This window comes from Vicia villosa, linkage group LG3, assembly GCF_029867415.1.
Source record: "Vicia villosa cultivar HV-30 ecotype Madison, WI linkage group LG3, Vvil1.0, whole genome shotgun sequence".
Taxonomy (NCBI): Eukaryota; Viridiplantae; Streptophyta; class Magnoliopsida; order Fabales; family Fabaceae; genus Vicia; species Vicia villosa.
The window spans coordinates 72,492,770-72,564,858 of NC_081182.1; the positions used below are offsets into that span (position 1 = coordinate 72,492,770).

The 72,089-nt window shown below is 33.7% G+C and overlaps 6 protein-coding genes and 1 pseudogene across 6 annotated transcripts; 5 read left to right on the forward strand and 2 right to left on the reverse strand.

The window, feature by feature from the left end:
• Nucleotides 1-5,209: 5,209 nt before the first annotated feature.
• On the reverse strand, nt 5,210-6,035 carry LOC131658315 (uncharacterized). Its single transcript, XM_058927623.1, has 3 exons — nt 6,000-6,035; nt 5,813-5,894; nt 5,210-5,727 (listed from the first exon to the last, which is right to left on the reverse strand). Exons 1-3 carry the CDS (start codon nt 6,033-6,035, stop codon nt 5,210-5,212), a joined length of 636 nt encoding a protein of 211 aa, XP_058783606.1.
• A 1,548-nt stretch (nt 6,036-7,583) lies between these two features.
• On the forward strand, nt 7,584-8,978 carry LOC131658317 (uncharacterized). The gene is made up of 3 exons (XM_058927624.1): nt 7,584-7,869; nt 7,981-8,127; nt 8,230-8,978. Exons 1-3 carry the CDS (start codon nt 7,584-7,586, stop codon nt 8,976-8,978), a joined length of 1,182 nt encoding a protein of 393 aa, XP_058783607.1.
• A 3,012-nt stretch (nt 8,979-11,990) lies between these two features.
• On the reverse strand, nt 11,991-13,905 carry LOC131658318 (uncharacterized). Its single transcript, XM_058927625.1, has 3 exons — nt 13,740-13,905; nt 13,038-13,623; nt 11,991-12,990 (listed from the first exon to the last, which is right to left on the reverse strand). Exons 1-3 carry the CDS (start codon nt 13,903-13,905, stop codon nt 11,991-11,993), a joined length of 1,752 nt encoding a protein of 583 aa, XP_058783608.1.
• Nucleotides 13,906-24,026: 10,121 nt separating this feature from the next.
• On the forward strand, nt 24,027-25,103 carry LOC131658319 (receptor-like cytoplasmic kinase 176). Its single transcript, XM_058927627.1, has 4 exons — nt 24,027-24,147; nt 24,243-24,385; nt 24,476-24,581; nt 24,668-25,103. Exons 1-4 carry the CDS (start codon nt 24,027-24,029, stop codon nt 25,048-25,050), a joined length of 753 nt encoding a protein of 250 aa, XP_058783610.1. The 3' UTR covers nt 25,051-25,103.
• A 5,902-nt stretch (nt 25,104-31,005) lies between these two features.
• LOC131656094 (receptor-like cytoplasmic kinase 176) lies at nt 31,006-32,654 on the forward strand (annotated as a pseudogene).
• A 1,686-nt stretch (nt 32,655-34,340) lies between these two features.
• LOC131661858 (receptor-like cytoplasmic kinase 176) lies at nt 34,341-36,859 on the forward strand. The gene is made up of 6 exons (XM_058931498.1): nt 34,341-34,573; nt 34,945-35,273; nt 35,476-35,611; nt 35,712-35,854; nt 35,945-36,068; nt 36,244-36,859. The coding sequence occupies exons 1-6, from the start codon at nt 34,510-34,512 to the stop codon at nt 36,678-36,680; spliced, it is 1,233 nt and encodes a 410-aa protein (XP_058787481.1). The 5' UTR covers nt 34,341-34,509; the 3' UTR covers nt 36,681-36,859.
• A 20,034-nt stretch (nt 36,860-56,893) lies between these two features.
• LOC131661859 (protein INVOLVED IN DE NOVO 2-like) lies at nt 56,894-61,611 on the forward strand. The gene is made up of 8 exons (XM_058931499.1): nt 56,894-57,079; nt 57,247-58,164; nt 58,411-58,592; nt 59,325-59,414; nt 59,519-59,806; nt 60,329-60,538; nt 60,936-61,165; nt 61,331-61,611. Exons 2-7 carry the CDS (start codon nt 57,255-57,257, stop codon nt 61,161-61,163), a joined length of 1,908 nt encoding a protein of 635 aa, XP_058787482.1. The 5' UTR covers nt 56,894-57,079; nt 57,247-57,254; the 3' UTR covers nt 61,164-61,165; nt 61,331-61,611.
• The last annotated feature ends 10,478 nt before the right edge of the window (nt 61,612-72,089 follow it).

Consider the following 72,089-nt stretch of genomic DNA (forward strand, 5'->3'; position numbering starts at 1 on the left):
AGAAGAAGAGAGGCTGATGAAGAAAGTCAAACAAGGTGGCAAAGGACTAACACAAGTCATAGGTGCAAGATTTGCTTTGAATATGGACATAACAAAAGGACTTGTAAGAAAAACAAACAGCTAGCAGTTATTGTTGGTGAAGTACCAAGAGATGTATCAAGAGATGTACCAACAGATGTACCAACAGGTGTTGCACCCACCCAAGGAAGCCAAACACCTAATGTGGGAACTTCTGGAGTCAAAAAAAGGGTAAGTAATTGAACTTAATTGGTTACAGTTATTTTGGTTGATTTTCTTACAATTACATTGGTTGCAGGCTTCTGTGCAAATAGGAGGGAAATCAAAGAAGTCAAAGTCTACTGCAAATATAGGAGGGAAATCAAAGAAGTCAAAGTCTACTGCAAATGTAGGAGGGAAATCAAAGAAGTCAAAGTCTACTGCAAATGTAGGAGGTTCTGTGCAAACTAATGATGTGCCACAACATGAAGCTGTAAGTGAGAATCAAGCTGAAGATGTGCAAGCTGAAGATGTGCCTCATAGCAATGAGAATCAAGCTGAAGATGTGCAAATTAATGATGTGCAAGCTAATGATGTGCCACAACATGAAGCTGTAAGTGAGAATCAAGTTGAAGATGTGCCTCCTAGCAATGAAGCTGTAAGTGAGAATCAAGCTAATGATGTGCCTGCTAATGATGTGCCTCATACCAATGAAGATGTGCCTCATTCACAAAACACTGTCAGTTCAGCTGAGGCAATGAAAAAGTATTGTGGAATTGATCCTGATGAATTGGAGGCCTTGTTAGATGATGAGGAAATACTTGATATTGCACCATTGAGAATTGATACTAGTCCTGTCAAGAGTAAAAGATCTGGTCCCAAGACCTTTATTGGGAAATGCCCCAAGGTTCCAAAACCTGTCAAACCATCCATTGCTCCAAAGGTGTCCAAAGCTGCCAACAAGCCAACTATGTCAACTATGAGTGACCCTGTAAGTTTGTAACAAGTGGTGATATACCTTGGCATGCTATGTTTATAAACCATTGTTAACTGTTTTTTGTCTTAACAGGTAAAGGTAATGATATCACCAAGGAAAAAGTCCAATCTTGCTGCATCTCCAATTAGAAAGAGTGATAGACTAAGGACTTTGAAGGCAAAAAATATACCGGGGCCTGGAAGGGATCAAAATGATCCACTTGAAATTCCTGATGAAGACTCTACTGTGAGCAGTGCTAGTGGGAGCAAGCCATGGGCTGACATCCAAAAGAGCATGACTCAGTGATCCAAAATTGTCCTACTATTTTGTTATTTACTTTGAAACATTTGTGTGATGTATGATGAACCACTTTTGGATGTATCTCTTTTGTGTTGAACTGAATCTAAGCTGTATTATGAAGATGTATTATGAACCACTTTTGGATGTATCTCTTTTGTTTTGTACTGAATCTAAGAGCTTTGGTTTTATCAGTTGCTTTGGTTTTTATCAGTTGCTTTGGTTTTTATCAGTTGCTTTGGTATTATGAACCATTTTATCAGTTGCTTTGATTTTTCATTTATGTGTATCATAACAAACAAAATTGAAACAAGAACTACATTGTATTTCATTAAACCAGAACATCAAACAAGAACATCAAACAAATACATCAAACAATGAACATAACCAAACTACATTATCAAGTGTTCACAAGCCTAAACAACTCAGTAATTACACTTGAACACAAAATACAAATTAATCATACATGACACAACAAGAACCAACATCTTTATTTTTCCATGAAATTCCAATATTTTCAACTTGGCCTTTAAGTTCTTGTTCTTCTTCCTTGCATCCTCATACAATGACTTCATATATCCCACAGATTCCATGACATCAAACTCTGAATTCGTAATGGTAAGATCTTCATTTCCAGAATTTTCACCAACATCTTCAGCCCATATGAATAGATTACAAGTATCAGCATTCTTCCAGTAAGGACATCTCCAAAATAACACTACGCCAAATTTAATCTTTAACAGCACCCCTACTAAAGCGCTTCTAGTAAAAAGCGCTCTTATAGGTTGCACTAAAAACAAAATAAAAAAACACGCTAAAAAAGCGCTCTTAAAGGGGGGGGGGTATGAGAGCGCTTCTGAAAAGCGCTGTGGTAGGGGGGGTGTATGAGAGCGCTTTTGAAAAGCGCTTTGGTAAGGGGGGGTATGAGAGCGCTTTTCAAAGTGCTGCTATAGGGGGGTTTAATGAGAGCGCTTTTTGCTAAAAAGCGCTGGTATAGACCAGGCTATGAGAGCGCTTTTCAAAAGCGCTTTAGTAGCCTTTATTAGTAAAAGTTAAAAACAAAAACACGCTTTCACTTTCTCACTTTCTCTCTTTCGTTTTCTTTTTATTACTGTTTCTCACTTTCTCTGCAACCGAAAAACCCTCCGTCGTCGCCAGCCACAGCCACCACCGTTCGTCCCTCCGTCGCTAGCCACCACCGTTCGTCCCTCCGTCGCCAGCCACCACGAGCAACCTCCGCCGTTCTTCTTCCTTTCAGATCCAAAACACACGAGTTTATGGTGAGTTGAGGTTCGTGTTGTTGCTGAGTTCGGTTTCGATTCTGAATCTACAAACCAAAACCGGGTGAGACCTTTCTGAGTTTATTTCTTATTCTCTCTTCCTCTCTCAAATTTCTGAAGGGTTTGTTTGATTAGGAAAGTGATGAACAAATGTTTGGGTTTGATGAATGTTTGTCTGGTTATGTTTGATGATGATTTGTGAATGGTTTTGTTTCTGATGAATGGTTATGTATGAGAAAGATGAACAATTAGGGTTTTGGTTAGTGTTTGCGGCTGTGTATTGTGATTGTTGTTGGATGAATATGAACAATGTATTTACAGTTTCTGGAGAGGTTTTTCGAAGATGATGAACAGAATTTTTTTTAGGGTTTTTGGTTGTTGGCTCTACGGCTCTACGGCTGATTTTTTTTAGGGTTTTTGGTTGTTGGCTCAATTGACTTGTTCTTTTATCAAAAACTATTTTTATGTGCATGTGGTTGTTAATTGATTTCTTATAAATTGGTTTCTGTTCTGGTATAGCACTATTTTTATTAACTATTTTGTCTTTTGTTCGGAGATGAGGAAATTTTTGGTTGATAGAGAAAATATTGAGAATGTGAATGTTGTGTAAATAATCACGTTTTTCTATTGTAGGTTGAGCTTCAAACAGTGGATGGACTGGTAAAGGATAGAACACAATGTGCCCCTGCCGATTATGTTCCACAGAATAAGAATCAAGTAATGTACCCCGAAGCTAAGTCTTCTGTGGCAGGATCGTTCGGGGTACAGTTATTTGATTCATATTCTGTGACACAATACAACATAGCTCAGGTGACTATTGGTTCTCCACTAAAGCATCAATACAACATAGCTCCAGATAATACAGGAAGCGTACATTGGTTGCATAAGAACTCGGAAGTTGTTTCCCATTTAGTTGTTTTGGTTTAGAAATATGTGAATTGGTTTAGTTGTTTTGGTTTATAAATATGTATATATGTATTTTGATTTACATTAATGGTATATAATATAATACTTTTTTGTATATAATCGATATCGATTATAATGGTATTTATCGATTTGAAATAATAAATTATAGGTTCATGAAAAAATACTGCCAAAAAATAGTAAATTACAGGTTCTAAAATATTGCTGCCAAAAGTGCAGGTTTAGAAATAATAAAAAGCATAAAAAAAAAAAAAAAAACGCAACATACGAAAGCGCTTTTGAAAAAAGCGCTCTTATAGGGGTGCCTACCAGAGCGCTTTTTCTTGAAAAGCGCTCTTAAAGGGGGGCCTACAAGAGCGCTTTTTCCAGAAAAGCGCTCTTATAGGGGGGCCTACCAGAGCGCTTTTAAAAGCGCTTTCGTAGCCTATGCCTGCGCTGGCTTTGGCAGCGCTTTAAAGCGCTGTTAAAGGCCAAAAAAAGCGCTTTTAAAAGCCTTGCGCGTTGTAGTGTAACCTCCCCTTATTTGGTCCATTGTTACATTGATACATCACCATCCGAGCTTGACACCCACAAAACCTTCCACCAAATCGCGATTTCACTGAAACAGACGACATAGGTCACGATGAACGAAGAATAACTTGAAGGAATGAACGAAGAAGAAGCACAAAGTGACACTGAATGAGGGAGGAATTAGGGCAAAAGAAGAAGAGGAACTAGGACACGATGGAGGCAGAAGATGAAGAAGAGGAATTAGGGCAAAGGATTTGCAAAGGAATGACACTGTGTGGTCCCTTTAATAACACGCTGGATTAAAACAATTAACAATTGGTTTAAAAAATTTCCACCTGTCTTGACACGTCAGCAGCCGTTAGTGGCTTTTAACGTCAGAGACCATTTCTTTAGACGAAATATTTTGTAGGGACTGAAATTTGAAGGAAAATTTTAGAGGGACTTAAAACGAAATTTGGTAATTTTATAGGGACCAAAAACTTATTTAACCCTTTAATTTTTGATCGTGATGTTTTTGTGAGAACTAGGTTGCAACTTGCATAGGAGCAACAATTAAGCTTCAGGTGGTGGATTTTATGCGATAAAATGATTAAAACTGTATTGTAAATGATCAAACAATCATAGTTGTTTTTCCATTTTGCATGCCTGTGATAATGGCATTGATGTTCTACATAGTAATAATGGCTATGACCCTGACCAAAACAAGAAATTTACGCGGGTTTTACCACCTCTGCTACATGAAGCTTTCAAAATTTTGAGGCCTACTTTATTTATATAAATAATAATCTCATTTTTTATATGAGACATAAATACCTTTAAGAAAGAAAACCAAATTGAAGAGACTTAAAGCAAGAGTTTGAACTGCCTTATGCTTGGGACGACCCTGATACTGTATTATATATATATATATATATATATATATATATATATATATATATATATATATATATATATATATATATATATATATATATATATATATATATATATATATATATATGCGCTGAAATATACAGCTTAGTTTGTGATATATGATTAGCATGTATGTTTTTTATTTTGTGTAATCAAAGTTTTCTGAAAGCATAAGGTTCAGAAGTTTTGAGAAATTAAGAAGTAAAAAGCTGTCACATATGCAGATTTAGATATGTGAATCTGAAATGGATTCATTTAGTCTAATTCAGTAGTAAAATAAAATACATAAGACTAATTTGAAGGGTGATAACATTTAATAACCATGGTAGTATCCATGTATGTTAGGCCTAAGAGATGGTTGATAATGATAACCATATTCACCAATAGTTGATGACACTCCAAGGATGTTATGTGGCCTTTCTTGATTCCATAAGCCAGAATAATTAATTCCACCATTCTCTTGAAAATTTGCAGGCCACATCCATTTTGGATAATCACTGATTCTGATAGCATTTTCATTTTCTCTATTGTTAAAACTTTCAAAAAACAATGGTGGTGTTGGTGCTGCCAAATGTTGATTAATATCTTGGCCATAGAAGGTTGGAATCATATACTGATTTTCATAGGCACTCGTGTCATTCATTATATATTCTTCATTGTTGTCTTTGACATTATTCTCATCATCTATGTGTTCTTGGCTGTAATCTTCTTCATTCCAAATTTCTGCATGTTTACCCAATTTGGCTAACTTTTGGACCAAAGTTAAAGGATTCACAATGCCTGTCACTATCACTTCTTGCTCTTCTGCATTAATGTCAACTCCATAGACACCTGATACACAATGGTTCTTCTATAACTTCTTAAAAATGATAAATATAGAAATTGAAAATATGAGTTAAATTTTAATAAAATTTACCTTCAACTTTTCTAAGTACTTTCTTGACTTTAGCCCTACACCCTTCACAGTTCATATGTACTTTGAGAACCAAAGTTTGTACCTTAAGTATTAACAAATAAATACATCTCAGAAAAATATAAATACATTTAGTTATTATAATAAAAATGAAATGAATAAATGAAAAAAGATTAGAAGATGCAAGTACCTCAATATTCAATAACTCATGTTCATTTGTTGACATTTTTGACAATGTTGCAGCTAGAATATCAGATAAAAACAAAGCCTTCTTTGTTTTCTTCTATATTTTGTGTGTGATAGGAACAGCCGAACACAGTAGTAGTAGTACTAATAGACAAGGTTTGCACTAAAGGTGTTTTAAAGGACAAAGAATATAAAGAGACAAATGGTTGTGTTTTGGGTTGGTAAACGTTTTTTTGACTGAGTTATGATCTTGTGGTTTGGTCAGGCAAGGATTTTGTGCATGTACGATAGACAGTAGTTTGATCTTAAGAAATGATTCTGCACAGTGATCATGTGATAGAGTTGTACGATGGATGCAGTCTAGTCCTGCACATTTGACTCTTTCAAACTGAGTAGAACACATTCATTTGAAGGGGTTTAATTTGGAAAAGAATTATGTTTCGTATTTTACTTCATGATAATGATAAGAATGGTAAACATATAGACATATGAAGGAGAAAGAACAACATTCAGTAACTTGGAGTTTTAATAGACTAATTAATCAAAAGTGGTTGAATAAGTGTTAGAGTATAAATATTAGAAACATGAAAAGCCTAAACAATCATTACTAAAATACAATAAAAATCATATTTAACGAATAATATTATCTACGTTTTCTCAAACTCACCATGCATTAATAGGGTGCATAGTTAGGGGTGGCAAAACGGGCCCGGCCTGTTGGGCATGCTCGTTTTACCCGCACTTTAGTGCGGGACGGGCCAAGGTTTTAGGCCCTCACCCTCTAATGTGACCGCCCCGCCCCGTTTTCTATGCGGGCTTTTGCGGGCATGTGCATTTTCATAAATTTTTATGTTTTTAGGCTTAAAAGGTGCAATGCCCGCGGGCTTTGCCCGCCCCGCCCTCACTTTTTTGCGGGGCGGGGCTAGGTTTTAGGCCCGCATCTTCAACTATGCCCGCCCCGCTCCGTTTATTTGCGGGCTTTTGCGGGGCGGGCTAAACGGGCGCGGGCATGCCCGTTTGCCACCCCTATGCATAGTGTTGAAAAAAGTTGTTTTCTGTCTCATATCAATTGGTGTAACCGGTTACGGGATATGGTGTAACCGGTTACGAGCCTGATAATCAGAGACATATTGATTTGGTTATGTTGTAATCGGTCATGTCTGCAACTGTCAATTTTTCTGTTACTGTTTTAATTATTTTTAGCTCCTCAATCATTTTGTAACTTGATGTATATAAGGGGTTTAATGTTCCCTATTATGGTTAATGCCAATTTTAACTCTCTCTCTCTCTCTCTCTCTCTCTCTCTCTCTCTCTCTCTCTCTCTCTCTCTCTCTCTCTCTCAATTCTCTAAACTTCATCTTCTCTAAATAAATCCAATTCTCCATTGATTCACCTTAATTGATTTTGTATGTTTTGACATTTGGCATCAAAAGTCGGGTTCTGATCCATTTCTGTTGCAACAATGAGTACCGTTTCCAACGACCGGATTCCCACCAACCTATTGATTCTTGAATCAGAGAATTATGACAAGTGGTCCAAATAAATGAAAGTTTTTTTGGGTATCAAGAAGTTCTCGACATCGCCAACAATGGAGTTACACCACTTGGGGCTAAGGCTACAAATGTACATCGAGCTACATTCAAGGAAGAGAAGAAAAAAGACTACAAGGCACATTTACTTGATTCAGTATTGTGTTGATAGCAATAACTTTGAAAAGGTCGGCGATTGTGAGTCGGCAAAGCAAGCTTGGGAGGTTTTGGAGAAAGCTTATGCAGGGGCTGATAAGGCTAAGGTGGTGAGGTTACAAACTCACAAAAGGAAATTTGAGTTAACGCAGATGGAAGTGAAGGAAACGATCAACGATTATGTGACACGTATTACGCGTTTGGTGAATCAAATTAAGGCTTGTGGAGAAACCATTTTATAGCAGAATGTTGTGTCGAAGATTTTGCGTTCTTTAACGTCAATATTTGATAACATTGTAGTGGTTATCAAAGAATGGAAGGATTTTGCAACGTTGAGCATGGATGAGCTTCAAAGTTCATTAGAGGTGCATGAACAAAGAATGGACGAGAGAGAAAACGATAAGGCAAAGGCGGAGATAGCTTTACAAGCTCGTTTCAACGAGAAGAGTAAAGGATCGAAAGGAAAATGAGCTTCTAAAGAGAAGTAAACTTTTTAGAATTTTGGTGGAGGTGATTAACAAAATTCGAAGGTTTTGACGGGGCAAAAAGGTGAGAGCAGCAACTCCAATAGATATGGTGATCAAGGTAACACGAGAGGTGGAAAACCAAGGGATAAAAGTAAAGTGCAGTGCTGGAAATGTAAGAAATTGGGACATCTCTCGAATGAATATGGTGCAAAACAGAGGGATTCCCAAGGGGATGAAGCTAAGGTTGCTAGGCAAGAGGTAGATGATGAAGATATGCTCTTAGTGATGATTACTGGGGAGTTTGATGGCAGTTCAGAGGTACTGGCCAGCAGCTGCAACTCCCGGGACAGCAACTGCAGTAGTTCGGAAAACGGGACAAATTTGCACTGGGAACAAAATGTAATGATCTCGGTGCGAGATGGAGTTCAAGGAAGCGATGAATGGTACTTGGAATCCGGTTGTTCAACGCATATGACGGGGAGAAAGGATTTGTTTGCGCAAATCAATCAAGTCGCAAAAAGTAGAGTTAAATTTGTGGATGATTCCACTCTTGCGGTCGAAGGTGTCGGTGATGTCTTGGTCGAGAAAAAGAATGATGGACATTTTATGATCAAATATGTGTTTTATATTTTGGTTATTAAGTGTAATATTTTGAGTGTTGGCCAATTTCTTGAGAATGGTTATAAAATACGCTTGAAAGACAAGATTTTGCACGTTGTGGATGCTAGTGGAGTGTTGATCCTTAAGGCTCTTATGGCTTCCAATAGGACTTTCAAAATGGAGTTGAAAGTGTTGGAGCATAGGTGCTTAGCTACAGCGGCAAGTCGATAAGAGTGGCTATGACACTACCGTCTTGGGCATTTGAATTTTCGTGATCTCAAAGTGTTGCAACAAAACGAAATGGTTACCGGGCTGCCACATAATAACATTCTAGTTGAGTTGTGTGAGGAATGTGTGAAGGAAAAGAAACAGAAGGGGAGTTTTAGCAAGGATGCGGGTCATAGGACCAAAACTCACCTTGAGGTGATGTATTCCGATGTTTGTAGGCCAATGCAAGTTGAAACATTTGGTGGCAATAGGTATTTTGTCACATTTATCGATGATTATCAAGAGGAAGGATGGGGTGTTTGATGTGTTCAAGAAGTTTAAGTCCATGGTGGAGAGGAAATGTGGTCACAAGTTTAAGATTCTCAAAATGGATGGTGGAAGTGAGTATACCTCGGATGTGTTTGGGAAATATTGTGATGATGAGGGTATAGTGCGTGAGATTGTGCCACCATATATGCCTCAGCAAAATGTTATTGTCGATAGGAAAAATCGCTCGATTATGAACATGGTTCGAAGCATGAGCGGTAAAAATTTACCGAAGGAACTATGGGGACAAGCTGTTTCTACAGCCACTTACTTGTTGAATAGATGTCCTACCAAGAAGCTTGAGAAGCTTACATCGGAAAAGGTATGGTTCGGATTCAAACTGAATCTAATCCATTTGAGAGTTTTTGGTTCGGTAGCGTATAGACATGTGTCGGATCAACTTACTAATAAGTTGGACGACAAAGGAGGGGATATTATTTTTGTTGGATATCATTCTAAAGGTGGTTACAAGCTGTTTGATGCGAAAAATCGAAGGATTGCGATAAGCTGGGATGTTATTTTTAAAGAAATTGGTACTGTCATTCCCAGTGTAACCGATTACCATTAGGGAGTGCAATCTGATGTAACCGCTTACCAGCAGAAAAAACAGACATCCAGATCTGCAGAAGGTGTAACCGGTTACACCCAGTCAGTTCATTCTGGTGTAACCGGTTACCAGCAGAACAGAACCCTAACAACTTTGTTTTTAATGATCCTGTCAGTTCTGAAACTGTCGTGCAGCCCCCAAATGAGGTTCTAAACGAGGATAATCTTAGAAGATCAACAAGGCAAAGGGTCTTTCCTTTAGGACTCCAAGAGTGCGAGAGATTTCAAGATAACGAAGTCAATAATGAATGTGATTTCTTTCACTTTGCCCTTATGGCTGAATCTGAAGCAGTGAATACGGAGGAGGCTCTAAGTGATCCAAAGTGGACTTGTGCAATGAAAGAGGAGATGGAATCTATTGAAAAGAATGGCACTTGGGATTTATTTGATATATCGCTTAGAAAGAAGCCAATTGGTGTGCGTTGGGTCTATAAAGTGAAGGCAAATCCCAAAGGCAAGATAATCATGTATAAGGATCGATTGGTAGCGAAGGGATTTTTACAACTTGAAGGTATAAACTTTGAGGAAGTGTTTGCAGATGTGGCTAGGCTTGAGACCATCTGATTAATTGTTGGTATTGGGGGATATATCAAATGTACGTCAAATCTCCATTTTTGAACTGTCTGCTCGATGAAGATGTTTATGTAGAGCAGCCCCCGGATTTGTAGTGAAGAACCAAGAGATGAGATACTACAAATTTCATAAAGCATTGTATAGTTTGAACCAAGCTCCAAGAGCTTGGAACAAACATATTGATGACAGTCTTTGAAAATTCTAGTAACACACGCTCGATGTCAAACTGGATGTTATGACATCCACCATTATGCAGCACAGAAAGTAATAACAAAACAGTAAAGAACACACAAAATTGTTTACCCAGTTCGGTTCAAACAACCTACTCTGGGGGCTACCAAGCCAGGGATGAAGTCCACTATCAGTAGTATCAATTCAAAGCTAAACTCCCCCGTTTACAACTTCTCACTTAATCACTACCCAATGACCCTTCAACCTAGGTTCTACCTAGATATGGAATATCTCCATTCCACTCCCCCTCAATCACAACAGTGATTACACATAAACAATAAACAATTACAGATAGAAGACACTCTTCAAAAACACACCTTGATCTACTTAAAAGCTTCAATCAAGAGACACACACTCGTGCTTAAAAGCTTAGAGTGACATTACAAAAACACAAACTAATTCCAACGCAATCATCAAAGACAATAGCGTGGATCACACGAGACAGTTACAGAACAGCCGTTCTTCACAAAATAAAATCTTCTGTCTGCATTCCAAATTAGGATTGCAGTCCTTTTTATATGCAGTCTTGGGCCTTGGGCTTTTTAAGAAACACCTTAGGGTTAACAAAGTTAACCTAATTCACACGCCAACTGTCTGTTACACAATGTGCTATCAGTAGGATCTTCTGGACGAAATATGCAGCACTCAATAATAAGTTTCCTAAACTGATAAAAGGGATAAATCGGGAAACACAACTAATAAACAACAACAGCTCCTGGTGTCACACACGGATGTGATGACATCGATCATGACATTCACTACAAAACCTGTATTAGCTTCACACATATATGCAACCTGCATATACAAAATCAACCAGGTATGTTTTACCAATAATGCAGCCAACATGAATACACCTTCAATCTCCCCCTTTGACAAATTTTTGGCTAAAACAACCTGTCACACCATACTAGAGAAAAACTTGCAGCGGATAACCAAAACACAATAACACAAGCTAATACAAACAAACAGCATACATCACCAGTATGCACACAGTGCTCAAACAAAAACAGACAGACAGCCACAAGAGTAGCACAAGCACAAACAGATCAACACAAAAATAAGCAAATTAGAATTGTTGATAACACACAACCACCATTCTTGTTGTTCTGGGGTGACATATTACTTCTCCCCCTGTTTGGCCACAAATGTTGCCAAAGCCTAAAAAAAACTTCTCCTCCTCCAAGTTTAAATAAGTCCAAAAATTTAAACTGACCGAAATTAAATAAAACTAAAAGCAAAAGAAACAAATCAAACAAAACAAAAAAACAAAAACAAAAACAAACAGGACTCCAGCTGGAATTACTGCCCAGATTCAGACCCACTTGAGGTGTCTGAAGAACTTTCTTTCTCAGAGGCATCAGCCGGACTAACATTTTCTTCTTCCCCTTCTTGTTTATCTTTGTCTTCCATCTCTTCAGTATCTGCAAACTCCTCATTCTCATCCATTTCCAGAGTACGTATCATTTTTTCAAGAGATATTTTTCTTGATTCCAATTCTTTGCAAGTCTCTTTTAGCATTGCTATGACTTCTGCTTTGTTGACTGATGTTCCAGATTTGGAAGTTTCAGCTGATGTCATGACAATGTCTGGAACATGCTTACCCTGAAACAGTTTGTAATGGAAGGCCAAGGGACTTTCTCTTTTGCACACTACATCATGTTCATTGAGAATGTTTGAATACTGCTCCAGAATTATACCACACAAGAAGGATGGAAAGGTAATTGGACCCTTAATACTGAAGCTTCCAGCATGCTTTATGGTTTGGTCAAAAATATATGCTCCATAATCAAACTTTGCCTTTGTTCCTACAGCATACAAAAAGCTACCAAGCACAGTTGAGATAGCGGACTTGTAATTTGTTGGAACCCAATTAGCTGCTCCTATCTTGTGAAGCATTGCATACTTGATGCTTAGCTTGCTTGCAGTTAGCTTCTCTTTTATGGGCCAACTTTTTACTTGCTTGGCTGTGATCACTTGACAGACTTGGTTGTCTGTTACTTCCAGCTCGGTTTGAGCTTCATCTGTTCTTTCCAAGAATTTATTAATCACAAAAGGAGAGAACGATACACACTTACCTCTTACAAACACCTTTTTGTAGTATGCACTCCTGCTGTTGCCACAATCTTCAGATAGGTTTACCACAAATTCTTTTACCAGTTTCTCATAACATTTGGGAAGATTGCACACAGTTTTTAGCAGTCCAGCTTCTTGAATCAACTCTAAGACCTCCTTGTTTTCAAGAGCATTTGGAGCCAATTCCCTTTCAACAACCAATCTCTTTTGGAGAACATACTTCCATCTGCTGGCACTAGAGGCATAGTGGAAAGACACATTATCAATGGGAACTTCAGGAATACAGGAACAAGCTTACTGGTTGTAGGCTTCTTCCTCGATGGAATGTCAGGGACATTCACTTCAACATCAGATTCAGGTTCAACGATTTCCCGCTCTTTTCTTTTCTTTGGAATGACCCTGCTCCAAGATTTTGATGGACCAACCCCTTTACTCTTGGTTACAGCTTTGCTCTTGACAGATCCTGCAGAAGTACTCTTCTTCCTGACAGTGTCTTTGGCAGGGTTGTTCACTTGAGTGCTCCTTTTAGGAGATCCTTGGACAACAGCTTTGCCTTTTGTTCTTGTCATTAGCCTGTTGGCTACACTAGGATTCAAGGAGGTAAGTAATTCGTCGTCAAAGTACTCATCTAAGTCAACCACATTAGTATCAGTTTCAGTATTGGCCTTAGGGTGCTCATTATTGTCAATGTCATTGACATCTTCGGTGACATTGGTATTCTTAGTAAACCCTTGTTCATCCTTGTAGATTTCTAGGTTACTATCAACGGTGTTAACAGCCTCAGCCTTACTGGTGTTATTGAGGGGATCATCCATATGGTTTGAAGAGGAATAGATATTCCAGGCACTTGATGATTCTCCTTCAGAATACGAGTAACAATCCTGGTAATTGCGCTATCGACATATTTGGATCCTTCTTTAGTAAGTTCCTCTATGGTAGCTGATGCTGAGGATTTGGTACCCTTGTTGTGAATACCCTCCTTGGGCCATTTTGCATGAGTCATTTTAGGCTTTGTGGCCTTTACTTCGTCACTGCTAATCGTCCTTAAATGGACAACCTTAAGAACTCTATTAGGGTTAGAGGACTCTTCCGGTGTTGCCGAGTCTGAAACGGGAGATTCATCACTCGATTGCTGAGACATCACAATCTTTAAAAATCTTGTATCTCTTTGTCAAGGCACGCGAAAACAATCTTTAAAAATTAACAATTTTCTCATCAACAGATCTTAAGGACTCGTCTAATTATATTGGTTTTGGAGAAAGTAATTGAGATTTGACTAGAAATCTTAAATCCAGTTAAGTGAAACCTTATGTGTTTACTAAGATTTGGAAACAAGAAAACTGAGAAAGTAATTGATATGGCAGGGATTACAAGAGGTAATTTGAAATAAATAGTTCGTCCATATGTCTTCATCGTAAAACATAGTATCCAACAACTTTTAGTTCTTTGGGAGTTCTTATTGGAAGTCCTTGTTAATTCAAATGCATTTTAAAAACTTTTGAGATCGTTTAGTGGAAAGCAGCTTATTTGAAAAACAATTTTGAAAGTATGGAAAAATAAAATATCAAAGTGGAAATCGGTTACCCTAAACAGGGATAATCAATTTACTGAGAATTGTATCAAAGACTTGTGATATATATTAAGGAGTTTTAGAGGTTTTAAATAAAATTTTCAAATTTAATTTATGATATATATTACAAGAATTTTAAAACTTAAAATATAGAGTTTAATGGTAGTGGACTGTTAGTGTAAAAAAGTATTAAATAGACATTCAATCATATTATTTTAAAGTGTCAAATCATATTAGTAATTTAAAATTTAAGTGATGACTTGGTAAGATACATGGTTGTCATTGGTTGACAGTGTAAAAGTAATTTACACTTTCGGTGCACATCCCATTTTCTCTAAAATATAGGGTTAATAGTAATTCATCCCCCTATAATGTTAGTGAATTTTGATTTTCCCCCCTCCCTACCTTTTCGCAACGGTTTTTTCAAAAAAAATCGTTGCTAAAACCTGCCTTTGGCAACGGTGGGGGTAAACCGAAACACGCTCATATTACCAGGGGATAAATTACTATTAACCCTAAAATATATCACAAAAACATTTTTTAGAAAAAAAAAATCTTCTTTTAAGTCTTTTTTTCTCCAAAGACTTCATTTCCTCTCTCCTTCAAACTTTAAAACAAAGAATAAAAGACTTTGATGCCACGTCATAACTTAAAATGATGGAGAGTCTGAAAAGCATGGAAGCATGAATAAGTAAATCTTCTAAAGAACGAAGGTTTATAAAATATGAGGAAAGATATTTTGACAATTTTTTTAGAGTAATGTTATTCTTACACCCATATTATACATCAATATTTACATCAAACACTGTTCACCATATTTATACGGTGAACACTGTTTTTAAAAATAAAATAATAATATTTATAAAAAATATTTTTTTTAAAATTACAGATGATACTGTTCATGTACGGACGTGCATTAACCAACTTCATTACTGTATTAACCAAGTTTGATGACTGTTAAAAATTATTTTTAATACCTGGATGTTGCATTAACCAACTTCATTACTGCATTAATCAAATTTTTACACTGCATTAACCAAGTTTGGTGACTACTAAAAATTATTTTTAATACCTGAATGTTGCATTAACCAACTTCATTACTGCATTAACCAAGTTTGGTGACTGCTAAAAATTATTTTTAATACCTGGATGTTGCATTAACCAACTTCATTACTGCATTAACCAAATTTGGTGACTACTGTAATGTACTGTTTATGAATAGTAACGTGAACAGTTTCATCCGTACATAAATAGTAGTCGTCCTTACATACGTTAATTTTTAAAATAAAAATTATTGTTTATAAATATTATTATTTTATTTTAAAAATATTATTCATCGTATAAATAGGTGAATAGTATTTGGTGTAAGTATTGATGTATAATATGAATGTAAGAATAACATTACTTTTTTTTTTAACATTGCACCTTCAGCAACTGTACATAAATACAAGAGATTTGATAATTTCGCCTTTTTAAAAGGATACTTTTGTCATTTTAAGTTAAACTTTATTGATCATTTTATTCTCTTTCATTTAAACCACTTTCTCTTTCCTGTTGCATTAAAAGAATTTTTTTTTTGAATAACAAGTTTTTTTAAAAAAAATTCAGAAATAACCAAGTTTTCAAAAAAATTCTCCAAATGTCACTTTTTTACTACCTGCACCACGTTGTCGCCAGGGGGGGTGGCGACAACACTAAGCCCAGAACGTCGTCGCCAGTGGGCCTGGCGCCTACATGCAAATTTTAGGTGTTGTCGCCACCCCCCCTGGCGACAACACCCCCCCATATTTTTTTTTGTTATTTTTTTCTTTAACATATTTTCTCTTAAATTTTTTTATATTATATTTTTCAAATATTCTTTCAACATTATTTTTTTATATAATTTTTTCGGTAATTTTTTTTTCCATGGTAATTTTTTTCGGTAATTTTTTTCTTTCAACATTAATGTTTTCGGTAATATTTTCTCTTAAATGTTTGTAAATATTATGGGTTCCAAATATTTTTTCCATGGTAATATTTGGTAATTTCTTTCAATATGTCTCCTGGATCCATTATTTTTTTGGTAATGTTTTTTGTGTTGTAACCCATAAAATCTATGAAAAAAGTTCATTTCATTGAAAAAGTAAATTACAAATATCATCGAAACTAAAAACTATGTTGTGGAGCTAGATCCACGATTGGGACATTTGGTCCTATTATGTCCTACCTCACGACATATACTACACTTCCTCTGCATTTTTTCAGTTACGTCCATCTCGGTTCTAATACGCCTGCTGTTTGGTCGACCGCTTTTATTCCGACGCATTAAATCGTTATGCCAAACTGTTTCCCCCTCGTACACAGGCCAATATGCTTCCATTGCTACCACCGGAAAGTAATTGTCGTATACGTTGATACCTTGTAAATTTTTGATACCAAAGATAATGCATCAAAGTGAGTATGTGAACATGCTGCAAGGACATGGGAGCAAGGAATGTGATATGCTTGAAATTGGCCACAGTCGCACCAACGATCTGGGATATTGACGCGATACTGTTGTCGTGGAAGTCCCTGGTTGTGGTCAATTGTTTCCTTTACACTGAAGGTGTGGCCATGACGGTTGAACTCGGTCACTCGGTGAGTGTTACCCTTGGCAGATTCCTGTTGTATATATTTCATACACACATCGCTGTAGACCTGTTGTGTTTGTAACACTGAATTCCACCGCTTACCTCTAGCTCGGAGATTCTTCAGAAAGAAACTCCAAGCAGCAGCTGTTTCTCCTTCTACCAGAGCAAAGGCTATCGGAAAAATGTTGCTGTTTCCATCCTGCGCGACCGCCATCAGCAAAGTTCCCTTGTATTTCCCATACAGCCATGTTCCATCAATTTGAATAATCGGCTTGCAAAAACCAAAACCGACGATGCATGGTCGAAACGCCCAGAACAGTCTATGGAAGATTCCATTACCTTCGAGAGGGGTTCCGTCTTGGGACTGTGCCGGCAGTGTCTCCAATATAGTAACAGTCCCAAGTGAATACAATTGCAGTGCAGCCAGGTAGCGAGGAAGTTGTTGGTACGATTCCTCCCAGTTGCCGTAGACTTTTTCAATTGCTTTCTGTTTCGCCAACCAAGCCTTTTTGTACGAAGGTCTGTATTTGAACACAGAAACGCAATGAGAAATAATTGTCTTCACCTTCAGTGATGGGTCAGTTTCGACCAGAGGAATGATGGTATGACATATCATGTCATGACTGAGTTTTCGATGATCTTGCGCTATGTTAGTGGTGACGCAGGTGTGGGCTTGAGATATCGAACGTATCACCCACGCATTAAATTTCTTTCTGAATGATGCCTTCAGCATGTATCCATTTTCAAAATATATTTATAAAATTTACTATCTTCTATACTTTGAAATTAATATTATTTGCTTTGCAGTTTATTTGGAGACCTTACTTGGAATTGGATCACGTACCCGACCTTGACGAGGCGGCTATTTGGACGACAAAATCACCCATCATACGGTTCACCACTGTGGAGATGCACCAAAGTGACCGTGTGAAGCTCCAATTCGGCATGCATCAAGGTATCCCTGACCCACCTGAACCTGACTGTTTGGGACGTTGGCATCTGGCGAAGGTTAGCGAACAGTGGTACGTAGAAAATTACAAGACGTTTGCTATAGATCAGCGTAAAATATGGGCTCGTCGTTCCAAATATGTTCTAGAATTTCCTGTGGCGCCGCAAGAAATGAAGCCAACTGTTGAATATGTCAACTGGTACAGATCGGTCACAAATCCTGAAATGATTGTGTCTGCCCCTTTCTATTTAGCTGACCCGCGAGCACAACCTCCATATTTTGGAGGACAACAACAACCACCACCAAATTACCACCAACAACAACAACAACCATCACCACCAAATTACCAACAACAACAACAACCACCGCCAAATTACCAACAACAGCATTACCCACGGCAACACCAACAACAACAACAAAGTTACCACCAACAACCAATCCAACCACAAACACCTTTTTACCAACAACATTCCCAACAATACCACCAATTTTTTCCATCCCAAACTCAACCACAAAATCAAGAATTCCATGTAGGGAGCTCTTCCAGATCACATTTCCAAGAATTCCATGCGGGGATCTCTTCAAGATCACCACCAATAACCCCCGACATGGGCATAGAAGAAGAATACCCGCAATACACCACATTCGACCAACCAACGTCACAGTACACCAACCAACCATTTGACCTCAACACACCACCACAACCATTGTATTTTAACCAAACCGGATCCACCACCAACTTCCAAAACTTCCAGGCCGCACCCACTAGGAGAAATTTCAACCCGCCTAGACAAAGCTTTGACAGCGCCGCGGGCACCCGCCTATCCTATGGAGGGAATTCTAGAGGTCAAGGACGGCCCACAGATTTTGAAGACCCATATTTCATTGAGGGGCCGTCGACTCAAGCACAAGACGAACCAAATAGAGGGGGGCGTCGTCGCAGGAATAGGGGGCATTACCAACTCGTGACCCGTCTACACGACCTATTAGACAACCTGAATGTGGATCGTACCATGGTCCACGTGGCGCGCAATAGGATTTTTATTTGTATCGTTACTGTATTTTGAGTTGTTTTTCATTTTAATGTATTTTGTGTTGTTTTTCATTTCAATGTATTTTGTATTTTGGTTATGTTTAATTTATTGCTATTATATTTCCATCTTAAAAAAAATAAAAAAACAACTAAAAAAGTAATATAAAAAAAAAAGAAAAAAAAAAGAAAAAAAAATAGGGGGGTGTTGTCGCCAGGGGGGCTGGCGACAACACCTAAACAATACAAGGGAGGCGCCAATGGACCTGGCGACATCACTTAAGCCCAGAACGTTGTCGCCACCCCCCCTGGCGACAACGTGTTATTTTTATAAAAAAAAACATTTTCGTAATTATTTTGAAAACCTTGTTATTTCTGGAATTTTTTTTAAAAAAATGATTATTCAAAAAAAAATTCGCATTAAAACTCTAAAATTTCCTCTCCCCTATCAAAATAAAACTAATAGTTGAAACCACTATTTATATTAACCATATTTCAATATATATTAACTAATTTTTTACATACAATTAACCAATTTTATCGTATTTATTATTATTTTTATATTTACAAATTCATTAACCAACTTCTGAAATGATTTAATCAATTTTTTTATAGATGATTAATCAACATTATTTTATTTCTACTTTACTTCCTATGTTTTTTATGGTTGAAAACTCATTAACCAATTTCTTAGACTTATTAACCAACATTTTACACTTAATTAATTTGATATTACTTATAATTTACTATAATTTTTTTAATGTCTAAAGTTCTGCTAACCAATATTTGAACTCTTTTAACCAACTTCTCGTTTTAATCTTTAAGAATTTATTAACATTCATAAAGAAAAAAAAATATCACAAATCACAAATCCACACTATTTTTTGATAAATTGCAAAGTTATTGAAGATGTAATTTGTATTTATTTTCTTTCATACTTCTCTTAAATCATTATATTTATATATATAACAAAATTGGGTAAAGCTAACATGTGCCCTAAGGGCACATGTTAAAAAACATATTAATAGAAAGTTTATCTTGAAACAAAGCAATGAAAATATTAATTATAAATTTTTAATAAAAATATTGCACAATTTCCAATAAAAAAACTTCTACATTTAGCTCTTAACATGTGTCTTTAGGGCACATATTAGCATTACTCAACAAAATTAAACCAAAATTACAATAAAGTAGAGGAATGGGTAAAAAAGAAAAAAAGAAAAATATGATTGAAGAAATGAGGGATGTTGTAATGGAAGGAATCAGAGTTGCAGTGGGTGTTGGAAGAAATTAGTTAACGGAGAAGAAAAAAAAAGTTGGAAGAGATAAATAACTTATCGTGGTTGTTGGAAAAAAATGGTAAGTGATAAGAAAGAAGAAGGTGCAAAGTTAAATAATAATAATAATAATAAACAATATGTATTTGTAAGTATTATTCGGGGTGTAGGTGTAACTAGTAGTGTGAAAATAGCATTCCTGAAAAAATATTTAATAAAGCATTTGAATTCGAGTGGTAAACAGGTGTTTTTAAGAAATAAATGTTTGAAAAATATTGAGTTCGATTTCGGTTAAAAATAATACCCAGTCAGTGTCATGACCTCTCGGCAAGAATTCTGAATTACTTGGACCTCTTTCTCCTACATCCTAAGTAGGGGTGTTCACGGTGCGGTTTGGACGATTTTAATGCTAAAAATCATTCAAACCGAAAGAGAAAAAAACTTGTGGTTTGATTTGGTTTGATTGGCTTTTAAAAATAAAATCAAACCAAACAAAACCAAATTAATGCGGTTTGAGTTGGTTCGACTTTTTACAAAAACAAGTTATTGAGTCATACATACATATAGAGGAAAATATAATTTTGTGTTTCATCATTCATCCATTACCATGAAGAGTTTTTAATTGTCAAAATAAGTTTAAAATTTGATACATAAAATTGCGTCTTATAAGTTCTTAAGTCTAAAGAAAGATATACATGAAATTGGATTCTTAAATAAGTATACGATAAAATTTATTTTATCAAAATAGTATTTATAAATGAATAATATTTTGTTTTTTTGTTGATATATAAATTAAAATAAATATCATACAAAGAATAATATGATAAAATATACACACAATGTCAATTGATTTCTCTAAAGAATTAAAGAAATATATATTGGTTAGTAAGATTTTGTAACATAATCGGTTTGGTTTGATTTGGTTCGGTTTGCAAAATATAAATCGCAAACCAAACTGAACTGCGCAGTTCTGTTAGAAAATGGTTCAAACACATCCGAACTAAATACAATTTTTTACGATTTTGGTTTTGCGATTTTTTTTGGTCGATTTAGTTTTGAACACCCCAACTAAAAAACAAAATTTCTAAAACTATAAAAGGAATCGGCATATGAGCAATAAATGAAAATAAAATTTTACTATTTATTTACCTATTAGCAGGAAAAAATGTTATTTTTATATGTTTAAAAAAAATACTGGTGAAATTAATTGCTCTATAAAATAGGTGGATTTATTATAAATTTGTTGGAATCTTTTAATTTACTAATCATATTTATAAAAGAAAAAAAAGTTGATTGTTTATATTTATTTAATAATTAATGTATTTGTTCTATTATGTTATTGATTATTCAATAAGCTTAAAATATATTCTTTTTATATAAATAGAATAAAAGGGAGTATTTATGATGTTTTTTTAAATAATTAATTACCTAATTGATAGATGAACAACCTTTTATTGTTTACTTAAAACATAAATAAATATTTTTTAAAAACATTTTTACTTAAAAAATAATTAATTAATTGACTAATTAACTAATTAAAAGTAAATAATGGAAAACCGTGTTGTAGAATGATGTAGATTAACCTTAAATTGGAATGTTTTTAAATGTTGTAGATTATCTTAAAATGGAGTTTTTCATTACTCCTAACTAACCGTGTTTTTCCTTTATAAGAAAACCGTGTTTTTGCCCTTCTTCCTTCTTCACTGACAGGAAATCCTCCGCAAACCATTTAATCTTCCCATCCACGTTCACTCTTTCTCACAGAATCAGAGCCACCAGCTTCCTTCGTTTGTTTCATCCTCTAACGTTTTCTTCAACGTTTCAATTTCTGCATTACTCTTTACGACACTTCCAGCAACATGTTCATGGGTCGCTTCTTTAGTGCATGGTTCAAAACTAAGCACAGTCCTCCGTATTATCGTAATGCAACATTCTTATTCACATTGAATGAATATATATATATATATATATATATATATATATATATATATATATATATATATATATATATATATATATATATATATATATATATGGGGAATGCTATAACACACCCACTCATTTTAATGAAGGTGTGTATTAGCATGATGCACCTTCTTAATTTAAGATTAAATGCTCTTCTCTCTCTTAATTAATTATGATTTATATAATTTTATTTTCAATTATTTTTATACCTAAAAACTCATTTTCTCTCTCTTTTTTCACTCAATTTATTTATGTCATGTAATTATTTGACATTTAACTATCAATTGAATAATAAAAGTCCTTTAACATTGCTCATTGTCATTCTAATCATATATTCTATTTTATTTTTTGACAAAAACAGTTTTGAAATTAAATTAATGCATACGTGACTTTTATAGCACTAACATTTATAATTAAAAGAAAATATGTTCAGTAATTTCTTTTCTTGAAATGCAGCTCATGGAAAAAAATTTCAACTTTTTTACTAAAACTTTAGTGTATGATAAAAGAAAACATTAAAAAAAACATTTTTCCAATTTTTTTTAGGTACAATTAGTTTTTTTTATATAAAAAAAAAAAACAACTTATAATGTTTTCTTTAACAAAAGAAATCCTTTTATTTTTGAGTAATCAATTTTTTTATAATTTATTTTTAAATAAAAAATTTCTTTTGTAATGTATTTCAAGAAATAGCTTCATTGTAAAATTGTTTTCGTTAAAAATACAACTGATAGTTAAAATACATTGTAAAACAATATATTTACTCGTTATATATTTTTAAAAAAAAATAATGGTTAAAACACACTACAAATTGTTATTACATGTACTTTAAATACCCTATAAAATAATTTCCTTTAAGCTGTATTTACATAAATTGATAGTACTAAATTGATAGTTTATATTTTACCTGCACTGTAGATGCCAAATAATTACTCCGTATATAAAATAAATTGAGGGAAAAATAGAGAAAGAGAGAGAGAAAATGAGTTTTTAGGTATAAAAATAATTGAAAATGAAATTATATAAATCATAATTAAGAGAGAGAAGAGCATTTAATCTTAAATTAAGAAGGTGCATCATGCTAATACACACCTTCATTAAAATGAGTGGGTGTGTTATAACATTCCCCTATATATATATATATATAGGACATATCATATGAGAATGACATATTTATATGAGAATGTGAGAATGAATCCGAACCATTGGACTTTAAAATAAATGGTGGAGATTATGATTGAATCTTTTTTTTCTCTCTCCTACTTCATTTATTTCAAGATACAGGAGAGAGAAAAAAAATTCACTCATAATCTTCACCATTTATTTTAAAATTCAATGGTTCAGATTCATTCTCACATTCTCATATAAATATGTCATTCTCATATGATATGCCCTCATATATATATATATATATATATATATATATATATATATATATATATATATATATATATATATATATATATATATATATATATATATATATATATATACTTGCCTAAGTTGTTAATTCATATTAAATTTTTGTTACGGACAGGTTTGAATGATAGAGAAGATGGTACATTGAAGTGCTTCAGTTTAAATGATATAAAAACTGCTACAAGGAACTTAATTCAAGGGAGAGATGACAAGCTTTGTTGTGTAATTACTGTCAGGAAGGGGTGGATTGATGAGCATACATTAGCCCCCAGTAAACCAGATTCAGGTTTTGCAATTACTGTCCGGAAGCTTAACCAATTGTGCCATCAGGATCACAATGAATTGTTGGTGAGTTTCATTCAAAAAACTTCTACTCAAAGTTTAAGATATATTTTGATATGTTTAATTGTCATCTTACTTCATTATAGAGAATAATCAGTATTATGGGACAACTGAGTCATCCTAATCTTGCGAAACTTATTGGTTATTGCTTAGAGGATATCCACCCCATTTTGGTATACGATTTTTCGCCCGAGGGAAGTTTGGACAATCATTTGTATAAAAGTATGTCACTTATTGTTGTTGTTGCCTTTTTTTTTTCAAAAATATTTATTAGATAACTTCATTTACAAGTTATCTACCTGACTTGTATGGATCAGGATCTTCTAATGTTCAGCCGCTATCATGGAAAAGCCGCATGAAGATAGCTCTTGATGCTGCTACGGCTCTTGCATATCTTCACGGTGATGAAGTCAACGTGATACATGGAGAATTAAATACTTCTAATATCTTAATAGATTCAGTAAGTGGTTTCTTTTATCTAACAAACTTACAAATGAAGAGTTTAATTACGGTTAGACCGGGTTTGTAAATTCTTATACGTAAATGACAGAATCACAATGCAAAGATATTCGATTTCGGATTGAATAAAAATGAAAGGTTTAGGAGGTGCCAAGATTTTGCAGTAATTTACGCAGCACCTGAGTACATAATGACAGGTAACTGATTATTCTTACTACATAATAAAAATTAGCAATACCTTTCAATATTCCTAACTTTTCTTGCCATTGTCTTTTTATTTAAGGTTATCAAACCAAAATGGGTGATGTATACAGTTTTGGACTTGTTCTGTTGGAAATTATGTCTGGCAAATGTGTATTTGATAGAAATAGGCCACGAAATGAACGTAATTTAATCGAATGGGCCAAGCCGTTACTCTTGAACAAATGCAAGATATTCAAAGTCATGGATTGCTATATAGAAGGGCGAGTATTCAAAGTCATGGATTGCTATATAGAAGGGCAATACTCGCCGCGTGAAGCAATGAGAGTAGCTTGCATTGTAATTTGTTGTCTGTCAAAAACACCAAAAAATAGACCAAACATGGATGAGGTGGTGACAGCATTGGAACAGCTTCAGGATTCTGATGACACAATTGGAACAGCTTCTCCACTTTGTGGAAATTGACATTATTTTCATTTTTGAATAAATATTAGAAAGCATCACCTCTATTTATTCTTTAAATAATATAAACTTTTTGAGGCATGTGTATTAAGTCCATAAATTTTCACTTAAATATTCATCAACACTTTTTCCATGCTGTTCTAAACCATTGCTGCTTGAGATATGACCATTTGTTTTGATGGTTGGTTATTTGATGTTGAGATTTAAACATTCCTTCTCCACCAAAATATTACAGTCAGTGAGTGTATATAAATAGGTGCTTGTCTGTCTGTCTCTGGTTGGTTAGAAAGATATGTAGGAAGCTTCATACCTGCCTATTATGTTCTTCACATGACATTTCTACCATCTTGCAACCCTGAATAACACAATATTACATAATAGATCAATCATCCGAATGAAACAAGTAATCAAAACTGCTATAGTTGAATGTGATAGTCAATAGGTTTTCTCGAACGAATTGACTAAAACTAGTTAAATAATTGCATGCATAGTTGTTTCATTTGAAGTTTTAGACAATGTATCTTAGTCAAAATCTAGTTTTCCTAGCTCAAAACTTCCTTTGTAATATGGCAACCATAATTCCTCTTGATGTATGCATTTAGATTAGGATTTAAAGCAACAATGATTGTCTTGTTTCTTGAAAATGAATAACAAGTCTTAGAATATGAAACGCTGCTTGTAACAAGTCTTACAATGCAAATTACCAAGATCTTGCATATGAAACGCTGCTTGTAACTGTTGTTTAAGGCTTTGAATGGAAGCATGATCAAAACCAGTAATAATCATATCATCAACATACAGAAGAAGTAGGACAATTCCAATAGACGTTCTATGAATAAATAGAGAAGAATCATACTGACTTTGAGTAAAAGAAAACCCAAGTAGAGTGGAGCGAAATTTTTCATACCATGCTCTAGGCGCTTGTTTCAAACCGTATAAGGAGCGTTTGAGCTTGCACACACCCTTAGATGATGGAAATAAACCTTGAGGAGGAGTCATATAAATATCTTTCGCCAGGTCACCATGAAGAAAAGCATTTTTCACATCTAATTGATGAAGAGCCCACCCGTTAGAAGCATCTATAGAGAGTACCGTACGAACAGATATCATTTTGGAAACCGGTGAAAATGTCTCATCATAATCAATTCCATATTCCTGCTTGTTTCCTAAGACAACCAAGCGAGCCTTGAAACGGTTGAGGGACCCATCATAATTAAATTTCACAGAATACACCCATTTGCGGCCAATTAGTTTGACATCAGGAGGACAAGAGACAATATCCCATGTGAAATTCTCTTGAAGAGCATGAAGTTCCTCATTCATTGCATTTATCCAACGTACATCTTTAACAGCCTGTGAATAGCAAGTAGGAATAGATATGCCAGAGAGTGTGGCGGTCAGAGAAGTATGTAAGGAATCATACCTGTCTGGTGAATATCTATCTGGTGCTCTAGATATTCGATCTGAACGTCGTGGTTCAACCGTTACAGGATCAGGTGGCGATTCAGCGTCGGGAAGGGGTATGGGAACCTGCTGTTTGTGTTTTCTGACATATACATGACCTGATTTATAACATTCTATAGATTGATGCATAACATAAAACTTAGGAAGAGTAACAATATCATTCATGATAGGAGAAACACATGGAAACATAAACTGATTATCAAAAATGTCACATTCCTAGAAATGTGAAAACGATGGTTAGTGACATCATAACACACAAATCCCTTATGAGAGTGACTATACCCCATAAGCGCACATTGAACAGACTGCGCTCCAAGATTATGCCTTTCGAATGGAGGTAAGTGAACAAAACAAACACATCAAAAAGTATGTAAATCTTTATAATTAGGCTGAATTTTAAAAAGATGAAAAAAAGGAGAATCGAGATCAATAACCGTAGAAGGAAGACGATTGATCAAGAAGACAGATGTGGAAAGAGACTCCACCTAAAACCGTGGTGGTACAGAAGCTTGAAGAAGTAAAGTGTGTGTCACATCAAGAAAATGACGATTCTTGCGTTTTGCCATCCCATTTTGTTGGGGGGGTATTAGGACAAGATCGTTGAGAAAAAATGCCTTTTTGTTGAAGAAGTTCTTGAAACTCACGAGACATGTACTCACCACCAGAATCAGAGCGAAAAATTTAAACACTTACATGAAATTGAGTTTCAATATATGTCAGAAATTTCTTAAACATAGAAAACACTTCAGACTTAGACCGAAGAAAATATATCCAAGTAAAACGACTATAATCATTAATAAATGTGATAAAATATTTATAGCGAGTATGAGAAACTACAGGAGACATACCCCATACATCACTAGAATCATTTCAAAACAAGAGGAAGCCCGATAAGCACTCAACGGAAAAGGAAGTGTTTTACTTTTAGCCAATTTGCAAACAGAACATGAAAGAGAGGCATTAGAAACAACATTTTTATTTCCCAACAAACCATTTTTAAATAAATGAGATAAAACAGCAGAGTTGGGATGACCCAATTTTCTATGTCAATCCTCATAAGAATTCAAGACATTATTACAAACAAGAGATAAATGATTAGAAATAAACTGAACTGGAAACAATCTTCCCGCTTTAGGCCCCTTCGCAACCACCTTCCCCGACACCTGTTCTTGCACAAGACAACCATCACGAGAAAAATTTACATTACAGTTATTATCAACCAATTGACAAACAAATAATAAATTGGAAGCAAGTCGATGTGATACAAACACATCCCGGAAATCAGAGTTGAGTTCACCAACATTAGTGATAGAGAGAGCATTATCATCCGCAATTTGAATTTTTTGATTACCTTGGTAAGAATATAAATTGTGCAAGTATTCAGAAGAGGCTGTCATATGATTGGATGCACCAGAATCAAGAAACTACGGGCAGGAAACATTTGAAGACTTACCCTGAATTCCCAAGGTTGAAAGAGCGGAAAGTGCCATCTATTGGATTATTTTAGGTTGGAGAGCACCACCATTAGATGGATTGGTGATGGAAGGACCAACTGCAGAGCTTGTACTAGCAGGAAATGCTTGCACCGAACATTGTGCTGATCGTGGAGGACGGGTGAAACAACCAGAGATAATATGGTCCCGCTGCTTGCAATAATTACAAAACTTCTTACTGCAACTCTGAGCAAGATGTCCAAATTTTTTGCAAGAGAAACATTGAACATGTCGAATATCATGACCTTTACCTCTACTATGAGGAGCATATGCAAACATAGCAGACTCAGAAATGACAACATCATGAGACATGGATCCTTGAGTAGCAAGATGTTGTTCCTCTCTGAGAAGTTCACCAACACATGTATCTAAAGAAGGAACAGGATTCCTATTCAGCAAAGCACCTCTGACAACCTCAAATTATGCACATAGCTTCTTGAGAAATTGATCCCGCCTACTAGTATTGTAGACCTCTTGGACATCCGCGAGAGAACTCTTAGGAACCGCAACATGTATAATCGCAGAGTGTTCTGTCCACAAATTCAAAAAACCAGAATAATATTCTTGAACAGACAGATTGCCTTGTTTGTAATTGGCAATGTCTAGCACCAACTAAAAACGTTTGGCCGCATTGTCTAAGTTATAGATACGCTTCAAGTAGTTTCACATTTCTTGAGCAGTGGAAAAGATCACAAATTATTAATCATGTGAGGATCAATAGTACCAAGAATCCAAGTGATAATCTGAGCATCTTTTATTTCCCATGCATCTAAGTCAGTTGTCTCTAACGGTGCCAAAGAGATTGTAACTTATGAGCACTGCCAGAAACACGATTGTAAGCACCAGAGATTAGAATCGCAATCTTGGAAGAGATTACCGAGAATCGAGATGATTTCAATAACCGAGAAACGAGATCTACCGATATGATTTCAAGAGCGACCCAGTGGGGTGTCGCTGAATATAGCCAAAGTTAACCTAAACTCACAGGTTTGATCGAAAACCTACTGATACCATGTCAATAATGCTTGGATTGATACTTTTCTTATTATTATTTCTCATATATATAGAGGTTACATGGCTATATCGGTAATTACACTAAATAATTACATTTAAACTAATTCTTATTCACATTGACTAGAAATCTTGAATGCAGTTAAGTAAAACCTTATGTGTTTACTACTAACTTTTTTTTTTACTTTAGAAAATTACTGTATATGCAATGAAAGAGAATGCAGAACATCTTTACTACCTGTAATTGAACATAGAGAAAAGAGATGGTGCACTGACAGTATAAATAATTTTTACACTGTCAACCAATGACAACCATGTAAAGCACTAAGTTACACTAAAATTTAAAATACTTTTATTATTTGGCACTTTAAAATATTTTGATTGGATGTTTGTGTAAAAAAATTTACACCGACAGTGTACTGCCATTAACCTCTTGAACATATACTATTCCTTTCTGTTTTGTGGCCATACTTAGATTTGGAAAAAAGAAAACTGAGAAAGTAATTGATATGGAAGGGATTACAAGAGGTAATTTGAAATAAATAGTTCGTCCATATGTCATCATCACAAAACATAGTATCCATCAACTTTCAGTTCTTTTGGGAGTTCTTATTAGAAGTCCTTGATAATTCAAATGCATTTTAGAAGCTTTTGAGATTGTTTCGTGGAAAGCAGTTTATTTGGAAAACAATTCTGGAAGTATGGAAAAATAAAATATCGAAGTGGAAATCAGGTTTTTAGTTTATTTATGGATATGTTTGGTTCTAACTTGTATTAGATGTATCCTATATATACTTCCTCATGTAATATGTTCGAAAATAATGCCATTTGTGAATATTCTCTTCAATATCTCTAAATTCACTTCATCTTCTCAAATTAACTCTCCCCGCCCACCAAAGCTCTCCCCGCCAAAGTCCGGTGTTTGCTAAAACTTGCCTCCCCTATTCGTTCAGCCCGTCTCGCCTTAAGTCCGTCTTTTTTAGTTAATTCTTGTAATTCTAATTTTTGACGGTTTTAATTTATACATTTATTTATGTATTAGTTTTTTAAGTAAAATTTATTAAAAAGATAAAAAATTGTTTTAAAAAATAAGTGAAAAATTTAATTTAAATGTAAATAAAGTCTATTAATCTATTAAAATAATATATATATATATATATATATATATATAATAAACGGGCAAATCCGCCAATTTGGTGGGACGGACATGTTTTTTATGCGCCATTTTATTTGGCGGACTTGCTCATCCCGCTCGTTTTTTGACGGGTTTAAGACAATGCGCAGCGGCCCGTTTTACCACCTCTACTCTGAATTAGTATGAGGAATCGACATATGAGCAATAAATGAGAATAAAATTTTATTTATTTATTTACCAATGAGCAATAACAAATATTATTTTTGATAAGTCTACAAAAAATACTTGTGAAATTAATTGCTCAATAAAATAGTTAGGGATTTTTTATAAATTTATTGAAATTCTTTAATTTACTAGTCTTATTTATAAAAGAAGTTGATTTTTTTTATATTTATTTAATAATTAATATATTTGTTCTATTATATTATTAATTATACAATAAACTTAAAATATAATTATTTTTTTATAAATAGAATCGAAGGTATATTTATGATGTTTTGTAAACATTTGTTACTTGAAAAATAATTAATTAATTAACTAATTAAAAGATGAGCAATCTTTTATTGTTTACTTAAAACATAAATAAATATTTTTTTTAAACATTTTTTACTTAAAAAAAATTAATTAATCGACTAATTAAAAGTAAATAATAGAAAACCGTGTTGTAGATAAATGATGTAGAATAATCTTAATTGGAATGTTTTTAAATGTTGTACTTGTAGAGTTATCTTAAAATGGAGTTTTTCATTAGTTGAGAGTTGGCCTCTAGTCTTCTTCACTACTAACCGTCTTTTTCCTTTATAAGAAAACCGTGTTTTCGCCTTCTTCCTTCTTCACTTCCTCATCCAACACTCACACGGAATCCTCCGCAAACCATTTAATCTTCACTCTTTCCCAGTTCCTTCGTTTGTTTCATCCTCTAACGTTTCCTTCAACGTTTCAATTTCTGCATTACTCTTTCCTTCTGTGGTACTTCTTCCTCATCAACAACACCCAACAACATGTTCATGGGTGGCTTCTTTACTGCATGGTTCAAAACTCAGAAGCACAGTCATCCGTATTATCGTAATGCAACATTCTTATTCACATTGGATGAATATATATACTTGCCTAACTTGTTTATTCATATTTAATTTTTGTTATGGACAGGTTTGAATGATAGAGAAGATGGTACATTGAAGTGCTTCACTTTAAAGGATTTAAAAGCTGCCACAAGGAACTTAATTCAAGGGAAAGATGATGAGCTTTGTTGTGCAATGGGGTGGATTGATGAGCATACATTAGCCCAGGTTCAGGTTTTGCAATTACTGTCAGGAAGCTTAACCAAGTGTGCTATCAGGAACATGATGAATTGTTGTTGAGTTTCAACAACATGGGGCAATTGAGTCATCCCAATCTTGCCAAACTCATTGGTTATTGCTTAGAGGATATCCACCCCATTTTGGTATACGATTTTTCGCCCGAGGGAAGCTTGGACAATTATTTGTATAAAAGTATGTCACTTATTGTTATTGTTGTTGTCTTTTTTAAATTCAAAAAAAAAATTATTAGATAACTTCATTTACAAGTTACCTACCTGACTTGTATGGATCAGGATCTTCTAATGTTCAGCCGCTATCGTGGAAAAGCAGAATGCAAATAGCTCTTGATGTTGCTAAGGCTCTTGCATATCTTCACAGTGATGAAGTCAAAGTGATACGTGGAGATTTAAATACTTCTAATATCTTAATTGATTCAGTAAGTGATTTCTTTTTTATCTAACAAACTTACAAATGTAGAGTTTAATTACCGGTTTGACCGGGTTTGTAAATTCTTCTATGTGAATGACAGAATCACAATGCAAAGATATTCGACTTCGGATTGGATAAAAATGAAGGGGTTACTAGGTGCTATGATTATGCAGCAATTTACTCAGCACCTGACTACTTTATGACAGGTAACTGATTATTCTTACTACATAATAAAAATTAGCAATAACCCTCAATATTCTTAACTTTTTTTGCCATTGTGTTTATTTAAGGTCAACAAACCAAAAAGGGTGATGTATACAGTTTTGGAGTTGTTCTGTTGGAAATCATGTCTGGCAAATGTGTATTTGATAGAAATAGGCCACAATATGAACGTAATTTAATTGAATGGGCCAAGCCGTTACTCTTGAACAAATGCAAGATCTTCCAAGTCATGGATTGCTATATTGAAGGGCAATACTCGCCGCGTGAAGCAATGAAAGTAGCTCGCATTGCAATTTGTTGTCTGTCTGAAACACCAAGAAATAGACCAAACATGGATGAGGTGGTGACAGCATTGGAACAGCTTCAGGATTCTAATGACACAATTGGAACAGCTTCTCCACTTTGTGGAAATTGACATGATTTTGCATTTTTTGAATAAACATTAGGAGACTAAAACATCTTCTGCTATCTGTGTCACGCCATGTTGACATTAAGAGTATATGACTTCACTAATACTAATCCTATAATTTAAGTAGTACGGTTCTCTTTTACATTGATAGGTATCATATAACTTTATTGCAAATTGCAATATCATGTAATACATTGAAATTCATATATTATTTATTTGAAGCATGTCTTAATCTTTGATGTAATTAGATAACTAGTGGTATAAATAGGTTGTTGCAAGCTATTCTATTTGACCATTGGCTAGTTTATTAGACTTTTTTTTTCTGTTCCTTCTATTAGTCATAGTTGTATATACACATTTTATGTAGCTAATGAATTATAACAATTGATAAAGTTCTCCTATAATTTCTCCGGACTCAACATAAACAAATGAGCAAGTTTCAATTCTCCATTTTCATGTCTTCTCAAGATTTTGCAATTTCAGTTTTTAAAAACCATTTTAATAAGACCTTTGTATGGAGTAGACTCTTTGACTCCAAAACACACCTAAACCCTCTCTTAGCCTTCTGGTGTTTTTGAAGCATGCATGGGATGAAAGGAACAAATAGTACCGACAATATTAAAGGCAAAACCATAATAGATCTGTTTTCAGAAGTCCTCAGAAACACACCATTCATGCTTAAGTTATTTACTCAAGCATATGCTCCAAAAACACACCAAAACCCTCTCTTAAACAATATATGTTCCCTTTAATATTGTCAGTACTATATGATCTAAGCATGAATAGATCAGGTAATCTTGTTCAACACCAATACACAAAATACATGGGTATTCATTTTGTGTGTGAAAATGACTAGGTTCGCATTCCACATATTTTGTAACGCTAAATAGTTGAGATTTTTACAAAAAGGTTTTTCACTGCACTTGTCGATGATTTAAAAAATAGTCTCAATATATTAAATATTAAATATTTGTAAGCTTTAGTAATACTTTAACATAAACTAAATATATTTTATGTAAATTGAATAGCATTTAGTAATATTTTAATATAACTTAAATAGGTTATAATTTAGTAGAATCTGATTCAAAACTTTTATTACTATTTAACTACTCTGTTTTTCCCCCCTTAGCATTAAAAACAAATAAATACTCTCTCCGTTTTTTATTATAAGTGTTTTGGAAAAAAAAATTGTATTTAAATATAAGTCGCTTTACAATTCCAATGAATAATTAATGCTACTTTTCCTATTATATCCTTAAATATTTGTTATTCTCTCTCCTTTCAATTATATAAATTTATCTTCCATATGTCATTAATGAAGGATAATTTTGTAAAAACCTTCATAATTTCTCATTTTCATACAACAATTATTATTTTTCTTAAACGGTGTGAAAAGTCTAAAACGAGTTATAATAAAAAAAGGATGGAGTAATAAACTAGTACTACGCGGTTTGTCTGCCACATCTGTTTAAACTAGCAACCAGGAATGGATAAACATGTTGGTCAAACAAAAAATATTTCAAAGTTATAAAGTGGTGATTGACGCTAAATTTGATAGGAAAAATTACAGTTCGATTTTCCGCAACTGCGATTAAGAGATGACTGCAATTGGAGGGGTGCGATTGAAAGAGAACTGAAACTATTTGATGTCAAAACTGACCCCAAACCAGACCATACCGGTATTGAAAAGCAAAAATAATAATAATAACAATAAAATATTTCAAAGAACCCCATTCACACACTCCACGTACTTTTCAACACCTAATTATTATCATAATCACACAACAACATTGGCGTTGAATTCGCAGTTATGTCCTCAAGTGACAGTGACACCTAGCTTTCACACGTTGAAAAATACTTGTTTTCACACGTGTGTATATTTGATTTTCTTCTCTTCCAAAGCCCTGCTTTTGAAAACTTCTCTCTATCAAAAATTTGTAGTTGATCTTCTCCTTCCACTGAAAATTAACAAGAGACAAGACAGGGTCCAATAGTTCTATGTTGATGGGTTGTTGCTTTAGTGCAAAGGTCAAAGCTGAGAGTCCTACTCCTACACATAATGGTATCATTCTTATTCTATTTTTTACTTGATCAAATTGTATATCAACTCTATTTGATAAGAGATCGTTTGGATTTGAGTTCTGATTCTTCTGAATGATTCAATATATGTATTTCTATGAATAGATTTTGCACTTTTAGATCCAATTGTATTACATAGTTGCAGTAATGTTATAGAAAAATCATCAATGTAAAAGAGAACTATATAACTGAAATTATAGGATTAATCTTATTGGTAGAAAGATTGTCTCTGTAGCACTGACACCACTGAAACAAGATGTCAGTGTTGGTGTCGTGGTCGGTGTCTGTCGTAGAAAATTGTTGCTATAATAAGGGCTAAGAAGTTAATTGATGTTTTTATTGTGAGATAAACAGGTTTGAATTCAAAGGTTGTTGGGAAAGAAGAGGATGTTTTGAGTGGTTTAAGCAGGAGGGCCTCTTCATCTTCACACATGCTTCTAACTTCTAGAACTGAGGGTGAGATATTAGAATGCATCAATTTGAAGTGTTTCACAATCAATGAGGTAAGAACCGCGACAAGGAACTTTCGTCCGGATAGTATGGTGGGTGAAGGTGGATTTGGTTGTGTGTTTAAAGGTTGGATCGACGAACATACTCTTGCTCCGACTAAACCAGGTACTGGTTTTGTCATTGCGGTGAAGAGGCTTAACCAAGAAAGCAGTCAGGGACATAGTGAATGGTTGGTGAGTCTCATTTTAGGCTCTCAAGATTTGAGAATTCAATTGCATTTTGAAGTTAGGAAATATTCAAATCAGTTAAGGATTTTAGGCTTGAATAATCTTTGAATTCCATGATCAAATCTCGTGCGTTCTTCATTTGCGTTTTTTGTATCTATTTTCTTTTGATTCGTTGTCGTTGTTCTAATATCAACCTTGTAATTTATAGACAGAGATCAACTATCTCGGACAGCTGCGTCATCCTAATCTTGTGAAACTAATTGGTTACTGCTTAGAGGATGATTACCAGATTTTGGTATATGAATTTGTAACCAAGGGAAGTTTGGATAACCATTTGTTTAGAAGTATGTTATTGATTTTCCACCATCTATTATCGTCTCGTTTTTTCGATAAGCTGATTTCATTTAGTGTTAGTATATTAAACTCCTCATGTTTATGGAGCAGGGGCTTCTTACTTTCAGCCACTCTCTTGGAAAATCCGGATGAAGATAGCTCTTGATGCTGCTAAAGGTCTTGCATTTCTTCATAGTGATGAAGTCGATGTGATATATCGAGACTTCAAAACTTCGAATATCTTGATTGATTCTGTAAGTGGCTTATTACATTGATCTTACTAGCAGGAGATAAGAGGTTACTCATAAGACTTGTTTTGTAAAACTCCTCTTTGTTGATAACAGAACTATAATGCAAAACTCTCTGATTTTGGGATGGTAAAAGATGGGCCCGAAGGCGGTAAAAGCCACGTATCGACAAGGATAATGGGCACCCCAGGTTATGCAGCTCCCGAGTACCTAGCTACAGGTATCTCAGCCTTTTCTGTGAATTGATAAAACACCGCATTTTTTCATTGATGTACACGGACTAAATCATTTTACATTCAACTCATTTTTTACTATAGTCAGTTCATTCAAAATCAATTTTATTCGGCCTATAATTTCACTCCTAATCTTTTTCTCTATTTTTTGTTGTTGTGAAGGTCACCTAACCAAAAAGAGTGACGTATACAGTTTCGGAGTTGTTCTCTTGGAGATTATGTCAGGCAAGCGCACATTGGATACAAACCGGCCCTCTGGGGAGCATAATTTAGTCGAGTGGGCCAAACCATTACTCGTGAGCAAACGCAAGATCTCTCAAGTCATGGATGCTCGTATAGAAGGCCAGTACTCGTTACGTGAAGCAGTGAAAGTGGCTCACATTGCCATTCTATGCTTGTCGGCAGAACAAAAATATAGACCAAACATTGACGAGGTTGTGAGATCGTTGGAACAACTTCAGGATTCTAATGACAAAACAGATGGCCATAGCTCAAGTAGCAGTGGCTTAAAACAACATGGAAAAAGAGTCAATGAATCTTTAAGCGGAGAAGGTACTTCTAATCTAAGTTCATCATCACCTTCTCCTCTTCACAAGTAAAAGAGTAAATTTTTGGAGTATTACATATATCTCAGACAGTATACATTGTTTTAAAGAATATATACAAAGATAGTGTTTTCTATATTCATGAGCCAAATTTTTCAATCACACAGTTACTGACTTGTTGTACAGATTTTCATGTCAAAATGTTAGTAACAGAAGTGTTTAATTTTTTGTCATTCCAACATCTTTCTCATCAGGCTCTATCTTCTGTGAATATGTAAGTGAGTACAAGAGATAAGTGTAACAATGATAAGTGCTTATTTGAATCAGCTGTAATCACTCATTTGAGTGCTTCTCAATGCATGCGTGCTCTGATTTTGTTCAAGGTTAAAAATGTTCTCTTTTATATTACCATGATTTTGCACATGGCTTTGTCTTGTTAATAGCAAGAACTTCTCAATTTTTTGAAAGCCCTCTCTAGGTTAGTCATGATTTAATCATGAAAAAATAATTAGAGACCCTATTTAACTCCATTTTAATAGTTTCAATGATTTATGAGGCCCTATTTAGTTACATTTTAACCGTAAAAAAATTGAGACTCTGTGCGGTAGCCCGCCTTACACACGCCTTCAAAGACGACCCTGGTTAATAGAAACGTGTCAAATTCATTGTTAATCCAAACATATATATATATATATATATATATATATATATATATATATATATATATATATATATATATATATATATATATATATATATATATATATATATATATATATATATATATATATATATATATATATATATATATATATATATATATATATATATATAGTAAATGCAATATCATTATTTTCCATGCAAGTTATACAAATATGTGCACTCCCTGAGGAGGAAAAATGAATCAAATAAAATTTATATATTTGGTCTAAATTTTAGACTAAATATGTCAACTTTTTTACTCATTGTATAGTGTGTTACGGAGTATACTCGCACTAAACCAATTACATGTTAAGTGGTCTTATAAAAGAGTGGTGAAATTGAAATGTTTAAAAGTTGATATTGTATAACATTGTATAAAATAAAAATATACTATTTATAGTTGCTAATGTGATAGTTCAGAGTAAGAATCATTGCGATAGTTTTACTTTTATGTATGAAGTTTTTCTTGCTCATGGATATATGAAGTATTTGTAGTCTTTGGGTTCAGAAATCTTGTAGTTGTTTGTTCCTAGTTCGTCCCAACAAATTTGAACGTCTCAGACAAAAATTTATATAATTTTTTAAAAATATTACCAGGATCGGCCCAAGGGCCAAGCTACCCAAGTTAAGGCTTTAGGCCTCAAAAGTTTGGGCTTAAAAAAGGCCTAAATTTTTTTCATTTAGTTATAAGAATATATAATGACACTTGAGTTATATATATTATTGTAGTTGAGTTGGTAAAATATAGGTCTCTATGCTTTTTGGTATTGAGTTCAACTTTTAGCAACCACAAAATTAATATTTTAAAATACATTTGAAAGACATCACTTTAAAATTTGCTTTAGGCCTCTAAACGAGTTGGACCGACCCTGAATATTACTATATAATTATCTTACATATATATCTCCAACAACCTAAGAACGACATCATGAACGGCATCAGGTGCATCAATATGGACCGGTGGAGACGGCATCAGGTGCATCAATATGGACCGGTGGAGATTTTGGGATAGCAGCAGGTGACATTTGCCTTCGGGAAGACCATCTTGCCTAAAATAGTAGAGGGTGCCGTCATAAATACTAAATAAAAAATATTATAATTAAAATTTATAAAAGTCATTTATATAATTTATAATTATGATTTTTATGTTTTATCTTTAAAAAATTGACAATTATTAATAAAATTAAAATTTTATTTATTTTAACCAATGCTAATAAAAATAATAAATAATTGATCATAATTATACAAAATTTAAATTAATAAATTTCATTAATTTTATTATGTTTAATTTCAAAAATCAAATCCAAGAGCCTAACACCGTTACTGTTGTTAATTATATTAGACTTGGTATAGTTACAAATAAAGAGTAAGAAGGAAAGAAATGAAGGTGAAAATAAGTAATAAATATATGAGAAATATAAACAATTGATATATTATTTAGATTTAATACCTTTTGGTCTTGTACGGTTAATTATAGGGTCTTTTAAATTTATATACAGTCTATGTTAATCTTTTAACTCTTCAATATATAGTATATTAGTCTATTTTATTTATTTAGCGAAGAATTTAATGTTTGATTTCTGAATTTTTTGATTGTCAATTAGACGAAAAAAATTAGCATAATATATTTTAAAAAGTTAAATGATAAATATAGATATTATTTAAATTTAAAAATTAAAATAAACTATGAAGTTAACTTAGCTTTTAGGATTAGAAAAAATATTGAACTTATCATTTAATATATTAAAAGACATAAAAAATAGTAATTGTTTTAATGTACTTTAAATATAAAAAAATCGTATCAAAATTTAAATTAATTTTTTACTCCTAATTCATTATTTAATTTTATTAATTAGATTAATTTAGGTTTTTTCTTCACCCACCTCCTAACCTTCTTGCCCACCCCTGGTGAATTTACCACAATACCCCTTGTTTCGGAAGTTCATTTCCGAAACGGTACTTTTTTTGGAAAAAAGGTGTTTTCGGAAATGAACTTCCGAAAACGTGTTTTTTTTAATATAAAATATTGATTTCGGAGATGCATCTCCGAAATAAAGTCACTTTTCAGAAAATGTGGTGTTTTGGAAGTTCATCTCCGAGCGCACCCCCCTTGGAGGAATTCGGAAATGCACTTCCGAAAATAGGTCTGGACAGAAGAAAATGAACAATTCGCTTTATTTAATCGGGTGAAAATTACAACGATAATATTACATAAAATTAAAGTTACATATTGTTAAACACGGGTAGGTGGGGATGAGAGAGTGGTGGGGGAAAAAAAAGGCTTCCAAATTTCAAAAGGTTTATTTATTATTTTAATAAAAATACGTACAACTGAAAGTAACAAATGACGGAGGAGGTGTAACCGGAGCCGAAACATATGACGGAGGAGGTGGATGTCCGGAGGAAGAAGACCCGGAGGTACGTCCACCGCGAGACAAAGGAGCCAATCACTGTAAGCTATAATTTATCATTATCATCAGGGGACGTCATTACAAAAAATTGGAAAAAAAATCTTATTATTTTTAATCTTGATTTTTTAGAAATGACGTCCCCAGATGATAATCATAAACTATAGCTTACATTGATTGGCTACTTTGTCTCGTGGTGGACGTATCTCCAGTTCTACTTCCTCCTGACATCCACCTCATCCGTCATATGTTCCGACCCCGGTTACCACTTCCAAAAACTAACATGATAAATCCAATACAAATACACTGTGCGATACAATCCGAAATTAGAACAAAACAAAACAAAAACATGTTATTCTGCCCGACGAGCGTTACAAAATACACATCAAACAAAAAAAAAACACGTTATTCTTCCCGACGAGCGAACTCCTCCGAATGAAGATAATTATACCAATCCTCATCCCACTCAGTCTCAGAACCATCAGCGTTGATCACGACTCTCACGCCTGAAGACTGAGCTTGAGCATCCGGGCCCCCTGGGAACGAGAAGTAGAGTCGGTCGAAACCTTCTTCTTCTCCTTCACCTCCTTCACCTCTTTCTTTGAAGAATCCTTTCTTCCCTTAGCGCCCTCTCTAGAAGACATGTTCCTGTAAACAATTGAAATCGATTAATATGCGAGACAAAATAAAAAACAAAAAAATTTGAACTTCTGATATATTTCGGAAGTTCATTTCCGAAAACTGGGATGGAGGTGTTTTCGGAAATGAACTTCCGAAACACCCCTGCGATGCAATTTCCTGCAACTTCCATGGCAGACCCCTAAATCAACCTTCAAACCAAATCAAAATGCTTCTAAACAACCTAAATACTACTAACAACCTAGCCATATATCATTTATGCAATTAAAACCCTAAATAACATGCATTTGAATAATAGATCTAAAAATTTCAAAACTTACAAAGTGTTAGGATTGAGGGCTTTTGAATGTTGTTTAGTAGTGTGATTGGAGCCTTGATGCAGCTTTGGAATTCTGTTTGCACAAATTTTCGCCTCTGCCACTTTTTGTTTTGATTTAGGGTAAATGATTGGGGGAGGGGGAGTGTTTTGATAAATCTGCAGAAATCGCAGTATTTCGGAAGTGAACTTCCGAAATAATTGTTTCGGAAATGAACTTCCGAAGTAAGTCAATTTTTTTAAAAAACACGCTTTCGGAAATGAACTTCCGAAGCAGGGGTAGTTTTGGTTTTTCGCAGGAGGTGACCACCCATAGGGAGGTGGGTAAAGAAATTTTCTTAATTTATCTAACTTTTCATTTAAATTATTTTTAATAAGAAAATATTGTTCTCTCTCGCACCTTTAAAACTTTCAATACGACATAATTTCTTTTTGAAAATTTCTTAACAGACCTCCTAACCTTCTTGGCCACCCCTGGCGAAATTCCCAGAATGCCCCTATATTTTGGAAATGCATCTCCGAAATCACTTTTTTTCTGAAAAAAAAGGGTGATTTCGGAAGTGCACTTCCGAAAACACGAAAAAAAAGGTGTTTTCGGATATGCATTTCCGAAAACACCCCTTTTTTGAGTTTTCGAAGATGCATTTTCGAAAAATCCCCTTTTTGGGAAAGGGGGTGTGTTCGGAGATGCATATCCGAAATATTCTAAGACCAAATTGGTCTTGTAATGTTTCGGATATACACTTCCGAAAGAATTCAATAATTATTAAAAAATTAAAATCAAAGTGAATCAATACAATTAATAGGTATAAAATCAAGGTGAATCAATAAAATGAAGGTGAATCAATAAAATCAAGGTGAATCAAAATTTCCTAAACAATTTTAAAGTTAAAAATTATTTTACTAACTTATATAAATCAAAAACATTTTAAATTCATAATTAAATTTTGATTATTTAGAATTAAATATAAAATTTATTCTTTAAATAAAATTAAGACAAAATCTTTTTTTAATTTTTTTAAACTAAATAAAAATTTATAACTCATTTTTAATTATGAATCAGAATAGAAATATATAAATATATAATAATAATTATTAATTTTATAAGTGAAATATATAAATATATAATAATTATTATATAAATATATAATAATATAATAATTATTATAAATTAAAACACTATTTTTTTTTAATTTTTTTAATTATTATATAAATATATAAATATATTTATAATTAATATATAATAATTATTATTTAAATATATAAATATATAATTATTATTATATAAATATATAAATATATAAATTAAAACACTCATTTTTTTATTTTTTTTGTAAATATATAATAATTATTATAAATATATAAATAAAAAATTATAAATCATTTTGTAAGTGAAATTATTTTAATTTTTTTAATTAAAATTATTTTAAATTTTAAAATATGAATCAGAATAGAAATATATAATTATTATTATTCATAACTCATAAATTATATCAAAATATATAATTATTATTATTCATTACTCATAAATTATATCAAATTTATGATATATGAATTAATTAATATCATAAAATTAATTTTTGGGATTTTTTTAGATTTTTTTTTTGTTGTTTCGGAGATGCATCTCCGAATTTGTCAAAATCTCAATTTTTGGGATTTTTTCGGAAATGCACTTCCGAAGTCTGAAAAAATTTTGAAAAAAAAATATTTCGGAAATGCATTTCCGAAGCGGGGTAAAATTGGGTTTTCGCAGGGGGTGACCCCCATAGGGAGGTGGGTAAAGAAATTTTCTTTCTTCTTATCCTTTAACATCCACACTCAATATAACTAATCATAATAATGAACATGTTAACTTTTTATTTGTCACTATCTAAGTTTGTCTATCCCACCACATTAAATTAAACTAAAACAAGGATCTAATTCATTTTTCAAAACTATTCAATTTCCTCCAAAAATATTCTATACTCTCTACCCATACAAACTACCAATGTCCATCCTATCATCTTAACTTTACTTTTCTTCTCGGTATATTAAAAAAAAATGAAAAAATGAGGGGTGCCACTGCACCCTTGGGCTCCTCTTAAGATCCGCCATTGGGGAAGACAAAGCAGAAGACACTTGAACTCTAGAAATGAACGCTTCTACATCAAATGAACTGACACCAATCAACGGTCGCGAGGGTCTAGCTATTTTTTTGCTAATAGATGCATGCTAGGACACTCTACCATTCCTCAATCGATCTTGATTGTCATCTATTTTACCTATAATTAAATCTGAAAAAAATAAGCAAAGCAAACAAAATCAAACCTAGATGACAAACATGCAAAATCAAACAATACAGACATAATACAGAAGTGCACTTTCGTAACTCAGGAAAATCAAATTTAGACAAAATACAAAAGTGCACTTTTGTATTTTCCTAAAACGAAGAAATGAAAGAAAACATAGAAATGCCTCATGACCTATACTCTAAATGCCAATGCATGCATCAATAAACTATGTATTACGAGTGTAACTTTAAATAATCTTTTTAGTAATGCATGCATCACAAATAAAAAAATAGAGGAAAATAAAAAAACTTATCAAATGTGAGAAGTGTGGATTGACCGGACTTGAGTACTAATTGATAAAGCTCTTGGGTTATGCGCAATGCAGTAGAAAGTTTGAGGGGAAAATGGTGAATTTGGGGTTTCACACACACACTTTTTGTTGTTTTAGAATGAGTTATGCTAGAAATGAGGAGGGGGGGGGGGGGGGGGGGGGGGTATGACACGCTAATATCACTCAAAACATGTTCGGAGATATACTTCTATAAATTTTACGGAGATGCATCTTCATACTAATTTGCGGAAAATGAGGGTCGCTCACTTACTAATGAATGTGGTGTGGAGTTTTGGTGCGTACGAAAAATGGATCTTTGTATTTTAAGAACATTTTTTATTTTTCTCTAGGGTGTTTGAGCACCACTGAGGGTGCAATAAGCAATTCCCATTATGAAACTTGTATTTAATGTGGCCTTTTTGCCTAGTCTAAAATATGAGTAGCCCAATCGGATCGACTCGATGCGTGCCTAATACCTTATTTTTCCAACTCTAGAAATATCTGCATATTCATTTAAATATTATCTTGCTACATCAAGACAAATATAAAAACCTCTAAAATGTAGTGCTGATAATCAATTGGAAATTCCATTTAGTTGAGAACTAGATGAACTTTCTGTCGATATGCTTTGTACCATGACAAAGGGTTGGTTAAAAATAAAGCTCAATCGATGGAGAATTTTATCTTTGCCCCACTGAGCACACATATTCACATTTCTTAACAAAAGATACAAGATGAATGATCATAAGAAGCTTCTAAAGAATAAATCCAAGAGTACTCTAAAAATGCTTTAATTAAGGTAAAGTACAATGCATATTGTTTGAGATTAATTTTAGTACTAATGTTATGTCACAATTTATTTTATTATTGAATTAAAATGTTACCCATGTTCTATTTTATGTCCCATTTCATCTTTGTTCTCGAAAATATAATGTTTCTTCTTCCTATCTTGAAACTTTCGTTCAACTTCATCTCAGTCCATTTTGTATCACCCACATGCCTCTTCTTCATTCCCTATTGTAGGCCTCTTCTTCATTACGTATCGTAGCCATTTTTTAACCAAAAATTGTTACAGTTTACAAATGGGAGGAAGTAAACATTCATCAAGTGAGAATTCAAATGGAAGAGAACTATCCATATGTGGCTGTAATCTAGTCGTGGAGATGTGGGTTACAAATATCCATGAAAACCCTAAGAGAAAATTCTAAATATGTAGAAGTTTTAGAAAGGTATGTATGCATCAATAAAATTATTACAATGAATTGTAAATCTCATTATTCTCCGAACTCTTGATATAGAGTTTATTATTGATTGCAGCCAAATATAAGTTGTGAGGTATTTATCTAGGATGATGAACTAGATGAAATAACATGGAAATTTATAAATAAGGAACTTCCCATAAGTCTAGATACTTAATACAATAATTATGAAGCTATACTTTATTTTAGAGAGTTTAGCAAGGAATTTGGCAAAGAATATAACAAAGATTCAAGCTCAAAGAAGATTCAAAATGTTGGTGTAAGCCCTAAAGGCCAATATTTTTGGTACTTGTATCGAATTATTTATTAATAATAAAAGGCATTTATTTATTATGTTTGTTTTTCCAAAATAATAAAGTCCCTAGAATAGCTAGTCCGTTTAATGAAATGTTAAGTGTGACTTAATCATGAGACCTCATTAAACATAAGGACATTATTCTTAAATTATCCACAGTCGAGCTTTGTGGTGAAGTGGGATAACATTAAAACATTGAGACTATTATGAAAATAGACTGATGATCACATCTCATGGATTATGGATAAGGAGCTATCAAGTCTTGACATAGGTATGAATATTAGGAGTAATATTTATACAGGATTGACCCGCTATGAGAATACTACATAGAATGTTATGCAAAGTGTCATAAGTTATTCTCATGGTGATATGTGGTGTATGGTATTCTTCGACCTGAAACCACTATGAACTCTAGATGTAGAGTCGAGTACTTTATTCATGTTCTAACGTTGTCCATAATTGGATTACCATAAAGATAGTTAATGGATACTCCACAAAGCATGTTGAGGGACATTATTGGCCTAAATGGAATTTGTCCATCCTACGTAATAGGATAAATGTCTAAGGGTCCAATATTAAGTTGGACAAGGGTGACACGATGTATGCCTTGTGTTCAATATAGACATAAGGGCAAAAGGATAATTGTACACACAAGTATTATCACGATAAGGTTTTGTCATATCACATGACATTTTCGTGACTTGGATAGCAGTGATGTGTTTCTAGATATCGCTCACTGTTTATTATGTTAAATGTGATTTAATATAATTGTCAACGTCACGAGAACCTACAGGGTCACACACATAAGGATAGATTTATGAGAGATAGAGTAAATAAGAAACATCCTAAAGTACGGTGCACTTAAGTAAATTATATAACATCGTAAGATACGATGTACTTAAGTAGAATACGAAATATGGTAAGGTACCACGAGCTTAAGTGATATACAGTACACCATAAGGTATGGTGCCCGTGCACTTAAGTGGGTTTTTTTGCTAGCAACCCACACAAGTGGTTCTATAAATAGAACCCTTGTGTAGAAGCATTCAGTCTTGATGAAAATTCAGTCTGTGAAACCCTAGCCGTATTTTCCTTAGATCTCACTCAAATCCTTCTTTGGTATCAGCTAGCACTGAGATTGAAGACATTTTTTTGTGTGGACTGGGTAGAGGTGTTGTTCTTCATCAACGCTCGTTGTAACGCCCCGAATTTAATTAATTGGTTAATTAAAATTAATTAAGGATTTAATTATTGGAAAATTGTCGAAGTTGGGATTTATCGGTATGATTCTAATAGGCGTAATTGAATTATTAAGTTGTTTGAGCGGTTAAGTGAACAGGCCCGGCCCAAGCATAAGGCCAGTAAGGCAAGGGCTTTAGGCCTCATAAATTTGGGCCTCTATTTAGGCCTCAAATGCTAAAAAAAATAGGCCTTAATTTTTAAATAATTTATAAATGACCTAAATGCTAGCCATAATATCAAGTGGTGTAGCGGTAATAAACTTTTTCTAGATACCATCGATACTTTATGGTACTGTTTTCCTATTTTTAAATATGTTTATACATCACATGATGCATACATCTATACTACCTCAGAATTCAGTGTTTTGTTTGGTTTGGGGTCTTATGAATACTTATAGGGTAAAATATTTGTAGACTGTCAATTAATGAAGGAGCGTGTATTCTGTCAAATTACATTTTTATTTTCAAAATACTAATATGACATAGTTGAGTGATAAAATCCTATTAAATGATTGTGTAAAATAATTTTACAAAGTTAGTGCATTATCTTTAATCTCTATTTTAATTTTAAAAAATATTAATATTCTATTATTGTTTATAAACAATAAAAGCTACCATTAATCATAAAAATTATACTTTTAAATATACAAAATTTTAAATAAAATATTTACTTATATTTCGCCTTAGGCCTCCAAATATGTTGGGCTGGCCCTGTAAGTGAATAGTCGGGTAAATTTGTCGGAGAAATATTAATTGCAAGTTGGTATTATTTAAAATTATGGATCGATTGTAGTTGTGAAATATTATTGGAAATAATATTCGATTATGTTATGTGACTATGTAATTATTTGGAGTTTAGTTGTAGTAAATCGGAGGTGTGCAGATAATAGGCCTAATTAGGAGGTTATGAGAAAGTAATATTATTGGGTTAAGTTGAATAAAAGAATAGAAATTAGGTTTTTAGTTGTATCAGGAAGAAGAGAAAAAGAGAAGAATAAGGATTTTGGAGAAAAGAGAACGTGAATGTTGCTGAGAGAAGAGGAAGGAGCGTGGAAGCCATGTGTTGCTGTGGTGAGGCATAGGGACAAAGAGGCAAAGCTAAGTTTGGAAATTCGACCGGATAATTATAGATAGACCGTCAATCAAAGAAAATTGTTAGGTGCAGAGTTGCTAGAAAATGTAGGAAGAAGATGAAGTTTGAAGTTTCTGGCGGGGGCCACAAAATAAAGGGTGGGCGCCCCTGTGAGTGATTTAAGGGGACGGGGGCCATATAAACTAAGGGTGGGCACCCATTAGCTCTGGGGTGGGCGCCCTTTGTGTTTGGGGTGAGGGCCACACGTTATTTTTTTTTATGGTTTTGTTAATTAGGCACCTGTAGATGATTCTTAGGATAATTCTCCATCAATTTCATTCCCATTTCTTTTAGTAACACTAGTGTACTGGTACTTAGTAATCGATGTATATTAACTAGGTGTGGAAGTTAATAATAGAATTTTAGTGGAGCTTTCAGTGGAAAATCGAGACATGAAAATCTGTAGAGTGGACATCAGTTTTAATAGCAGAGAATTTAGCAGCAGAGATAATTTTGTAACCGTTTCAGAAATAATACTTAGTAGGAATATTTTAGTAGCAATGTTGTACTAGTTTCACAGTGAGAACCTTATCAGCAGTAGCAGAATAATGGTGTTATGATGTAGCAGAATGAGTGACCTGCTATCGCGCACAGATCAAAAACGAGTATTTTGTAAAACGTAGTTTAGCGGTAACGACAACTCGGATATCGTCTCACAAAGATTCTTAGTTATTACTAACCGACTGGAATTAGAATTAAGGGGGGGTTGATTCGTGTTCAATTATAAAAATGCAGAAAATAAGTTATTATGAAAAAGTGATTATCTGAATAAGCTGAAACGAATCAACCCACTGTATCAACTTCCGACTTACCATTGATCCCTATAAAATTCCAATTCCCTAAACGGGTCTGATCCTATTGGACTACAAAAACTACTGACAAGCGCAATAGCAATTATACAAAGTCTGTCCCTGAATTCCGGATAAAGCAAACGGATTAAAAGCTATTGTGAATTAAGCAAACATAATATGATCGAACGCGATAATTCAAAAGCTACACTAATCACAAAATTGATTCAAGAACAGACAACAATCAAATTAAAGAATTCTATCATATAAAAACAATTAAATTAAGCAAGCAATTGTAATTATAAATTGGATTCAAAGGAACAGATTAATGGAAAATTATAAAAGAACCTCAAAGCGGTATCTTATTGCAGTGAATTGATCCTCGAGGTTTAGTTCTCCATTACAATTGTCAAGCTCTCAAAAATTCGTGAATAGAAAACGTGAATAGTGTCTGTACGGCCAGACCTAGACTCCAGAGAAGAAAAAAAGTAAAACCGGGTCATAATAACCCAACTGGGTCAAAAGCATCCAGAACCCGGCCCACAATTGACCAAAATTACTTAAACAAACTAAGGCTGCAACTTAAAACGAAAATTGGAAATTATGCGCTCCAAATTTGACTTCGACTCCAATACGAAATTCGTAGCTCTCTCTCTTAGCTTTCCGGCGATTATTAAAACGCCTCAATCGGATTCTTGGAACTCCAGTTATGATCGTTTCCGTGAAAGCTGTCAAAGCTGAAAAATAAAATACGAAAATCAAATAAGTATAAAAATAAACTAAATTATAAAAACATATTAAAAGGGAAAAATAACCAAAATAAAACATGGAAATGTAAAAGTATAAACATAGAGGATCGTGTATCAAAATACACTGATCAATGAGCAACACGAATAATATTAGTTATAGTAGGGATCTATTAGTAGTAGTAGTAGAATAATCTAATAGTAGAAATAGTGGCAGGCTAAATAAAATAGCAGGGTTGGATTTTAATGACAGAGTAGTTTGGCCAGCAGAGAATAGTTATATCAGTGCACCAAAAATTAATAGAAGTTGTATAATAATCAGTAGTAATGCAGGAAGTAAAAAATGGTACCAATTTAGCAGAATTAGCCTAACTAAGCGGTAAACAGTTGTGCGGAATTAATCGAAATTTGTCGGAGTAACTAGTATATGTTAGTAGGTATTTTTGGTTGGTTTATTTGGTTGGAATTAGGTAGAATGTGTTGATTTACATGTACAGTTGAATAAGTTGAATTGTTCTGATTTATGGACATATTTGAGTTGTAGGTCTGATGACTGATAAGTGCCAATTTTTAGTGCTTTTGTATATATGTTTTGTGGCACGTATCGAGACTTTTGTTGATATTCGTTGAATAATTCCTCGTTTTGTGTATAAATACGTATACTTTGTAAATAATTGTATTTTCATATACTTTTATACCGTTTGATAGTTTTTGTGTCTTTTTGTAGGTATTCTTGCGTATTTGGAGCATGAGCAATAAAGTGTCGAAGACACGGTTCAAACGCGCGATTTTGAGCAGTGGAACCAATTCATCAAAGAATAAGGCTCAAAATAAAGATGATAAAAATCATCAATTTTAGTTGTCATTTTGTCATTGTTAGATAGAGCATTGAATAAACCTTCCAACACTTCGAACCGGGCGTAAATCAGAGTTACGGTTCTCAAGTTATGGCCGAAATAGTGCAGAATTTTATGCTGTCTCTGGTGTAATTCGCCGGGAGAATTTTGGGCTCGCCAGGCGAGGCTGACTGACCAAAAAACGTGATAAAGTTGTTGTGTTAAGCCGTCGGGCGAGCCGTATAGCCGCCGAGCGAAGCGGTCTGGACAGAAACACGTTTTAAGGGCCAAAAACACGTTTTTTTAGGTTATGGTTTGGGTATTTTTTGCTCTCACGCCATCACCAAACATTTTTTTAGGTAGATTAGCTTAGAAAACAACTTTGGAGGTTGCATACGGATGATCCGGGGTGGATTGATAATCAATCGGAGCTGGCAAACCGGGAGATTTTCGGTTCATTTTTCTTCTTCTTTGTGTATTTCTCTTTGGTTGGGTTTTGTATATGATTTTACTTTGAACTCATGTATATTTGTTGATCATGGTGTTGTATAAAGTTTGCTTTACAAATAATTATTGATGTCTTCCTTAATCTTTTTGCTTTATGTATGGATTTGGGTTGTTATAGACATATACCTCACAAATCTTGATTAGGGATGGATATCTATTAGTTCTAAACTCTAGAGATAGTTTTTCGAGCTAATATTCGCCGTGAGTATCGAAGCTTAATGCCTCTGTGTTGTTTGTGTTGGTTGAGAGATCGTCGATGCGAGCAATACGGTTGTCTGTTATGTTGTTGAGGTGGCTGAGAGATCGTTGTCGAGATGATATAGTAGTTATCTCTACTTTGGGTTAGAAATGACTTAGGGTGTGAGCGATGCTTGATGATATTGATGAGTATTGCAGGTTGAGTATAACTGATCGATAAGTTTAAGTTTGTGAGAAGTAGGTTATATGCAATGCCTGATAAGTCTCTTCTTTCTGAAAAATAAATTCTTTTTGTGTTGATATTTAATTTTCTGTTTTAATACTTTACCAATTCAATCCACACTCATAACTTTGGAAACTATTGAACGGCAGTTCAATGCACTAGTCTCTGTGGACACGATAATTTCCCAGCTAAATATTTTCAAAACTTTTGTTGCTTGCCGCTTTACCGCTCCAACAATGACCAATGTTGATTAAGTTGTTGCAATTTATGTATATTTTATGTTGTTGTTGTTGTTGTTGTTGTTGTTGTATGACATTCATAATGGTTGCATACATCGCATTTTCTAAGATGGAGCTAATGCTCACCACGTTGGCCTGGATTGGCAAAAAGTTGAAAGTTGAAGGCTTATGCCTTGATGCCTCTATTAACTGGCAATTTTATAAGTTGGGAGTTCTGCTCCAATGGTATCACATGCATGTGCACAGTTGAGTCGCATCTTGAGTTGTGTGTTAAAGTTGTTGTTGTTATTAAGTTGTGTTGATTTAAGTTGTTATGTTGATGTGATGGTTGATCAAAGTTGACTTGTTGCTGTTATTAAGTTGTTTGTTGGTTGTTGCATAATTGTTGTTATGAAGTGGTGTAATTTGTATGATTCTAATCTAATATACTGTTTATCATACACTTGTTTATATTAGTTGATATCTCACCTCTTTCATTTGTTTTCGTCGTTGCCTTTTATACTGGTAACATGCAGGTATTCGAGAATGAAGAATTAGTTGTTGTTAGTCCAAGTCGGTTTAGTTGCTCTGATACATAACACTCGGGGGGGTGAACGATAGTTGTTTCTTTTGTGGTTTAATTGTTGTTATTACCTTAGATGTTGAATTAAAAGTTGACGTTTGTGAAAATACTTGTTGTTGCCTTATACTAAGTTGAATTGGAACATGATGTTATGAATTATAATAAGTTGAATTAGTTGATTCTATTGTGTAGTAATAATAAATGGTTTTGTGTTCAAGAAGATTAATACAGGTTGTTTGAGGTTCATCCAAATATGTTGTGCTATGTATCTATGTGCTAAAAGTGATTAATTGTCATTGTTTTAAGCTGAAAATGTATCATCCCATGTTGTGTTGGAATTTTTATAACTCTGATTTTCGTTATTATTACCGGTTATTCGTTGGGTAGAATTAGGGTGTTACACTCGTGATCACTCCTTCAATAGTGCATCAAAGGTTTTAATCACCATAAGAGATAACTGTCTCTATCACTAATCATGCCCATTCATAAGGATCACTAAACAAAAACAATATTTTCTATTGCGCATTGTATCGCAACTTTCCTTAGAAAAAACAGACAAGATGCTACAAAATGAAAAAGAGGAAATGTTATTGGCTAATGTTATTGTATCGTAACTTGTTCACAAAAATTGTGGTGACAAACAATTGTAGAAAAAAATGGCGTTCATTCTTTAAGTGTTGTAAAAGAAAATGGTGTGCTTTCTTGCTAGTGTTAGAAGATTGTAAGTGAGTCTTAGTGTGAGACTCTACAAATATTTAACATAGTAAAAACCCTTCACAGGGTATGAAGGTACTAGATGTATAATTGGTTATTAGGAGAACTAATATAATCATGTATGTTGTTTGCTTTTCTGCACTTTTATTTTTCTGCATTTTTATTCTAAGTTCATCATTGTTATTTTGAAAAACTAAAAGAAAATGAACATATGCAAAATAACAAGAAAAATTCATAAAATCTAACTCGCAACATCTACAGCTTAATCATCCATGTTAACTTCAAAATAGTTATATATATATATATATATATATATATATATATATATATATATATATATATATATATATATATATATATATATATATATATATATATATATATATATATATATACACTTTTAAGTTTGCTCTAAACCCTAAACTCATTTCTTTCTGTACCCCGGTCAAAAACCAACTGAAACACCTCTGAAAAACTTCCCCCGTGATGTAAAGCAACACTGAACATACTCATACTATGTTTCAGAACGACATGCATCAGAGTTGTTGTCTACTACACACACAACAAAAATTCACAAAAATACTGAGAATAGCTTCATTCGAAGTTCTTGGATGAATTGAGCTAAGTAACCAATGTAGACAGTTACATTGAGCCTTTCCCAAACCAATTATCTTCTTCTCTTTTGCAAGTTTTATCGTCAATGATTTTTTTCAATTGCTATTTAGGGCTTAATGGGGAGGACGATAATATAAATGAGTGTTTTTAATTCTTTTTATTTTGATTCAATAAACAGTTCAATAATAAAATAAATTATGATATGACATTAGTTGTTCCAGATGTAATAAAAAATTGTAAAACTAAAGAAAATTGTCTTCAACAAGACATGTAGGCATCAAGACTGATTCAGATAACTTAAAGGTCTAAATAAACAGAATCTTCATGTGATAAAATTGAAATTTAATTTTTTTTATAAGAGAAAATAAAAATTCTTCTATAAATTAGAGTACAAAATACCTATTAACCATTAATTTTATAAATATAAAAACATAATATATATTTAGGTTCGTTAGAGGTTCATAATATTAGGGGTGTTCAAATCCAAACTGATCTAAATAAAAACCGCAAATTGATCCAAAGAAATCGAAAATCGCAAAAAATCGAATATTAGTGGATGTGTTTGGATGTCATTTTGTAAAAACTGCACAGTTCGGATCAAATTTCGGATTGATTTTTCAAAACCGATCCAAATCAAACCAAACCAGAAGTATATATTTTATACTTATTCATTTTTTATTAATAGGATATGTTGTGTTAATTTTTTAGCCGATGATACTTATTTTCTTAATACTATTTCTTAGTTTAGTTAAATCTATTTATTTTTATTATTTCATTTGTTTCAACCGTAATTAATCATTTTCATTTTGTAATATTAATTTTTAATATATTATAAGTTATATATTATATCAAATATATTATTTATTAGCATTTTGATAATTTTAATCAATAATAAAATGAGGTTAAAGGTAGTGCACTGACAGTGTAAAAAAGTTTTACACTATCATCCAATAGAAACAAAACGTTTTGCCATGTCATATAAACTTTTTTAAAATTACAGTCTGATTTGTCCTGATTCATGGTCGTGATTGGTTGACTGTGTAAAACTTTTTTACACTGTCAGTGCATCACCTATTTTCTCTAATAAGATTTATAATTTGGATATCCAAAAACCGATCCAAAATAAACTGCATGAAATTGGATCGGATGATATTTTTTTTAATTAATCATCCAAAACCGAACTGAACTGCGAATAAATTTATCTTTAATTTAGATGAACTTTTACCTCAAAACCGATTCAAACCGAATTACAAACACCCTTAATTCATATAATGCTCATTCACTCCCATTCCACGCAACATAGAGATTTTCTCATCAACATAAGATTTTTTTGGTAAATTCTTTAAATTTTATGAATAATATCAACCTACTTCTACCATATCCCCTTACTCAACTTTCTTCACTAACTCATTGACATCCAAAAACCATTGGGATAAATCAAAATTTTTAAATAAGTTTGAGTGAATATCCATATTCTTTTTCAAAATTGGTATGTATTTTTAGAATTGATGGGGTAACACAAATTTGGAACATAATATTAGAGTTGATGTCGTTAAATGACATTGATTAGTTTTCAAGTTTAAAATATTTTTACCTTGTATAAGATATTTTATAAGGTTATTCTAAATTTTTGAAATGATTGAATACATATAATTGTTGTGATTGTTTATTAAAATATGATTAAAAAATATTATATGCAAATTTGACTATTTTGTAATTTTAAATTTCTTTCATAGATTAATTAAAATTTATACAAGCTATATATTTCATTTATTAAAAAAATTCTTTATAAATTTTACGGATATTAAAAAAAATAGTTGTAATAATAAATTTGTAAAAAAAATGTGTTAGGTATCATTATGGATTCGAGATAGACTTTGTCAAGTCTGAGTCTATATGTTTAAAAATTTAAAGCCTAAGCGTAGTTTATAACAGAAAATTATTCCTCATACCCCTATAATTATCCCTCTACCCCTACATTTTTTAAAATATTCCAAATCTACCCTTTTAATTTATAAAATAATTTTATTATTTAATACTGACCATTTTACACCCCTACCAAAGTGCACCGGATAACTTGCAATCAAGTTTTCCGGTTTGTAATTTTTCTTCATCGGATAACTTGCAATCAAGTTTTCCGATTTGTAATTTTTCTTCACCGGATAACTTGCAGTCAAGTTTTGCGGTTTGTAATTTTTCTTCACCGGATAACTTGTAGTCAAGTTTTCCGGTTTGTAAATTTTCTTCACCGGATAACTTGCAGTCAAGTTTTCCAGTTTGTAAATTTTCTTCACCGGATAACTTGCACTCAAGTTTTTCGGTCTATAATAGTGTAGATAACAATTTTATTTACTTTTGGCCACGGTTTTTCCTTGTTTCCTAAACTTTTTAATTTTTTTAATTTTCGGATTAGTTAAAAGCTATGCACTATCATCATTTCTAAATGGTTTTAGATGTTTTTCCTAACAACATTTTTCATGTTTCCATCACATTTTGACTTTATCAAGAATAAATGTAGTGTCTGTAACGCTCCAAACTACGCTCCAACACGAGTCTTTTCATCATACTTTTTGCTCACTACACTTAATCTTGATGAAGTCAAAATGTGATGGAAACATGAAAAGGATTGTTAGGAAAAAGATCTAAAATCATTTAGAAATGATGATGATGCATAATTTTTAACTAACCCGAAATTTTTTTAAAAAAAGTTTAGCCAACAAGAAAAACTGTGGTCAAAAGTAAATAAAATAGTTATCTACAATATTAGACAACTGTTCTCAAGCGTGGGATATACAAATTTTCATAAGTTGCACTTGCAAAAACCGTGTCTATTAGAATAGGCCACGGTTTTATTTACTTTATGACTTGAATTTTAATTGTTGCATAAGTTACTTGAAAAAAAATTACATACCGAAAAACTTGATTGCAAGTTATCTGGTGAATAAAAATTACATAGGGGAAAACTTGACAACAAGTTATCCGGTGAAGAAAGACTACAAACCGAAAAACTTGATTGCAAGTTATGCGGTGTACTTTAATAGAGGTGTGAAATGGTAAATATTAAATAATAAAATTATTTGATAAATTAAAAGGATAAAATTGGAATATTTTTAAACATGTAGGGGGTAGAGGAATAATGGTAGGGGTATGAGGTAAAATTTTCCTTGTAGTATATCATAGGCTTATTTCTAAGTATGAGCCTAGCCTTTTCGAATGCTTGATTGACCTACTATCATACCTAAAAGCCTATTTCATTTGAATATTGGTATAGACTAACAATTTAAAAAATCAACGGGCATAAACGTTTATTTTCATTGTCTCATCCGAGTTTACCTATTAGCATAAAATTTATGATATTATTTGTTAGAGAAAACGTATTGAAACAACTTATGACAACGACTTATAAGATTGTTCACAAGGAGTTTTCAAGTTATTTTCATAATATGTTCAATATAAATATAATTTATTTTACGTATTTTAATTCAAAATATAAATTATAATATAACAGTAATAAATTTATTCGTATTTAAATGGGTTTTTATATGGTTTGTGACCTAGTCTTCTTGCTAAATAGACTTTTAAAAAAGTCTAAACATTTTTTATTTAAAAAAAAAAAGTCTAAATATTTTTTATTTAAAAAAAAAAGTCTAACCTGACCTGAATCTGTGTAGATTAGACTTTAGGTCTCTTTTAATTAGTTATATGTATCATATTTATGATTAATAATACAATAAGATTTTTTGTTTTGTTTTTCAATTATAAATTTAATATAAATATTAGTAAAAAAAGTTATCAATGTATTTAAAAGTTTATAAAAAATATTTTATTGAAAAAATGGAAAGTGATTCTTACAAATATAGGCAAAACGAGTGATTATTGATTAAACTATAGAAAATGTTAATGAGGAAGTTTTGTTTTTTTTAAAACAGATGAGGAAGTTTTGTTAATTGAGGATTTTTTTGCTAATTTAAGAATTTTAACGTTCATCTAGTTGTCGCTTGTCAGCACAATAGAAAATAGTAAAACAAGTGTAGGGTTTCATTGCATTTAATAGCCACGTGTCACTATCATGCACTCTCATCATTGACTCTAGATTCATTCCCCAATCAAAAATCATCACTCAATTTTCCACACGCCACGTGTATCTTCGCATGGTAAATGCATTATCAAAGTGAAGACCACGAATATGAGGAAGACCGCACCGTACACAAATATTCCCCTTACTGTAGCTTCGATTGTGTAAAATCAGTCGCATTCATTAGTACAGTGTAGCTGAACATAACAGAAATTCATTATCAAATCCCTAAAATCAGAACGTTATAATCGAGTTCTTATGATTTCTCTCTCGTAGATCAAGGTCACACCCCCTTGTTCCAGATCCTTCACCGAGCTTCTAGTTTTTCTTCCGGTGAAAATCTCTCCGCATTTTTCGGTAAAATCGTCAAAACCATTTCTGCATTTCTGTTTTCTCAAGCTCAATATCATGGCTAATCATTTCCCCCTTTCTTTTTTGTTTATAATTGGGTTTTATATCAAGCTATGCATGTGAATTTCAATTATTTTTAGGTTTGACATAAGATTGTGTTATTTGTATTCCAGGTGCTATAATGTCTCACTCTTCTGAGGAGGATACTGATATCAGTGATTCTGAAATAGGTGAATACGAAGATAAATGTTACGAGGAACTAAAAAATGGAAGTCAGAGTGTGAAGACTTCGGACGAGAAATTCACCTGTCCATACTGTCCGAAGAAAAGAAAACGAGATTATTTATACAAGGAGCTTCTGCAACATGCTTCTGGGGTGGGTCAGAGTAGTTCATCAAAGCGAAAGCCAAGAGAAAAGGCTACTCATTTGGCTTTAGTGAAATATTTAGAAAAGGATCTTATGAATGTAGATGCTCCAACGGAACCAGTTGATGATGATAAAAGTGAAACTCGCATTGATTCTGATGAGCAGTTTGTATGGCCTTGGATGGGGATAGTAGTTAACATTCCAACTAGCAAAACTGAAGACGGGCGCAAGGTCGGGGCGAGTGGTTCCAAGATTAGAGATGAGTATAGAAGTAGGGGTTTCAATCCGGTACGAGTAAACCCTTTGTGGAATTACAAAGGTCACTCTGGAACTGCTCTTGTGGAGTTCAATAAAAACTGGCCTGGCTTAGATAATGCACTTGCATTTGAAAAAGCGTATGCGTTAGAACATCATGGGAAAAAGGATTGGTTTGTTAATACCGGGCCAAAGACAGGTCTTTATGGATGGGTTGCCCGAGCAGATGACTACAATGTGAATAACATTATTGGTGAACATTTGCGAAAGATGGCTGATGTTAAAACTATACCGGAGCTTATGGAAGAGGAGGCTCGGAGGCAAGATAGACTCGTCTCCAATTTGACCAACATTATTCAAGTGAAAGCCAAGCACTTATCTGAGATTGAAGCAAGATGCACCGAGACTACGGCGAAAATGAATTCTGCCATGACAGAAAAAGATTTACTCATTCAATCTTATAATGAAGGTAGATAGTATATGTTGTGGTTGTGGGTGTTTAGTTTTTCATGTTTCTGATTTGCGACTGGTGCTTTGGTTACACATATAACTGCCAGTGTGGTGGTGCCAAATATTGCTAGAATCATTGCAATGATTGCACCCTAAAATATGGCATAGTTTAATTGATTTCGAATGAATATTACTATGCTTGAACTTTATTTTACAATTTTAAGAATTGATTATTAATTCTAAATTTCGTGATCTTTGAATTTAGAGATGAAGAAAGTACAGGCAAGTGCTAAGGATCACTTCCAAAGGATTTTTAATGATCACGAAAAGCTTAAATCGCAACTGGAATCTCAGAAAAGTGAGCTTGAATTGCGGAGAATTGCTTTGGAAAAACGTGAAGCACATAATGAAAGTGAAAGAAAAAAGTTGGCAGAGGAGATTGAGGAGGTATAGTGTTTTTATTTTGCTCCATCCCCTATGATTGGGATTCATGAAAAATTTATATTGATGAAACAACTTTTTTTTGTGTACGATATAGATTACTATTCATATGATTTTTTTGACAAATGTTTGTCCACATGATTGATACTTAGATGTTTTAGTGCTTTCAATGAAGGATTTATCAACCAAGCTTAATCAATATCCACTTTGCTTATCATGTTTAAAATCATGGAATGATTGGTTGGGAGTTTATTTTCTGTTGAATCTTTGGATAGTTAATTCTGAAAATACAGGCATTATGATAAAACTGGTGTTTATTCGAGTAGTACCTCGTTGAAGATTGTGAATCCAGAACAAGTTTGTGTACGGATTGCAGGTGTATTTACTTTAAAAGGGAAAGTAGCTCATGATTGAATTCTTAATGGAACCTTATAATCTATGTATAGACTATTTGTGCACTTCGACTAAGTGTGTCTCTGATCTTAGTCTTGGTAGTGCTCCCTTGCTTGTTACTTTAAGTCCCTGGTGATGTGGGAGAAGATAGTAATAGTACCAATATTTAACAGTAATTGTTGACTCTAATTAAAATGGTAAACTCCAATGTGTGGTTATATTCTATGCTTTTAATGATATGAAATTATGTTCTTACCGTGTCTGCGAAGTCATTTAAATAATATTTTGCTTCAGAAGCTTGTAGAAGGCTTTGTTTAACTCTGCTGGCATTTATTGTTTATGCAGAATACAACGAAAAATAGCTCTCTTCAGATGGCTTCAATAGAGCAACTGAAAGCAGATCAAAATGTTTTGAAACTGGCTGAAGATCAAAAGGTCAGTACTGCCTTTCTATTAGTTTTGTTAATGATCAAAATTGTGCTTGTCAGGATCAGAGTAACGTAGTATTTATTTATGCTATTTGAATGTCTATTATACAGAAACAAAAAGAAGAACTCCATGCTAAAATCATTCAGCTTGAAAAACAACTGGATATGAAACAAAAGCTGGAATTGGAGATTCAGCAACTTAGAGGATCACTAAGTGTGTTGAAGCACATAGAAGACGATGACGATGAAGAAGTTTTGAAGAAGGTAGATGAACTGCAAAAGGGTTTAAGGGAGAAGGAACAGGCATCTGAAGACTTAGATGCATTGAACCAAACACTAATAATCAAGGAGCGTAAGAGTAACGATGAGCTGCAGGAGGCTCGAAAAGAATTGATTAATGTAAGAGTACTTTTTTTCCAGATACGTCTCTGCATTTTAGTTAATTGACTCATTATATTAATTTGGAAGATCATCTATGCAAAGGGGGGCAGGTTTCCAATTCTTTCATACTTTAATTACTTGGCAAATTGGCCTTTTTAAATGATTTTATTTGCTTGCATAAAGTGTTCTATGAAACACAGACGTGGTATATATATGTGGGTGTCTTTTCTATTTGGTCAACTCTATTATTAACTTTTATAGTCTAGACCAAGGTAACAAAAGTGACTTGAGTAAAATTATAATCTCATTGTATCATCTTACTGACTCATATTGGTCAAAATGCTTTGAATGGTCAATAATTTGATTATGCAGACGAGACCAAGTTGTCATTGTGCCAATATTCACTGCTTATTTGTTACATTACTTTTATAATGGACTTAATGTTTCAAAAACTCTTGCAATTTTTGAAGCTTTCCTATACATTTTACTGTTCAATATTGCTTGAAAGATTTAGTAATAATGTTGTTTTGTATCTTGTAGGCTATTAAAGAGATAGCAACTCGAGCCCAAATTGGTGTGAAGAGAATGGGGGAACTTGACACTGAGCCATTCCTTGAAGCTATGAAGCAAAGATATAATGAGGAGGAAGCTGAAGACAAAGCTACAGAACTGTGTTCATTGTGGGAAGAGTATCTAAAAGACCCAGATTGGCATCCGTTCAAAGTTGTCATGATTGACGGGAAAGAAAGAGTATGTTTCTGTTAAACATGGTTCTCTTTTTATATATTTATATTACCTCTTCATGAAGAGGGTGAATATTTGGCCTTTTGAACCTATAATTGTGTCACTTTTTCCGTCATCTAAGGGACTTACTGGTGTCGAGCCTTGTTTGGAAATGTCATAGGGGAAAGGATGAATAGACAACCTTGTAGTATGAATTCTTTGAGAATCGCATTTTCTCCTTGTTGCATTTTTACCCACCTTGTTCTTTTCTCTGTTTATATCGGCTCAAGGAAGTTTAATTTGTGAATAGGTTACAATGGCTTCAGGTTCCTTTTAATCTACAATTATCCTCTGCTGTTTCTGATTTGGTGAAACTTCTAACAATCACACTTGGTTATCTGGTTTCACGCATGTTTTGATTCAGGAATTTATTAAAGAAGATGATGAAAAACTGAATGGACTGAGAGAAGAAGTGGGTGAAAAGGCATATAATGCAGTGGTGGCAGCTTTAACAGAGATTAATGAATATAATCCTAGTGGGCGATATGTAACATCTGAATTATGGAACTACAAAACTGGAAAAAGAGCAACTTTGAAGGAAGGAGTACAATTTTTGTTGAACACATGGAAACGCAAGAAAGGAATGTTGTGAAGGTTTGTATAACTTAATTACTTCATATTCAGGTTACTGAAATTTTCTTAACTTGTGAAAAAAATAAGAAAAGAAATTGATGACCAATTGTTTTGTCTTACACCCTTTCCATATGAATACTGCTACTGTTTTAATAACAATTTCATGTTACAATGGCTTTATTGCAGAAAGGATGGTTGATGTTGATGGCGCAAATATAATAACTTATGCATGGCAGCTGGTTTGCACACATCCATATTTATAGAGCTGTGAACTTAAGGTTATCTATGTTTAAGTGATCTATGGATATGTTAAACTAGTTAGTTTCACTAGACAATTGGTAATTTTCAAGACTCAAACTGCTTTTGCTCTTAGAGTGACAGTCTTTGTATTATCTCTAGCTCTAGCGTGTACGACATGTATGACTATATATTATTAGCCTTTTAATTATCATGTTTCTTTCTTCTTCTTCTTCTCTTCGAATGAAGAAGTGAGGGTCTAAAAACAACCCACCAGATCAAAAAGCAGCAAGATGTTACTTTCTATGAGTAAGAGCATTTTGTTAAGATTTTAGTGTGTATGGGGATGCATAAGGCATCTTTTAGCTTTCTTGCCAAGGCATTGTTATACTGTTAAGACAAAAAATTGGTAGTGAATCTCTGAATTTGTCAAAATTGTTTAATTAGTGAATCTCTGAATTTGTCAAAATTGTTTAATTAGTGAATCTCTGAATTTGTCAAAATTGTTTTAGTGAATCTCTTGGTCTTTCAGTGCATGAAGCTTATGCGTCACCCCTGTCAAGTTCACTGCCAAACCCATTCTATTTGTCAGGCACTCTAATCTGTTTTAGTTCGGTTTGGATCAGTGGCCCCTATTTCAGGGATGTTGCTTTTGTTTTGTGTTTTGTTATTTCACATTTCATTTTTTGACGCCGTTATATTCAATTTATGTCAAAGATGTGTTCATGTAACTCCTAGAGAATGAGACTAACAAATATGGAGCTATTGTTAGTAGTCTCATTTTCTCTGCTATCGCAGGTTATCGTTATAACATTCAAGAATCCCAAGGATTAAATCTGTAAATTGGCCAGTTGTGTAAACATGAGGTTTCTTAGACAAAAATTCTTGCATCATAAAGAGTTGTGTTGAATGAGAGCGAGTAGACTGTTGATTAATATCTGATATGACAATCCATGAGTCTTTTCTGTTGGTTCATTATCTTTCTTTCTTTTTTTTTTTGACGAGCTGTTGGTTCATTATCACTTGTATACAACTTGCTATAATATTTGAAAAAAATGACAAAATGTATATTCTAGTGACCTTCAACACCTTTATGATGCACCCTTTTGATGACCGATGTCGACATCATATTTTATGTTATTCGAGTCAAATAAGTTGTAAACATGTTTCAATTTCTTGTTACAAATGATGATTCAAAGAATATGATTGAGAAATTAGATAGTGTCTACATAATTTATGTATTCTTGGCCTTCTTAAGAATTATGAGTTAGTTCGGAGCCATATCCTTTTCTGAGCTTGAGATTCCACCAACCTCACCAATTATGCTTTTTATTTTACACATCGTGGAGGAAGTTTTGGTCATGGAGATGCCCAAAAAAGTTGTAGTGGATACTGGAACTGTAAGGCTTTAAATGCTTCATCATCGACAAGAATAGCTCACGTTGTTAGTACTACCCTCTCATTTAGAACATGTTCATATCAATTTGTCTCACTTATAATAAAGAAAATCTGAACATAAACTCACATTATAGTTTGAGACAGATAAAAAACAAAATTAAGTGACATTGGTCAGGTCACTCCTCTTCCATCTTTATCTCTTGACTTTGTCCTTTTAGTTTTCAATTGTCTATTCAATCTAACTGAATATTTTTTTTAAAGCACTCCTATGCCTTTTTAGAGATTCTTGGGCAAAAACTTTTAAATACCCTTACAATTCAAATATGCATTTTTGAATTCACCACATCACCTTTTTAGAGGATTTTTGGATATGCATATTTGAAACAATTTTTTTTTTCAAAATTAGGGGATTTCGCATATGCATCTCCGAATCAACCCTATAATTTAAGTTAAGGGGGGGTTTTAGAAATGCATATTTGAACCTGGTTTAAGTATATATTTAACTCAGACAGAACCCGTCATACTTCATTTTCATTCAACTCTTTCTATTCCATTCACAAAATCTCTGAATCCTTCATTTTGAGCTAGTTATTAAAGCAAGTTTTGCGATACTTCGATGAAGTAAATGTTACCGAAGCAAGTGTTTCCTCTACTCATTTCAACAAGTTTTCGAAAGTTTCGAGTTTGAGTAAGTTTCTCCGAATCGTTTGTTGTACATTGTATGTATGTAATAAGTAGTTTATTATAATTTAAAATTATTAGATAGAAGTTTAATTGAAAAATTAGTGGGATACCTGTACGTTCGTGCAGGTACTGGTGTGGTACCCTGTAATGACACCATTTTTAATGGTTATTGAAAAAAATTAATTGAATGCATAATTAATGAAAAAATATTTTGATCAGTAACTTCATGTTTCTGATAATATCCAATATTTTGTTCAATAACTTCATATTTCCGTTAATATTTAATATTTTGATCAGTATCTTCACGTTCCCGTTAATATTTAATATTTTGACCGGTAACTTCATGTTCCCGTTATTATATTTTAGAACTCAAGAATACTTTGCATTCTTTCAACAAATTTTTATTACCAATACACTTTGTGTAATGTGTTCAATACAGTTACAATCACATATAAGGTATTTAACCTGTACAACGCTATTGGTCAAAAGCTAACAGAATCTACCAATGACTAATTGCCTAATAACAGTCTAAGTATGCCTATCAAGTAGCAACATCTAGCATACACATATGATATAGTGAAAATGTAAATATATCAAATATACACCTAATACCCCCCACAAGCTCAAGGTGGTGAATGTAGCACAACTTTGAGCTTGTTTCTTAAATCCTGGAAGGTAATGCTTTGCAAGGGCTTGGTCATAATGTCTGCAAGCGGAGCTGAAACTGGTACATGCTGTATCTTGAGCTTGCTAGCCATTACTCTCTCTCTCTCTCTCTCTCTCTCTCTCTCTCTCTCTCTCTGTAACAAAGTGGATATTCAATTATATATCCTTTGTTCTAGCATGTAAGATTGGATTATGTGAAAATAGAACAACACTGAGATTATCACAAAGTAGTATAGGTGAGAAATATTTGATTTTTCAGTTCAGTAAGTAAGGATTCAAGCCAGAGTACCTCTAAAGTAGCATGTGCCAAAGTCCTATATTCTGCTTATGCACTAGACTTAGCAACAAGTGTCTGCTTCTTTGAGCTCCATGAAATCAAATTAGGACCAATGAAGATATAGGTTCCTAAAGTTGATCTTCTATCATCTAGGTCATTAGCCCAATCAGAATCGGTGTAGGCTCTGAGAGACAAAGGTTGACTTGGAGTTGCTGGAGATAAAAGCAAACCCATTGTAGCAGAGCCACTTAGATAGTGCTAGATCCTTTTTACCATGCTCCAATGACTTTGCAAAGGAGTAACCATGAATTGACATACCTTGTTAACACAATAAGCTATATATGTTCTGGTAAGTGTAATATATTATAAAGCTCCCACAACATATCTGTAAATGTGAGGCTCTTCCAAGAAGTCAGTACCAAACTTACTTGGTTTGCAATGATTTCATTTGTAGTTTCCGTATTTACTCTGGAGAGCAGATCATTGATGTATTTTGTTTGTGTTAGCACAAGAGAGCCATTGCTTTAATAATGACTTCCAGACCTAGAAAATATTCAGGCTTGCCAAGCTTCTTTAAAGAAAACTGATCATGAAGTTGGTTGATCAACTTGTGAATCAAATGTATAGATGACCTTGTAACCAGAATGTCATCAACATACACCAGAACATAAAGGGTAACACCTTGATGATTGTATATGAACAATGAATGATCACACCTGCTTGCAATAAAACCAAAATAAAAGAGTGTTTAATGTAGTTTTTCATACCAGGACATAGGTGCCTGCTTTAGCCCATACAAAGCTTTATTCAGTTTACAAACCAGAGCTTTATTTTCATTTTCAAAGCCAGGTGGTTGTTGCATATGTAGAACTCCATTGAGGAAGGCATTATTTATGTCTATTTGTTGCACATCCCAACTGTAGGTTAGGGCTAAGTTGAGGATAACTTTGATTGTGGCTGGTTTCACAACTGGACTGAATGTTTCATGGAAATCAAGGCCATATTTTTGGTTAAAACCTTTTGCCACAAGTTTGGATTTGTGTTTGTTGACAGTACCATCAGAATTTTCTTTTAGTTTAAATACTCATCTGCAGCCTATAACTTTCCTATGGGAGGGTAAAGAAGTGAGGGTCCAGATGTTTTTGGATAGAAGAACATTATACTCTTATTGCATAGCTTCAAACCATTTTGGTTTAGCTAAGGCTTGTTTGAGATTAGTTGGTTCTCACACAGCTACAAATGTTTTGGGCTTGAGATTTCCTGTTTTCCCTATTAATCATAGAGTGTTTGTTAGTAACTAAGGTGGAAGTAGAAGGATTATTTTAAGTTGAGGGGTTTGAAGAAATATTAGACTCATGGTTAGTGTTGTTATGCTGCAGAAGTATGGTATTAGTAGAGGAAGGACTTGAATCATTTTGTGATGGTTGAGTATGAAAGGATGGACTTAGAGAACCCTCATTATCTATACTTAAGGTGTTGTTTTGAGTGGGAGAACTATGTTGGTCATGGGAAGAAACCAAGGTCTGTTCAATGGGGACATACTAGTTATGTTACAGACTTAGAGAGGGAATGGCCATAATGATGTTGACAGGTCCATCAGAGTGTAGATTAACTCAAGCAGTTTGATTGCCACTAGTTAATATGTTGTCACACTCAGTTGTCCTAGTATTGTACTTTACGGAGAGAGGGATGGACTTAGAGAGAGATGAGATACAAGCCTGATTTTTGTCAGATAGAATAATTGAATAGGGAAAGACTTTTTCATTGAAACTGACATCTTTTGAAATGTACAACCTACCCTCTTTGCTAAGACACTTATACCCTTTATGTTGGGGGAAATACCAAGGCACGCATTCGTAGCTTCTCATTTGCAGATTGTTTTTGTTGTAGGGTCTTAAGTGTGGAAAACAAGAGCAGCCAAAAACTCTAAGGGTTGAGTAGTCAGGCACCTTCTTAAAAAGGGCATGAAAGGGGGATATGGAATTAGGAAGTGTGGTGGTAGGAAGCCTGCTAATAAGGTGGACAGATGCAGTAAAGATCCCAGTACTTAATAGGCATTTTTGCATGAGCAAGTAAGGTTATGCCCATTTAAACTATGTTCCTATGTTTCCTCTCAACAGTGCCATTTTGGTGTGAAGTATGTGGGCAAGTTAACCTATGGATAATGCCTAAATCATTAAGGTATTAGGTAAAGGGTCTGTACTCACCTCCAAAAGCAAATTGAATGACATTAATATCTATGTGAAGCTGTGTCTTAACATAAGCCAAAAAATGTTTAAAGATACCTAAGGCATCCGATTTTTGTCTAAGGAAGTACACCCAAGTGTATTTGGTGTACACATCTACAAAGGCTATATAGTAGGAGAAGCCTTGACTGGATGGATTTGGGGAAGGTCCCCACAAGTCAATATGGATTAGTTCAAAAGGACTAGAATACACAGTAGATGTTAGAGGAGCATGCAACCTATGAGATTTGCCTATGCAACAAGAATTACAAAATTCAATACTATCTTTATTTCTCTAGAAAACATTACAGAGTTTAAGTACAGATTTAACAACAAGATAATTAGCATGGCCAAGCCTAGTATGCCAAAGAGAAAATTTATTAGACAAGGAATCTAGGTTGTCTGTGACTTGAGTAGTGGCAGACACACAAGCTGAGTTGACAATAGGTTGCAGGGATGACTCCAAATTGAGGTTGGGAAAACAATACAATCCACCAGCATCAAGGGAACCTTCTAAGAGAACCTCGTTAGATGCTTAAGATTTGACAAAACATCTATTAGAATGGAATTCAAAGAAGACATTATTGTCTTTAGAAAATTTAGAAACAAATAATAGATTACGTGTAATAGTAGGAACATGAAGCCAATTGTTTAGAGATAAAAAAAGGATATGGTTCATTCTTAGCTCTAAATTGTGCTATCCCTATGGATTTAATCTTAATTCCTTGGCCATTTCCAACAAGGACCTCATTTGAGCCATAATAGGCTTGTGTGTGCTAAGAGTTTAAACTATTTGAAGTAATATGATAGGAAGCACCTGAATCTACGAACCACACTTGTGATTAAGGATTTGACAGGATGTTGAACTCCTCCTGATGTGCTAGAAATGCATATGATTATGTGGAACTATAGGCTTTGTTATTTTGATCATCCTTTGTTTGTGTGGACTCCAGATTTGTTTTAGATGCAGTAGGATCTAAGTTCTCATCATACATGTGCCAACAATCAATCACAGAGTGGCCATACTTACCACACAGTTGGCAGGTTGGTCTATTCCCCGGAGTGTACGAGCCACGAGCTCTGCCACGGCCACGGCCCCTGGAGTTGTAGCCTCGTCCCCTTGATTGTTGAAAGCCACCTCTGGTGGACTTGACATTTGTAGTCTCCTTAGTGTGTGAAAGATTGGTTATGGCAGTGTTAAGAGAGAGTTCTTGACGATACTTGTCAATTTGGGCTTGCTGAACATATAAAAGAGCTTCAATATCATAAATGGAGGATAGTTCATATTTGCCATAGGTCATCATGACAAAGGGATTGTATTCCTCTAGAAGACCCTGCAGAATTGCATCGATTTGATCTCTTTGAGATATGGGATCCCCAATCGCTAAAAGAGCATCTACAATCGCACGAATATGGAGAACATATTCAGAGATCGAAAGATTCGCTTTCTTCATGGTTTTCAACTCATATCGAAGTTGATGAACCCTAGCTTTCATAATTTCATTGAAATGCTTGTGAATCTGATACCAGATTTGATACGAATGCTTGCAAGATAGAACACGAGGGAGCACCGATTCAGATATTGTTGAGAGGAGCCATGAGAAGAGCGCTTGATTTTGCATGATCTAGGTTTCATATGCATTTGAAACTTTGTCTGCAAGTTGATCTTCATCGGAGTTGAAAATTGGGGGAATCTGAGGGTTAGTAACGAACTTATGAAGCTTATGAGATATGATGATTCCTTCAACCTATTGATTCCATAGGAGAAAATTGTTTTTCTGAAGCTTGATTGAGAGTTTCAGTCCAAAGATGTTGCCGCCATTGGAGAAGGTTGAACCTTGAAGGTCTTGACTATCATTCATCATGGTGGGAGAGGTGCGAAAAGAAGAATGAAATCTTGAATCGGAGCTTCTATGAAGCTCAGAACACAATCAAGAACGATGATGATGAGAAAGAACGTGGTAGAGAAAGAGCGATTTGATCGAACGTGACAGACACCATCTTAGAACTCAAGAATGCTCTGCATTCTTTCAACAAATTTCATCACCAATACACTTTGTGTAATATGTTCAATACAGTTACAATCATAGATAAGGTATTTAACCTGTACAACACTATTGGTCAAAAGCTAACAGAATCTACCAATGATTAACTGCCTAATAACAGTCTAAACCAGCCTATCAAGTAGCAACAGCTGGCATACACATATGATATAGTGAAAATGTAAATATATCAAATATACACCTAATATTATTCAATATTTTGATTAGTAACTTCGTACTCCCATTAATATTCAATATTTTGATCAGTAATTTCATGTTCTCGTTAATATTCAATAATTTGATCAACAACTTCATGCTCCCGTTAATATTCAATATTTTGATCAATGACTTCATGTTCCCGTTATAATTTCTATTATTTAATATTTGTATCAATAGTAAAGTTATAATCGTTTATAAAAACATTTCGATCATAATACATTTATTTACCTATATAAAAATATTTGGATGACTAACTTCAAAGAAAAAAAGTGAGGATAAATTTTGAAACGCGTAGAGTTCAAATGAAAAAGGAAATATTATTAGTTATTTTAAAATAATAGCCACTAATGAGTATTTAAATTTGTAATAGGATACCAATTTCCACTTCTTTAAGTGCTAACAAAATAAAAGCGTGTAGTACCCATCAGGCCCTTGTAGAAATCAATAACTATGAGAGAAGGCCCTCATCTGAACATGGAGCAAAGACAGAGCTTGATTAGTCCCATCAGTGAACTAGAGGTTGAAAATGCCTTGAAAGGTATAGGAGATCTCAAAGCACCTGGTATTGATGGGTTTGGGGCAAAGTTTTTTAAGGCTAGCTGGAAGGTTATTAAGCATGATGTGATGAAGGCTATTAGAGAATTCTTTGATTATGGGAAGATGTATAGGGCTGTTAATTGTACAGTTGTCACATTGATTCCCAAGAATAATGAGGCTAGGACAATTAAAGATTTTAGACCCATAGTAGGGTGCACCACCCTGTACAAGATTATTTCAAGAATTCTGACTGGCAGACTAGCAAAGGTCATTGGTAGTGTTATAAATCATAGCCAAGCAGCATTTGTTCCTGGACAATTAATTCAGAACCACATTCTCCTCACTTATGAACTTTTGAAAGGATATTCTAGGAAGGGAGGACCCCCCAGATGCATGATGCAATTAGACTTACAAAAAGCCTATGATATGGTTGATTGGGGAGCTTTGGAAACCATCATGAAAGAGTTAGGTCTACCTCATCAATTTGTATATTGGGTTATGCTTACAGTGAAGACAGTCTCATACAGATTTAATGTGAATGGAGCTTATACCAGTAGTATGCCAGCAATGAGAGGGATTAGACAAGGAGATCCATTATCTCCTATGCTCTTTGTAATTATGATGGAATACTTGAATAGGCTTCTCCATAAAATGCAAGCTAATTCTGATTTCAAGTATCACTATAGGTGCAAAGAATTGAAGATTACTCATGTGGCATTTGCAGATGATGTGCTCTTATTTTCCAGGGCTGATCCTCATTCAGTTAGCCTTATGTTAAAAGTTTTACAAGACTTCTCCCATTCCACAGGGCTAGTGGTTAACCCTAGAAAATGCAGGGTGTTTTTTGGAGGGACTTCCAGTGATGTTAAGACTCAGCTGAGGGAGTTGACAACATTTTAGGAGGGTGTTCTCCCTTTCAAATACCTGGGTATACCAATGACAAGTAGGAGACTTGAGATTCACCATTATATGCCCCTTGTTGAAAAAATCACTGCAAGAATTACTCATTGGAGCAGCAGGTTATTGAGCTATGCTGGGAAAGTTCAATTGGTGAAGAGTGTGTGTTTTGCAACAGCTAACTACTGGCTCCAATGTCTACCTTTGCGCAAACATATTATTCATCTCATTGATGTTGTGTGTCGATCTTTTATTTGGACAGGTAGTGCAAGCATCTCAAGGAAGAGTCCTGTTGCTTGGAAAAGTGTCTGCAAACCAAGAAAACATGGAGGACTGAATATCATTGATTTGCAGGTATGGAATAATGTCACTATGATGAAACTGCTCTGGAATATCCATAAGAAGAAGGACAACATGTGGGTCAAGTGGATCAGTTGTTATTATCTAAAGGGGCAAGAGATTATGCAGGTGGAGGATAGCACTCAATACTCATGGATCTTTAAGGCAATTTTGAGGCAAAGAGAAGAAGCTGGTGGTATGCAGAACTGGACTGCCATGGATTATTTTAAAACTGCTAAGGTTTACAAGATGATACATGCAGGTGATACACAGGTGCATTGGTATAGATTATTCTGTGGGAACAGTGTGAGGCCTCGAGCCCTCATCACTCTTTGGCAAGCATGTCATGAGAAGCTTGCTACTAGGAGTAGGCTCTATAGATTTGGTATGGTGGGTTTCAATACTTGTAGCTTTTGTATGCAGGAGGAAACACAAGATCATCTACTGTTTGATTGCATTAAAACCAGGGACATGTGGAAGCAAGTTCTTGTGTGGAGCGGGTTCAACCATGATCCCAAGAGATGGGCTGAAGAGCTACCATGGGTTATTAGTATATGTAAAGGCAAGTCTGCTAGATCCAGCCTACTGAAATTGGCTTTTGCTGAGACAGTTTATGGAGTATGGACTTTTAGAAACGCTGTTAGCTTTGGGAATGTGGTAGATGAAAATAGAATTGCTTTGAACATTATTGATATGTTGGTTTATAGGGGATGGACCAAAGATAAGCTTAGGCCATACTTGGCTCTCTTGATGCTATAGTATTCATTGATTAGCTGGACCATGTTGGTCGCTTTGTGTAAACAGTTTTTTTGAATTAATATATTTGTAATTTGATTAAAAAAAATATAAAAGCGTGTAAAATATTTAATTTGGCACAATAAAAATTGAGTTGTAGTGAATACAAAGCTAAAAGCAAGTGTTATGATGTTTAGTAAAAAACTTGTATCGATGGTAATGTTGCTAGTTGCTGCAGTGCTTTGTAAATTATAGTTAGGATAAAGCAAATGTCAAATCATGGCACAATAATTATTAAACTATTGGATTATATCTATACTCAAGAGGAATTAGAGTATTATTTTTTTAACATAACATTGGTCAAATGAAATTTATGGCAAGAGACTTAATACCCAATAAGAACTCAACGAAATTGTTATCATCTATGAGCATGTTTACAAATTTTGAAAACTTTAAATTATATAAATTATAATTAGTGACACACATTATTCCTGAAAAATTATTTTCAACCCGTAAAATTATTATTAATTAATTGTTATTATAATAGAATATTTTAAATTATTGTATCCTAAATAAAAAACGGTTCTAAATTAGTTAGTTTTTAAAAAAGATTTTAAAGATGTTAAATGAAAGAGTGAAGATCCATTTTGGTCCCTCACAAATATTACACGAGTCAAATTAGTCCCTCA

Bases quoted from the DNA above. Each gene is read 5' to 3' on its own strand.
- LOC131658315 (XM_058927623.1), bottom strand. From the start codon at position 6,035: ATGTCAACAAATGAACATGAGTTATTGAATATTGAG. The intron at 5,895-5,999 runs GTACTTGCATCT...TTAATACTTAAG, and splicing joins ATGAGTTATTGAATATTGAG to GTACAAACTTTGGTTCTCAA. The intron at 5,728-5,812 runs GTAAATTTTATT...ATTGTGTATCAG, and splicing joins AGTACTTAGAAAAGTTGAAG to GTGTCTATGGAGTTGACATT.
- LOC131658317 (XM_058927624.1), top strand. From the start codon at position 7,584: ATGGAGTTACACCACTTGGGGCTAAGGCTACAAATGTACATCGAGCTA. The intron at 7,870-7,980 runs GTATTACGCGTT...ATAACATTGTAG, and splicing joins GATCAACGATTATGTGACAC to TGGTTATCAAAGAATGGAAG. The intron at 8,128-8,229 runs GTAAAGGATCGA...CGGGGCAAAAAG, and splicing joins AGCTCGTTTCAACGAGAAGA to GTGAGAGCAGCAACTCCAAT.
- LOC131658318 (XM_058927625.1), bottom strand. From the start codon at position 13,905: ATGTCTCAGCAATCGAGTGATGAATCTCCCGTTTCAGACTCGGCAACA. The intron at 13,624-13,739 runs GTATTCACAACA...CGTATTCTGAAG, and splicing joins TGCAAAATGGCCCAAGGAGG to GAGAATCATCAAGTGCCTGG. The intron at 12,991-13,037 runs GTTCCCATTGAT...TAGTGCCAGCAG, and splicing joins CTTGTTCCTGTATTCCTGAA to ATGGAAGTATGTTCTCCAAA.
- LOC131658319 (XM_058927627.1), top strand. From the start codon at position 24,027: ATGGGACAACTGAGTCATCCTAATCTTGCGAAACTTATTGGTTATTGC. The intron at 24,148-24,242 runs GTATGTCACTTA...TGTATGGATCAG, and splicing joins GGACAATCATTTGTATAAAA to GATCTTCTAATGTTCAGCCG. The intron at 24,386-24,475 runs GTAAGTGGTTTC...CGTAAATGACAG, and splicing joins CTAATATCTTAATAGATTCA to AATCACAATGCAAAGATATT.
- LOC131661858 (XM_058931498.1), top strand. From the start codon at position 34,510: ATGTTGATGGGTTGTTGCTTTAGTGCAAAGGTCAAAGCTGAGAGTCCT. The intron at 35,855-35,944 runs GTAAGTGGCTTA...TGTTGATAACAG, and splicing joins CGAATATCTTGATTGATTCT to AACTATAATGCAAAACTCTC. The intron at 36,069-36,243 runs GTATCTCAGCCT...GTTGTTGTGAAG, and splicing joins TCCCGAGTACCTAGCTACAG to GTCACCTAACCAAAAAGAGT.
- LOC131661859 (XM_058931499.1), top strand. From the start codon at position 57,255: ATGTCTCACTCTTCTGAGGAGGATACTGATATCAGTGATTCTGAAATA. The intron at 58,165-58,410 runs GTAGATAGTATA...CTTTGAATTTAG, and splicing joins CATTCAATCTTATAATGAAG to AGATGAAGAAAGTACAGGCA. The intron at 59,807-60,328 runs GTAAGAGTACTT...TGTATCTTGTAG, and splicing joins CTCGAAAAGAATTGATTAAT to GCTATTAAAGAGATAGCAAC.